The sequence below is a fragment of the Drosophila obscura genome, unplaced genomic scaffold (genome assembly GCF_018151105.1).
Source record: "Drosophila obscura isolate BZ-5 IFL unplaced genomic scaffold, ASM1815110v1 contig_213, whole genome shotgun sequence".
Taxonomy (NCBI): domain Eukaryota; kingdom Metazoa; phylum Arthropoda; class Insecta; order Diptera; family Drosophilidae; genus Drosophila; species Drosophila obscura.
Genome location: NW_024542805.1, coordinates 600,549 through 671,678, shown reverse-complemented (window position 1 = coordinate 671,678; position 71,130 = coordinate 600,549). Strand labels below are relative to the sequence as shown.

Below are 71,130 nucleotides of genomic sequence, written 5' to 3'. Positions count from 1 at the left end.
AAGGCCATCGTAGAGAAATCCCCCCTCACTAATGACAGTTTCGAGTCCGCATGGTCGGCTCTCCGCAGCCGATATGAAAATAATCGGCTTCTGGTTACCAACCAGATAAACATCCTCCTCTTCTTGCCCCGCGTAACTTCCGAGTGCAGTCGGGCTTTGAAGGATCTACAAAGTACTATGCAGGGGGTCTTAAATGCACTAGCTGTCTCCAACGTCTGTACCGACAATTGGGATAGTCTCCTAGTGACCATCTGCGCTTCCAAATTGCCAAAGTTAAGCCGGGCGTTATGGGAAGCGTCCGTAACGGACAAAAAGGAGGTGCCGCCCTGGAAGGAAATCGACTCCTTGCTGACTCAGCGATACCTAACGCTAGAGGCTATCGAGAGCGACCCCTCCACTTCCCCAAGGCGCTCCGAATCCGGCACCCGGCAAAGGCAATCAGAATCCGCCATCCTCCCAAAGCCAGTCCAATCCGTTCCGTTCCAAAGGCAGTCCTGTTCCAAGGACAGCGCACTCATTCCAAAGCCACGTGAATCCGAGCAAGAGCACGTGTGATCTTTGTTCCAAGGAGAATCACCCGATCCGATTATGTCCGCGCTTTCTCAACATGTCCGCCGATGCACGTTCTAGTTGCATTAAGACAAAACAACTGTGCCCAAATTGCTTCGCAAGGGGCCATCAGCATCGCGACTGCTCAAGCTCCCACAATTGCAACACTTGTGGAGGACGACACCACACGCTTCTGCATCGTGGCAATCCAGCTTCCAGCGAGTCACATTCCACATCCGTACCCAATTCCACATCCGTACCCAATTCCACATCCGTACCCAATTCGACAGCTTGGCCAGACGTCAATCGACCAGTACCTTCCGCAGAAAATTCAAGTTCTTCCGAACCTCATCCTAACGTTCAGACGTATTTCGCATCCGGCACAAGCTCAATCCTTCTAGGCACGGCAATTATTAATATTTGCCCCCTTGGGAAAAATTTCCTCGCCCGCGCTCTGATCGACTCGGGCTCCGAGGCAACGTTCATTACGGAACGCCTTTTCAACACGATTCAATTGCCATTCCAACGTATTCAGACACAGATCTCCAGCCTCAATCAGACAGTATCCGCTCATTCCGATAAGCTCTGTCAAGTTTCCATTCGCTCCCCAACAAGGCCGGGTTTACGATTAAACGCTTCGGCCTATGTTATCCCGGAATTGGCAAAGAATCTTCCGTTGCATCCTATCTCGCCAAGTTTATTGAAAGATCTGCCGAGTCTTCCATTGTCGGATCTACATTCTTCGAGAGCTCACCAATCGATGTCCTGATTGGAGCCGATATCCTACCATCGGTCATGTTGAGCGGCTTACAGCCCAACATATATGTCGCTCTTCTCGGCCAAGAAACCATTTTCGGATGGGTGCTCACTGGTCCCGTGTCCGATACGGCGAACCATCAAGTTGCATCCTTTTCTTGTCAAATTTCCAGAGAAGCTTCTAATGTCCCCAAATGTGCCCGTAATCCGTTCCAAGCTCACTTCTAATGCTTTTTTGACTTTTTCATTTCGCCCTAGCCTTCCACATACAGACATGGCTGCTCGATCCCGTTTCGACCTCACCGTGGAGAGCAGACGTTCCCAAGGTATAAATCCTACCAATGCCGAGTCTGCTGTGAAATCCATCCTCTACGGAAATGCCACCGCTTTCTCCGCCTGGATTCCGAAAGGAGGCTCCAAGCTGTCCTCCACTTCAGCTACTGCACCAATTGCCTGGCTCACCGACACTCCGGCCACGATTGCCGAAGCGGTGATCGGTGTAAGGTGTGTAACCGGAGCCACCACACGTTACTCCACCTTCCCGAGTCTCGGCGCCCATCTGGCTCCTCTGCGGCACCGCCGCCTTCATCTTCAGCGTACAGCGTCGATGTGCGCCCTCGTCTTCCTGTGAGCCACCCCGGCATAGGAATTCCGAATCCAGCAGCAGCATCCGTGCTTCCAAATCGGAGCATATAGAGTCTTTGCAATCCTGCAAGGGGGAGAATGTTTAGAGTGAGGACGGCGCTGGCGGGGCAACAGCTCTGTGGGCATTCCAGCCACACCACTGTTAGCAATCCAGCTACGCAAGCTGTTGCCCTCGCTCGAGACGCCTCTTCGCTCAAACAATACCAATAATGCGGTAGGTAATTTTACGAAAATCGATACATAAAACGAGATGTGTTCTTTAAATTAGATACTGTTAGTAGTATTTTGTTTATGACCTGAAATCGCTAGGTGAGAAACGATTAACTTGCTGGCGAGTTCGAGTGCTTCGACGAACTGGTATGCAAGACTGGCGCCGTGAAGGTCTCTGTATCCGCTGCTGAACAGGCTCCACTGAGCGTTCGGAGGAACCAGGATCAGGATCAGGATGCAGCAATGGTGGTGGAACTAGCAGTTCAAGAATCTGGTTGTGGGATTTCGGGTATATACCAAAACTTTGCGGAACTAAAAGTTGGAGGTATTTGCCGACAACTTTGGTTTCAGCTGATTAAAATGGCGCTTGCCATTTGTTGTGCGAACAATGTACATCATTTTTCCAATTGGACGATCGATAATGCCTTCAATCAACTTTTCACCCCTCGAATAGTTACGAGTGAAGACCCTCTGGTTCGGAACGTACTTTGAGACTTGCTGCTTTGCCTCGACAGGTTTTTCGAAAAGTTGGCTTAAAACTGTGCGAACTGGACGACCGTGAATTAACTCAGCTGGAGTTTTACCTTGTGCGTTGGGTGTGAACCTATAGGAAGCGAGATACTTCGTTACTGCTGCTCGAACTGGAAGCCCATCTTGCAGATTCTTTTTGACAGAGAATTTTAACGCTTGAACAACTCTTTCTGCTAATCCATTGGATGCTGGGTGAAACGGTGTTGTAGTCATATGCTCGATGCCATGTAGCTTGCAAAAATCTTTGAAGTAGTCAGCCGTAAGCTGCGGCCCGTTGTCGCTGACCATGGTTTTGGGATATCCTTCGATTGCGAAAATGGAGGATAATGCAGAGATCGTATTTGGAGTTGTTGTAGACGACATTTGAATAACGAATGGAAACTGTGAAAAGGCATCTACACAAATGGCATGGCATCAAATATGGGACCAGCAAGGTGTTGTTGCTGCAGGCCAACTATGGTACTCTTTTGGTGGTGCAGGGTTATTAAATTTGCTGATGCTGCATGATTGAGCAAGGTTTTTGATGTCTTCGTCGATGTTAGGCCACCAAACATGTTGCCTGGCTAACTGCGTCATTCGAACAGTGCCCCAATGTCCCGCATGTAGAAGTTTCAGGATATGGGCACGACTGGTTGGAATTACTATTCGATTTATTTCTTTATGAAGGCATAGCAATTGCTGGTTGATGGTTAGAGCAAATTACGATTGAAGTAAGGCAATAAGGTTTCATTACCAGCTTCAAGTTTTTCTGGCCATCCTACAGATACATAGTGCATGACTTTCTTGAGCGTTTTGTCGTTGTCCATGTGTTTGAGTATGGTTTCTGAATTAATCGGTTGTTTAAGTTCTTCTACAGTGTGGCAAGCTTCCTCTTCTTTGTCGAATTCTAGATCTGTACCCACTGGCAGTCGTGAAAGGGCATCTGCATTGCCATGTGCAGATGTGGATCGATACTGTAGGCCATGAGTATGATAGCCCAGCGTTGTAGCCTGTTTGAAGTCATCAATGGAAGATGCTTGCCTGGGTTGAAAATGGTTGCAAGCGGCTTATGATCGGTTATCAATGTGAACTTCCTTCCATAAAGATATTGGTGAAAACGTTTTACTCCGAATATTATGGACTTTTTCGATTTGGCTGTACCTTAATTGATGCTTGTCAAGTGTTTTTGATGCAAAAACAATGGGTCTCTCTGTTCCATCGTTGTGAAGATGAGAAAGGACTACCCCAATACCAAATGAAGAGGCATCGGTCGCTAGTAAATGAGGTAGATTTTCATCGAACTGCGTCGCATTAATGATGTGTGACTTCAAAGATGTGAAGGCTTGCTGCTGTTGCGGACCAAAACGGTATTGAAACTTTTTTCTGCGAAGCTGTTTCAGAGGCGAAGCCAGCTGAGAGTAGTTTGGAATAAAGTTGCAATAATAATTTACTTTACCCATAAAAGCTTCTAATTGTTGTAAACTAGAAGGCGGTTTCAAGAGTTTTACAGCCTCTAAGCCAGAGCTGTCTGGAAGAATCCCCTTTTGCTGATTCTGCGACCCAAATAGTCAATTTCATCTTTGAAAAAGAAGCATTTTTCCTTCTTGCATTTGGTGCCGTTCTCCTGAAGAATGTTGAGAACTTGGTCGATTCGTAAATTAATAATCATGCAAACTGAGACAACTGGCTGATAGATATGAACTTTTTTTTTCGAATTAGTTATTGTTGATATGTATTTAATTAATTTGAATATCTTAAACAGCCAACACTAAAAAACAACGTCTTCATTGGGCCCAACGATACGCAATATAAAGTTTATGGCGGAGTGAGTAAAAACAAAAGAATGTGGTAATTTTATTACAGTTTGTGTTCATGCTGGACAGTATGAATACGTTTATACATATTTTTGGTTAACTATATTTGATCCTGTTCTCAAAGCCTAAAATGCACTTTTGTCTTAGTTTCCATAAAATTTAAGAGAACTCTAAAATCTGAGTGCCAATGAATTCCGTTTATAATACAAATTAATTAAGTCTACCCTTACCTTGCGATACGCATATATATATATATATATATATGGTATATATATATACCAATAGTTTCCCTTTCTTTACAATGATTTAATGAATTTCATTGAATAATACCTAGTAGTTAAGAAATGAATACCCTATTTCAAATATTAATATTAATTTTCTGCCTTCTTGTTTGTAAGATAATGGTTACCCGAACTGAAAATATATTTTGTATTAAAATATGAAGCTTTATGAAGAATCTTTAAGCCCCTGTAATGGTCTGTCGATTATCCATGCCAGGATCTTATAAAATGTGGTGAATCTGATTAAAAAGGTTGATCAAGGGACAATGTAGCAGTTCTCACGCATTGTCATGGTAGGGGGGGTAGAGAAGAGAGTGACAATCGAAATCTAAGTTCCCTCCAGATAGAAATGGGTTCAGTAGGGCTTTTATTTGGCGTGTCGGCGCTTTTTGAACAAATTTTTTTATGGTTTTATCTTACGCAATAGCCAGCTATAATTTTCCGTACAAGTGCACTTATTAAATGTAGTGGAGTACAAAAGTACAGTTTGGTGAGGAATTGTTATTATTATTATTATTGTTATTAAAATTTAGATTTATAGTGTCATCTATGCCTATGCCTATCATACTAGGCCGGTTTATTTTAATAAAATACGCAAACCTTGCCTTGGTTCACCAAGCTCACCGGCTTATCCATTTAAATAACAAGAATACATTTTTTTATACTTATATTGCTTGAAGATCAAGATCTCAAAATTTGTGTGTGGACTCTGTTTTCAGGATTAAGTAACTGCAATTATTTTTGTAGGATTGGTTAAGCAAAGCAGACACACAGTGCATAATTGCGAGTGTCGGAAATAGTTATACAATAGCAAACCATGATCAGTGTAACCAGGAATTGTTTTAGGAGTTTGCGATATCAATTCTTTTTAATTTGGATTGATCGACCAAAGCAAACCTGCCCAACAAATAGTGCATCATGAATTATTTTGATTTACAATTTTTGGATTTACAATTTTATATTGCGAAAACGCGATAATTGTCCAATGGTTCAATGCAAGAGGTCATAGATAATATACATACATAGTCCATATTAATAGCAATAGAAAAGTCTAATGAAACCTATTAGAGAATTGTAAGTATTCTGGCATGTGAGAAAGACAGACATTATTCTTATTACAACCACTTATTATTGCAAATTATCCTTTTTAATTTTTTTTATATTCTTAAATTTTTGAAATTCACTTTATGGTGTCTGATATGTAATGGCTGTAAGGCGAAGTACAGAAGATATCGCAATTGCTTTGCAGGAAGCAGAACCATTTTGTGGTATTTGCCACGAAGTGTTGTGAGCTAGTGAGCTCATAGCAAATACTCCGTGTAGTATGTGATCTGGAATACTCCCTTTTGAGTAGCTTGATTTTAGTGGACTGTATTATTTTTATTTCTTGTTCGGTTCGCTGTCTTTTCGGTACTGAATAATGCCGGCGCAGCGGCAATCTTAGTGATTGGTCGGGTAATTTCTCCAGATGGGGTCTTGAGCCTGACTGCTCGAACTAGGTCGTCCTTTCCTGGATAGGTTTCAATAACCTTTGCGATGTTCCATGAAGACGGTGGTGTGTTGGAGCACAACGTCTCCGCTCGTGATGTTAGGGACTGACGTGGTCCATTTCGGACGCTATTGCAACGTTGTCAGGTACTCCTGATGCCATTTTTTCCAGAAACCTTGGTACATAGATTGAATGCTCTGCCAGTAGCCCAATCGGCCCACAGGGATGTGATCCAAGTCAGCCTCAGGTATAGCGGTGTATGGACGTCCAATTAAGAAGTGAGCTGGCGATAGATAGTTGACCTCAGTATCTGGTGTGTAGCAGAGAGGTCGTGAGTTGACCACTGCGCTGACTTGAGCAAGTAGGGGTACGCATCTCGGCAAATGTAAGCGTTGAGCTTCCGATGACTCGCCGAAGATGCAGTTTAACAGATCGAACTGCCGATTCCCACTTTCCACCCCAGTGAGGCGCACGTGGTGGAATGAAAACCCATTGGATACCCTCATCTGCCATGGTATGGGTGATCAGGTTGGTGTGTTGCTGTGACGCCAGTAGTGTTTGCATTTCATCGAGTGAGCGTTTTGCACCGATGAAATTTGTGCCGTTGTCGCTGTAGATTTTGCTGCACCTGCCACGTAGAGATGTGAAGCGCCGCAGCGCTGCCAGGAACGTTTCAGTGGTGAGATCAGTGGCAAGTTCCAAGTGGATTGCCGACGTCACTAGGCAAACAAATAGGCATATGTAGCCCTTACTGATGCGTGGTTTGCGACCCTTTCCATCCTTGAGAAGGAGTGGCCCAGCGTAGTCGCAACCGGTGTTGACAAATGGCAGTGCCTGCGTTATACGAATGCTGGGTAGGTCAGCCATTCGTTGCTGTGATGTGTGATGTCTTTGTCGAAAGCAAGCCAAGCAGTCGTGTGTAATTTTGCGTATGAGATTACGTGCGCCGAATATCCAGAATCTTTGGCGAACAATAACGAATAGTGCAGAAACACCTGGGTGCAGGTTGACTCGGTGCTAGTGTTCCAAGATGAGTTTCGTGACGCGATGGTGTTTTGGCAGCAAGACTGGGTGTTTTGCTACTGTAGGCAATTTCGAGTGATGCAATCGCCCGCCAACCCTGAGTACATTGTCCTGGTCAATGATTGGTGAAAGTTTCACCAGTTGAGATCGGCTCCGTAATGGTTTCTTGGCAAGTAGAAGTTGGTAGTCGTCTTTGAAGCATGTTTGTGTTTGTCGCAAACACATAATGCGTGCCGTATTGAGCTCCTCAAATGTAAGAGATGTGGAGCTTCTGTCCTGAGATGGATGCTTGGTGCGTTCAATGAAGCGAACAACATAGCCAACAACGTGGACGAGCTTCAGCCAGGAAGAAACTCGGGCTATTAGTTCCTCCAGCTGATTAACCGAATGTGATTCGGTCAATGTGGACAAGCACATAGTTTTGACTTCATTTTGTATGCCATTTCCTGAAAGAGATAAGTAATACCTTGAGTTGTTCAACTTTACCATGAATTGATCCCTGTCCCGTAGCCACAAGGGACCAGTCCACCACAACTGAAAGTCCATAAGGTCGGCAGCCATGAGGCCTCTGGACGCACAATCAGCTGGGTTTGTTTTGGAGTCCACATGACGCCAAGCATGGCGAGGATGGAGTCCAGAATTTCCGAAGTGCGGTTCCCAACAAATGTCTTCAGCTGGGCTGGTGCATATGATAGCCATGATAGAACAATTGTAGAATCGCACCATGCAAACACAGTGGTGTTTCTCTGTCGTAATGCAGACTTAATTGAGCTTATCAGTTGGCTCAGTAGAAGCGCTCCGCAAAGTTCCAGGCGTGGCAAAGATTGTTGCTTGAGTGGGGCCACCCTTGTCTTTGCAGCTACTATCGATACGGAAATAGAGCCAGCGTCGTGTATTACTCTGCTGTACACTACAGCAGCGTATGCCTTGATTGAAGCATCGGAGAATCCGTGCAACTCGATGTTGTCTGCGTCGTTGACAACCAAGCGTGGTAGCTGAAACTGCTGCAAAGTGTCGAGATCTGCTCGCCACTTCAGCCAATCGTCTGCCAGTTTGTTTAGGAGTGGATCATCCCAGTCCAGATTGAGTAGCCATAGGCGTTGAAAGAGGATCTTGAATTGAACCACGACGGGTGCCATGAGTCCAAGCGGGTCGAATATCCGTGATACGTCGGACAGGACTTGTCGTTTTGTGCAGCTGGGATTTGCAGATAGACCCACATTGTACGTTAAAGTGTCCTTTCCAGGGTGCCAGTAGAGTCCCAGAACCTTTACTGGTGACGATTGAGTAAGTTGGGTAGAGGAATCGGGGTCCTCTGTTATGGAGTTGGTATTTGATACCCATTTTTCGAGCTCTAAGTTGGCACAAGACATTAGTTGTATGAGTTCGTTTCGATTTTGTAGCAGTTCTTCCTCACTGTTTGCTCCAGTAAGAACGTCGTCAACGTAGAAATCCTCCAATAAGATTTTCGCAGCATTCGGGAATTCGTGCCGATGATCCGAAAGCCAGTTGTTCCAATACACGAACTGCTAGGAATGGTGCACATGAGGTTCCGTATGTGACAGTACAAAGTTGGAAATGCTTGATTTGTTCCGATGGATCTTCTCTCCAAATGATCCTCTGAAAGTCTCGATGCTTGCTGCTGACCCATATTTGGCGGAACATTTTCACAATGTCAGCTGAGAATACGAATTTGTACATTCTGAAGCGGAGGCACACAACAAACAGATCGCGTTGGATGCTGGGTCGTATAAAGAGAGTGTCATTCAATGCCTTTCTATTGGCGTCGCGAAATGAACCATCAAAAACTACACGGAGTTTTCGACCCAACACAGGGTGGTGTGGCATGTAGAAATGCTGCCCAGCACTGATTTCGTTTGACGACAGTGTCCCAAAGATTGATATTCTCGCATGAAATTGATGTATTGGATTCGTAGCGGCTCATTGTGTTGTAAGCGCCGTTCCACCGATTTGAAACGGTTGAGAGCTCCTTGTAGAGTGTCTCCAAATTCAGGATGTGCAGTGTTGAATGGAAGCTCAACGATGTACTTCCCCTTTTCATCTCGAGTGTGTGTGGCGAGGAAGTGTTTCTCGACCTGTTCATCTTCGGGTTCCGGTTTAGTAGTACAGTCGACGCTCTCCAGCTCCCAAAACTTCTGGAGTGACGATTCTATATCGAAGGTTGTGGTAAGTGTAATTGCGTTACGTGTTTGGCGTGTCATGAGTGACGTGACAACCCATCCGAAAACCGATGAAATGGCGATAAGATTGCCTTTGCTGTCATACATCTTCCTTCCTGTAAGTGTAGACCACGTGTTCGCTACCCAATAAAATGTCGATCGGTGCGTTTGTGCAGAAGTTTGTATCAGCCAATTGTAGATCATTGAACACCTTGAGTGCCGATGCGTCGATGTTTTGCCTTCCCAGTGATTACGAGATACTGCCAAGTACATGGGCGTATACATCCAGATGATCATCAGAAATCCGGGACTTGATGTGGAGTTTGCTGCATCCCCTTGTGGTGTCAGCTTTTACTGACAATATTCCCGAAACCAGAATGCCTGAATGTAAACGTGCTTCCTCTTCCTCTTCTTTGTCGAATTCTAGATCTGTACCCACTGGCAGTCGTGAAAGGGCATCTGCATTGCCATGTGCAGATGTGGATCGATACTGTAGGCCATGAGTATGATAGCCCAGCGTTGTAGCCTGTTTGAAGTCATCAATGGAAGATGCTTGCCTGGGTTGAAAATGGTTGCAAGCGGCTTATGATCGGTTATCAATGTGAACTTCCTGCCATAAAGATATTGGTGAAAACGTTTTACTCCGAATATTATGGACTTTTTCGATTTGGCTGTACCTTAATTGATGCTTGTCAAGTGTTTTTGATGCAAAAACAATGGGTCTCTCTGTTCCATCGTTCTGAAGATGAGCAAGGACTACCCCAATACCAAATGAAGAGGCATCGGTCGCTATTAAATGAGGTAGATTTTCATCGAAGTGAGCTAACTGCGTCGCATTAATGATGTGAGACTTCAAAGATGTGAAGGCTTGCTGCTGTTGCGGACCAAAACGGTATTGAAAGTTTTTTCTGCGAAGCTGGTTCAGAGGCGAAGCCAGCTGAGAGTAGTTTGGAATAAAGTTGCAATAATAATTTACTTTACCCATAAAAGCTTCTAATTGTTGTAAACTAGAAGGCGGTTTCAAGAGTTTTACAGCCTCTAAGCCAGAGCTGTCTGGAAGAATCCCCTTTTGCTGATTCTGCGACCCAAATAGTCAATTTCATCTTTGAAAAAGAAACATTTTTCCTTCTTGCATTTGATGCCGTTCTCTTGAAGAATGTTGTGAACTTGGTCGATTCGTAAATTAATAATCATGCAAACTGAGACAACTGGCTGATAGATATGAACTTTTTTTTTCGAATTAGTTATTGTTGATGTGTATTTAATTAATTTGAATATCTTAAACAGCCAACACTAAAACATACGTCTTCATTGGGCCCAACGATACGCAATATAAAGTTTATGGCGGAGTGAGTAAAAACAAAAGAATGTGGTAATTTTATTACAGTTTATGTTCATGCTGGACAGTATGAATACGTTTATACATATTTATGGTTAACTATATTTGATCCCGTTCTCAAAGCCTAAAATGCACTTTTGTCTTAGTTTCCATAAAATTTAAGAGAACTCTAAAATCTGAGTGCCTATGAGTTCCGTTTATAATACAAATTAATTAAGTCTACCCTTACCTTGCGTTACGCATATATATATATATATATATATGTGTGTATATATATATACCAATAGTTTCCCTTTCTTTACAATGATTTAATGAATTTCATTGAATAATACCTAGTAGTTAAGAAATGAATACCCTATTTCAAATATTAATATTAATTTTCTGCCTTCTTGTTTGTAACATTATAGTTACTCGAACTGAAAATATATTTTGTATTAAAATATGAAGCTTTATGAAGATGAAATGAATCTTTAAACCTCTGTAATGGTCTGTCGATTATCCATGCCAGGATCTTATAAAATGTGGTGAATCTGATTAAAAAGGTTGATCAAGAGACAATGCAGCAGTTCTCACGCATTGTCATGGTAGGGTGGGTAGAGAAGAGAGTGACAATCGAAATCTAAGTTCCCTCCAGATAGAAATGGGTTCAGTAGGGCTTTTATTTGGCGTGTCGGCGCTTTTTGAACAAATTTTTTTATGGTTTTATCTTACGCAATAGCCAGCTATAATTTTCCGTACAAGTGCACTATTAAATGTAGTGGAGTACAAAAGTACAGTTTGGTGAGGAATTGTTATTATTATTATTATTGTTATTAAAATTTAGATTTATAGTGTCATCTATGCCTATGCCTATCATACTAGGCCGGTTTATTTTAATAAAATACGCAAACCTTGCCTTGGTTCACCAAGCTCACCGGCTTATCCATTTAAATAACAAGAATACATTTTTTTATACTTATATTGCTTGAAGATCAAGATCTCAAAATTTGTGTGTGGACTCTGTTTTAGGATTAAGTAACTGCAATTATTTTTGTAGGATTGGTTAAGCAAAGCAGACACACAGTGCATAATTGCGAGTGTCGGAAATAGTTATACAATAGCAAACCATGATCAGTGTAACCAGGAATTGTTTTAGGAGTTTGCGATATCAATTCTTTTTAATTTGGATTGATCGACCAAAGCAAACCTGCCCAACAAATAGTGCATCATGAATTATTTTGATTTACAATTTTGGATTTACAATTTTATATTGCGAAAACGCGATAATTGTTCCAATGGTTCAATGCAAGAGGTCATAGATAATATACATACATAGTCCATATTAATAGCAATAGAAAAGTCTAATGAAACCTATTAGAGAATTGTAAGTATTCTGGCATGTGAGAAAGACAGACATTATTCTTATTACAACCACTTATTATTGCAAATTATCCTTTTTAATTTTTTTTATATTCTTAAATTTTTGAAATTCACTTTATGGTGTCTGATATGTAATGGCTGTAAGGCGAAGTACAGAAGATATCGCAATTGCTTTGCAGGAAGCAGAACCATTTTGTGGTATTTGCCACGAAGTGTTGTGAGCTAGTGAGCTCATAGCAAATACTCCGTGTAGTATGTGATCTGGAATACTCCCTTTTGAGTAGCTTGATTTTAGTGGACTGTATTATTTTTATTTCTTGTTCGGTTCGCTGTCTTTTCGGTACTGAATAATGCCGGCGCAGCGGCAATCTTAGTGATTGGTCGGGTAATTTCTCCAGATGGGGTCTTGAGCCTGACTGCTCGAACTAGGTCGTCCTTTCCTGGATAGGTTTCAATAACCTTTGCGATGTTCCATGAAGACGGTGGTGTGTTGGAGCACAACGTCTCCGCTCGTGATGTTAGGGACTGACGTGGTCCATTTCGGACGCTATTGCAACGTTGTCAGGTACTCCTGATGCCATTTTTTCCAGAAACCTTGGTACATAGATTGAATGCTCTGCCAGTAGCCCAATCGGCCCACAGGGATGTGATCCAAGTCAGCCTCAGGTATAGCGGTGTATGGACGTCCAATTAAGAAGTGAGCTGGCGATAGATAGTTGACCTCAGTATCTGGTGTGTAACAGAGAGGTCGTGAGTTGACCACTGCGCTGACTTGAGCAAGTAGGGTACGCATCTGCTCGGCAAATGTAAGCGTTGAGCTTCCGATGACTCGCCGAAGATGCAGTTTAACAGATCGAACTGCCGATTCCCACTTTCCACCCCAGTGAGGCGCACGTGGTGGAATGAAAACCCATTGGATACCCTCATCTGCCATGGTATGGGTGATCAGGTTGGTGTGTTGCTGTGACGCCAGTAGTGTTTGCATTTCATCGAGTGAGCGTTTTGCACCGATGAAATTTGTGCCGTTGTCGCTGTAGATTTTGCTGCACCTGCCACGTAGAGATATGAAGCGCCGCAGCGCTGCCAGGGACGTTTCAGTGGTGAGATCAGTGGCAAGTTCCAAGTGGATTGCCGACGTGACTAGGCAAACAAATAGGCATATGTAGCCCTTACTGATGCGTGGTTTGCGACCCTTTCCATCCTTGAGAAGGAGTGGCCCAGCGTAGTCGCAACCGGTGTTGACAAATGGCAGTGCCTGCATTATACGAATGCTGGGTAGGTCAGCCATTCGTTGCTGTGATGTGTGATGTCTTTGTCGAAAGCAAGCCAAGCAGTCGTGTGTAATTTTGCGTATGAGATTACGTGCGCCGAATATCCAGAATCTTTGGCGAACAATAACGAATAGTGCAGAAACACCTGGGTGCAGGTTGACTCGGTGCTAGTGTTCCAAGATGAGTTTCGTGACGCGATGGTGTTTTGGCAGCAAGACTGGGTGTTTTGCTACTGTAGGCAATTTCGAGTGATGCAATCGCCCGCCAACCCTGAGTACATTGTCCTGGTCAATGATTGGTGAAAGTTTCACCAGTTGAGATCGGCTCCGTAATGGTTTCTTGGCAAGTAGAAGTTGGTAGTCGTCTTTGAAGCATGTTTGTGTTTGTCGCAAAAACATAATGCGTGCCGTATTGAGCTCCTCAAATGTAAGAGATGTGGAGCTTCTGTCCTGAGATGGATGCTTGGTGCGTTCAATGAAGCGAACAACATAGCCAACAACGTGGACGAGCTTCAGCCAGGAAGAAACTCGGGCTATTAGTTCCTCCAGCTGATTAACCGAATGTGATTCGGTCAATGTGGACAAGCAAGTAGTTTTGACTTCATTTTGTATGCCATTTCCTGAAAGAGATAAGTAATACCTTGAGTTGTTCAACTTTACCATGAATTGATCCCTGTCCCGTAGCCACAAGGGACCAGTCCACCACAACTGAAAGTCCATAAGGTCGGCAGCCATGAGGCCTCTGGACGCACAATCAGCTGGGTTTGTTTTGGAGTCCACATGACGCCAAGCATGGCGAGGGATGGAGTCCAGAATTTCCGAAGTGCGGTTCCCAACAAATGTCTTCAGCTGGGCTGGTGCATATGATAGCCATGATAGAACAATTGTAGAATCGCACCATGCAAACACAGTGGTGTTTCTCTGTCGTAATGCAGACTTAATTGAGCATATCAGTTTGCTCAGTAGAAGTGCTCCGCAAAGTTCCAGGCGTGGCAAAGATTGTTGCTTGAGTGGGCCACCCTTGTCTTTGCAGCTACTATCGATACGGAAATAGAGCCATCGTCGTGTATTACTCTGCTGTACACTACAGCAGCGTATGCCTTGATTGAAGCATCGGAGAATCCGTGCAACTCGATGTTGTCTGCGTCGTTGACAACCAAGCGTGGTAGCTGAAACTGCTGCAAAGTGTCGAGATCTGCTCGCCACTTCAGCCAATCGTCTGCCAGTTTGTTTAGGAGTGGATCATCCCAGTCCAGATTGAGTAGCCATAGGCGTTGAAAGAGGATCTTGAATTGAACCACGACGGGTGCCATGAGTCCAAGCGGGTCGAATATCCGTGATACGTCGGACAAGACTTGTCGTTTTGTGCAGCTGGGATTTGCAGATAGACCCACATTGTACGTTAAAGTGTCCTTTCCAGGGTGCCAGTAGAGTCCCAGAACCTTTACTGGTGACGATTGAGTAAGTTGGGTAGAGGAATCGGGGTCCTCTGTTATGGAGTTGGTATTTGATACCCATTTTCCGAGCTCTAAGTTGGCACAAGACATTAGTTGTATGAGTTCGTTTCGATTTTGTAGCAGTTCTTCCTCACTGTTTGCTCCAGTAAGAACGTCGTCAACGTAGAAATCCTCCAATAAGATTTTCGCAGCATTCGGGAATTCGTGCCGATGATCCGAAGCCAGTTGTTCCAATACACGAACTGCTAGGAATGGTGCACATGAGGTTCCGTATGTGACAGTACAAAGTTGGAAATGCTTGATTTGTTCCGATGGATCTTCTCTCCAAATGATCCTCTGAAAGTCTCGATGCTTGCTGCTGACCCAGATTTGGCGGAACATTTTCACAATGTCAGCTGAGAATACGAATTTGTACATTCTGAAGCGGAGGCACACAACAAACAGATCGCGTTGGATGCTGGGTCGTATAAAGAGAGTGTCATTCAATGCCTTTCTATTGGCGTCGCGAAATGAACCATCAAAAACTACACGGAGTTTTCGACCCAACACAGGGTGGTGTGGCATGTAGAAATGCTGCCCAGCACTGATTTCGTTTGACGACAGTGTCCCAAAGATTGATATTCTCGCATGAAATCGATGTATTGGATTCGTAGCGGCTCATTGTGTTGTAAGCGCCGTTCCACCGATTTGAAACGGTTGAGAGCTCCTTGTAGAGTGTCTCCAAATTCAGGATGTGCAGTGTTGAATGGAAGCGAGTGTGTGTGGCGAGGAAGTGTTTCTCGACCTGTTCATCTTCGGGTTCCAGTTTAGTAGTACAGTCGACGCTCTCCAGCTCCCAAAACTTCTGGAGCGACGATTCTATATCGAAGGTTGTGGTAAGTGTAATTGCGTTACGTGTTTGGCGTGTCATGAGTGACGTGACAACCCATCCGAAAACCGATGAAATGGCGATAAGATTGCCTTTGCTGTCATACATCTTCCTTCCTGTAAGTGTAGACCACGTGTTCGCTACCCAATAAAATGTCGATCGGTGCGTTTGTGCAGAAGTTTGTATCAGCCAATTGTAGATCATTGAACACCTTGAGTGCCGATGCGTCGATGTTTTGCCTTCCCAGTGATTACGAGATACTGCCAAGTACATGGGCGTATACATCCAGATGATCATCAGAAATCCGGGACTTGATGTGGAGTTTGCTGCATCCCCTTGTGGTGTCAGCTTTTACTGACAATATTCCCGAAACCAGAATGCCTGAATGTAAACGTGTCAAGCCAAGAGCGTGAATGCAGCGTTCCGATACATAGGAGAGTTCTGAGCCTGTATCCAATAAAAGCCGACAGGTTATGTATTTTCCTTTTGCGTTTTGAACATAAACCATGGCCGTGGGTAATGTACTTCTGCTCAATCCATTTTTTAGTGTTGATGTTGCAGTGCCTTGCGCACATACAACCGAAGATGCACCTTTTACTTGGGCAACGTGACTTGAAGTCACCGCAGTGTTGTATTGAGCATTTGAATTGCTCCCATACTCCTCCTCAGTTTGAGGAAAGCTCCCGATAGTGCTCGATGTGGTACCTTGTGAATGGAGTAAGGTGTGGTGTTGACCTTTGCAGTGTTTGCATGTGTATTTGGATTTACACTTGCTGCTCAAATGACCAGGTTTCATACAGTTGTAACATAAAGCCTTATCCTTAACAAAAGATCGTCGTTGCAAAACTGTCATGTCCAAAAATTGGGAACAGCCATACAGAATGTGTTCTGTCGAATGGCATTTGGTGCAGTTGCTGCCTTCAACCGCCACCATCGAATGTGTGAACCTTTTTGGTTTGTCCCCTTGCGTAGCTGCTTTGCCGACGGTCACAAGCTCCCCTTTGCTCAGTTCCAATTCCTCGCAACGATCATCCAAGAACTTGAAGAAGTCGTCGAGAGTGGGTGAGTCTTTGTCCATACTGCGTTCAATCCACCTGCGCCTCGTGTCAGCGTCAAGTTTCTCTAGTGCCAGATAGATGATCCAACAGTCGCGTCCCGTTTGGTTAACAGCATCCAGACCACGAACAATCTCGTTTGCACCGTCGGATACCTTACGCAAAACCGCCGCATCAATTTTAGTAGTTGTTGGCAAGCTCATAAATTGTTGCAAAAACGTATTTACAATATGCCTCGGCCGATTGTACCTTTCTTTTAGACGCTCCCATGCAGTGCTGTAAGCAGTGTCAGTAATTGCCAAATGATGTACCAAGTTGGCAGCTTCATCGATCAGTAGTGTTTTCAAATGATGGAACTTCTATGTGTTCGTCAAATGCTGTTTGCTATGAATTGCACTTTCATAGATATCCTGAAAGGCTGGCCACTCTGTGTAGTTGCCAGCGAACCGCTTGATTTGAATTTTAGGCAATTCGCTTTGCATTATTGGTGCCGCACCAGCTGCAGAATTCGAATTCGCCGTACCTCTAACTTCGCCGTCACCATAAGCATGCACGGACATGTTCGTTGTGTTCTGGTTTGCAGCTAACTGCTCGAATAGCTGTTGTTCTTGTTGTAGCAGACTGAGTACTGCGTCGTTTTGTAGATGAAGGCCATTGCTGCCATCCCCGATGTTTGTTGTAGTTAGAGTTGCTTTCGACCGTTCTACCCAAGCCAAAGCGCGTGTGATAATGGCCTTAGTTCCCATCTTTACCAATTCCCTTAATTGTTCCATTGTTAACAATTATCAAATGAATACCGAAGCACACCAAAAACTGTACAAGAATCCGTCTCGAATGACCAAAGAATGTTCTGGAACACTCCCTTTTGAGTAACTTGATTTTAGTGGACTGTATTAATTTTATTTCTTGTTCGGTTCGCTGTATTTTCGGTACTGAATAATGCCGACGCAGCGGCAAGCGAATACAGCTGTTTTTTCGTCTCTTACATTCTATCCTAATTTCATTTTGTCTTCGAGATGGACTTAATATATAAAGGTGACAAAATAATATCGGATGCGTTCCTCAACAGGCCCTACAGTCATTTTCGCGTCCCTGCAGGCGTTCCGTTTTATCAACAATAGCTCGGTTTTACGATCCCCTGGCTAGCTGGTCCTATCATTACAAAATCAAAAATCTTTCTCCAGCAGTTGTGTAAAGAGAAGTTGTCCTGGGAAATATGCAGAAGTTTTGGCCAGATTCGGCGTTATGAATTTCCTCGGCTTGTGCTCATTCCGAATTTTGAGCTAGAAATTCACGGATTTTGCGACGCCAGCATAGAGGCTTATGGTGCCTGCATTTATTTGTGTCGAAGGGTCAGCGATCCAGCAGTCACTTACTTTGTGCAAAATCTCGTGTTGCTCCATTGAAAATACTAACCATACCAAAGCTGGAGCTTTGTGGAGCGGAATTGATAGCTAGGTTCATATCTGAGGTAGCAGGAATGAGTGTCTTCAAAGGAAGGTGCTACTTTTGGTGTGATTCGGCTTTTGCGCTATCTTGGATTCGGGACGAGCCGTCCCGATTCAATATATTTGTGGCAAATAAAGTGGCAACGATACAGAAACTGACTGAAAAAATGGAATGGCATTATGTTCCCACAGATTTGAACCCGGCCGACATTCTTTCACGAGGACATTCTTTCTACCAATCGTGTTGAGTGAGTCATCCCTTTGGACTCATGGACCTCCCTTTCTTTGGGGCTCTTCAGATGAATGACCAGCTACGGTGTTGCCTGATAAGCCAACCCTTGAGGCTACGTCGTAAGGTTTTCTTGGCCAAATCACCCTACTTGGACATTGTAGCCAAATCCAAGTATGCGAACTCATTCGCTTCTTTGCAGCGCGTTTTTGGCTACATTCACAAATTTTGCAACCGGATTCGGCGCCCTGGACTCACCGTCTCTGACATTGAGCGTGGAACCCAAATATTGGTGCGGCTGGTCCAGCGTACGCAGCTCTGGGAAGACATGAAATCACTGCGCGCTAGGGGAGTGGTCTCCTCATCCAGCTTACTTTCATTATTGTGCCCTTTCATGGATCATTTTGGACTCCTCAGAGTTGACGGTCGGCTGAAGAATTCTTCGTTGGATTTTGATGGCCGTCATCCCATCATCTTTCCCAGCAATCATCCGCTTACTCTTGCAATTATCTCGCACTTTCATGAGCGGAATCTACACGCCGGTCCTCGGGCTCTGCTGGGATTAATTCGATCCCAATATTGGCCTATTGGTGGGAGAAAGACAGTTAACAAGGCCGTAAGCAAGTGCGTGAGATGCTTTCGAATGAAACCTAGAATATTGGAGCACATCATGGCGGATCTTCCAAAGGAGCGCCTAGACGGTTCTCATGCCTTTGAGATCACAGGCGTAGACTTTTGTGGCCAGTTTTTCTACAACCCGGAGGCACGCAACAAGGCTCCAATCAAGTGCTACGTCTGCGTCCTCATTTGTTTCGCGACCAAGGCTGTTCATCTGGAGCTGTCGACAGTCTCTTTTCTCCACAGCCTAAAGCGCTTACCAGACGAAAGCCACGGCAAATTTGGTCAGACAACGCAACCAATTTTGTCGGTGCAAGGAACGATCTCGTAGAGCTAAGACGCCTGTTTCTCAGCGATGATCATCAGAAGGCGGTTCTGGATTTCTGTTTGGTTGAGTCTATTGATTGGCACTTCATCCTGCCGCGCTCTACACACTTTGGTGACCTATGGGAAGCTGCAGTGAAGACGGCCAAGTACCACTTCTATCGAGCGCCAATTCGGTTCTTGGATTTGATGAGCTGCAGACGCTGTTATGCCACATCACGGCAGTCATTAATTCAAGACCTTTAGTTCCCATTTCAGAGATTCCTGCCAATCTAGACGTTTTAACTCCAGCACATTTCTTGAATGGTACCCCTCCTGCTTTATTCGCTGAGCCTGACGACACGAAGCTAAACTTCGATCGCCTTGACGCCTGGCAGCGCGTTTCGTACCTTCAACAGCTCTTTTGGTCCCGGTGGAAGGAGGAGTACATCACGTCGCTATAGCAGCGCTCAAAGTGGCGAACTCAGAAACCGAGTTTAGCTGTCACCGACCTGGTCCTCGTCAAGGATGAAAATCTACCTCCCATGAAGTGGCCACTAGCGAGGGTGGTCGAACTACTACCTGGAAGAGATGGCGTCGCCCGAGTCGCTGTTCTGAAGACTGCAACTGGAATCACCAATCATCAATGGCTGCAGCATGTTAAAAGGCATCCGCCCATCCAATAAAGCCAGCAATTGCAGGCTCACCTGCATGGATCCTATAACAAAGACAAAATCAGAATCCACCCATACCTAAGGTCGGACAGTGGACAAACAACAAAAACATCGTCTCATTCCCAATCTAAACTAGAGTCAAACCTCAAATACACTGAAACCTTTGTTCTCTGGCTTAATGGCAGCTAATTCGTATTGTAGTGGCGGCAACAGAGAGAATAATGCAAGAAAGAAAACTACAGCCCTACTCGTTTAAGAAAATCCATTCAATTATTTTACCAATCAAGGATACGAAAACAAACTCGACCATCACCTGAATAAACAGGCATGGAAATAAATTTCACAAACAATATGTCAGCATGGATTGTATTGGCTTTTATAGAACAAACGCTGAGCTCTTAATGCATATTCATAGACAAGGAACAATAGGCGCGAGGAACAACTCTTAAATTGTATTGGCTTCTAACAACTGTCATACTGTCCATTTAGCAGTAAGTCTGTCTGTCTGTCTGTCTGTATGTCTGCAACTCTCAATGTATGAATGGAATAGCTGTGTGTGTGAAAAGTATGTGGGAATTGGCGGGTATGGTCATTTATTGGCCAACTGTCGACTTATTTGATTAAACAAGGAAAACAAAAAACATATAAATACATATATACAAGTATTTGCAAGGCGCTCAAACAAAAACGATCAAAAATGGTGAAATAAATTATTCCCAGTCTATCGAGAGAGGCCAAATTAAGTGTAGTGGCGGAAATTTTAAATGTAGTGGCGACAATAAACTATAAGCAAGTGGCTGGCTGCAACCTGGTCAATAAATAAATAAATTAGTTAAATTACAAATAGATTACCATGCAAAAGTAAAAATGGGGTCTGAAGAGGGTTAGAAATATATCGATATCGATATGGTCCATGCCTGTGTCGAGCTGTCGAAAGTTCCATGGGGAGAGAGGTCAAGAAGGTGGTAATGGCATTTATATTTACAATTGGGCCATGGAAGAAACTTGTGCAGCTGGAGGAAGGAAAAAAGCACACAGAACAAATTAAAATACAACAAAACTACTATTATACAAAAACGACCAACTACAAGGAAAAGGAAAAAGGTAAGAGATATGGACAGAAAATGGGGGATGAGCGTGCATTTGCAAATGTGATTTGTATTGGAGAAGCTGGAACATGGTATGGCAAGAAGAAGAGGAGTGGCATTTACAATTGTAAAAACAAGCACTCAGTTCCAACGTATAGCAAATATAAGAGCACTGCAGTCATCCAATTATTAATGGCGAATAAGTAATAGATTAATGGATTTATTGTAACGCTTGTAGTGTACAGATTCGAATTTTCGTTTGTGGCGCCATCCAGCGGTCAGGATGTCTGTGCGAATGCTGGTGGAAAAAGGGGAGAAGTGCGCTTACAGGTTCAAGTGTCAAAAGCGATTTGTGGGAAATTTCTATATCGACTGGCTAGGGAGTTTGCCGCCAAAAAGCCAGCGTCCCCTATCGTCAGTTCTCTTTGGAAGTTTGATTAAGCCAGTGGTGTCTTTCAGTGGCAAGAACCTAAGTCTAATTAGGAAGTGCGAAAATCCGTGATTTAAGCAGTTTTGCGGCTAACAAAGAGGGCGCCCAATTCGGAAGGCGGATAGGCTGTTTCGATCCATTCTTCTTCGGCCACGCTGAGTCCGTCTGGGTCTTGGCGCTTGAGAAGGAGCTGAAATTTTCTGGAAGAGACGGGGAATTAGATAAATTCTGGACGCCTCACGGTCGGAAAAAGCTAAAAGATCTTCAGGTGGCGGGCGCAATACTTTCGGAGAGGTCGAACGACATCCGAGCGCTGGAGCGACCAGCACAAGCGCACATCAAATCAGCCGGAGAGCGGGCTAATTTAGTGCCCGAGCGACTAGCGACCGACACCGTTGTCCTTTCACACGGCTGCGGGTACCCAACTTCGCCGTTGGAATTTATGAATTTCCTCTCCCTTGGTCCCGCTGACTGATCGGCAGCAGAAGCTGGAAACATAGTATTATTCAACCGCATTGATACCAGGAATTAGTGAAAGTCCTACTTGGTGAATTTTCACCTCGCCGGTTGGATAGAGAAGATAGTGGGTAGAATATAAGTAACGTACAGAGAAAGAAATGTGCAAGTGAAGAGTGAGAGGAAGCAAAGAGCAGATTGAGTGAAAGCCAGTGATTGAGTCCTATAGTGTTCCGTTCTATTGCCCATCTTGATTCTTGCCGATCAGTGGTGATGTTTTTCCCGTCCCTATGCCCTTAAATTCTTTTTTTATCCACAGCTTTTCAGATGTTCGTCGAGAAAGCGCTTTCATCGATGGAGCACCAGTCTGGACAAAATAAGGTATGCGTGGATCTTGTTGGTACGCATAAATGCAAAGTCGAGGAAAGGGAGTATAGAAGTAGATAAAGTAAACTACCGAATGTTGAGTCGGGAAAGGTAGAACCGATCGGTGGGAGAAAGAGAATTGGGAGACGAAGAAGCTGAGTACGGCATAGCGTCTTGGCGCCACCGTTTTCCCTCAAGTTTGAGTGCTTGCTCTAGATGGGCTCTCTGCTAATGAAGCTCGAGGGGAAGAAAAAATGAATTTTTTGCTTGTTCAGGTTTTTCGTTTTCTTGAATTCATATAATATTACTACATTTTTGCTTTATATGTTCTATATTTAATCACTTTTATTTTTTGTCATATCATTTTCTTTATACGATTTTATTTATTTATGTTCATTTATCCACCCTGGTGGCCCATTTATCTTTACGTGGTTATGTGTACATGGGAGTTTTTTTTTCTTTTAGTGAGTAAATAAATTTTATAATGTTTTAAATGACAAGAAGTTTGACATCGGCTGACCCCATGCACTGAGAGAAACACCAAGACAGGAGGGGCCCTTCGGATGGTTGCCAGGGGGCAGAAGGGCCGATGGTAGGGAGGGCACAACGGGCCTCAAAAAAAACCTGAGGTCAGGTCGCAGTAAAAACCAACTGGAGCAGATCGGTCAATCCCTTATTAGGGTTTTGGTTGTTGTTTTGGGGAGATGAAGTAAGTGGGATTCTCTATCCCGGATTAGCTTGTCACTAGCACGCAAAATATTTAGGAATTATGATAAAGAAGGCACTTGTAGTGAGCGCTTGTAGGAAGTCGTTTTGATAGTGCCTGAAAGTAGGCAATATCGGTTTCGGGCTATTAGCCAGGTACCGGTATTATAAGTAGGTATCATAAGTTACATGTCATGTAGAGGTAGCGCCATCTATGGGAGATGCTACGAATGGGGCTAAAACGCAAAGACAGTCCCCACACTGTAATCAACCGCTCAGGGTGAATGGCGAAGGATCGGGTCAAAGGAAGATCCGGAGAACCCGAATTTTGCACAGTCGGTAGCCTAGCTTAGTAATTCTTTCTCCTCGTGGCGGCCCAAGAGTCAAGTCGTAGATCAGCACCAAGTAGCTGACAAAAATACAATAAAATATTCGTAAAGTGAGTAGCTGTCATAGGAACGGAATTTGATTGTTAAAATAATTGGCTCTTTTCCCTGGTGCGTCAGTTGGAAAATCGCTATAGTACTGGTCCGCGCACCTGTCCACACACCCATATAGGTGCCTGTGGGTACACTTGTGTTTCGCAGCCCCTGGAGAAAGAGAGGAAATCCCTTCAAATTTGTTCTATGCGGTGCCATTTCCAAGCGGTAAATATTGATATGGCCTCACGGTTGAATTTTCTTGTTGGTTCCTTTCCTTATTCTTTTTTTCGATGTCTTTAAATTCAGAATCGGCACCCAGTTGAGAGTTTAAATAAACGCCCTTTAAACCGGCCATATCGCAGCAAAAGGAAAACAGGTGGAACCAAAGCTTTAAGCCCGCACTAACAACCAGCTGATCCACAGATGTGCGAGCAGTGAACTTTTGCTGTGCGTGCCGAAGACAGCCGTCTGCTCTAACGTAGCTCGGCGAATTGGCGTGTTAGCCGTTAGGTGTTTTTGAACCTGGTCAAGAGAATAGGCGTTCCGAATAGTCCGTGGTGATCAGGTTAAGTCCTAAGCCTCGAAAATTTTCATGTAAGGAGGCCCCCTTGGGCCACGTGCGAACCTAACCTCACGGCGATACCTAGTGATACCGGCCTATGCTAAAGCCTCTGTTGCACAGCCGCCTGCAATGACCTGCCGGACGATTCGGCCTTGAATTAAACAAGTTAACGGTTTAGTCAGTAATAATTTGTGTTTTACGTTATGTCGGTTTGTGTGATAGTTGCTAGGGTAGGCTAACTTGTGAAAGCAGCTCCAACGAGAGGCGCACACATACATATAGTTCGTCGACACCATCGGAGGCAGATTTAGTGTATATCGCGGCCTGAATTCCTTGGACCCGCGCAGTAATTTTTGTTGGTTCTTTTGGGTAAGACAAGTGGACAAAGCCATTATAATGTAAAGTCAAACCCAAAACGAACGAAAAGAAAAACAAACATTGTTCTAATTATTTTGAAAGTGGCTTTAAAAGTTCGAGCTTTAAAGCGTCCACGCGACAGTTTCCTAACAGTGAGTTATGGCCAGGCAGCACCAGGTGCGCAGATTGGTTTTTTTTGGTTTTTCAGATAAAAGCGTCATAATCTCACTAACACAGAGACACCCCAGCTACGAAAGATCTTTCGGCGCGGGAGCAACCAAGCAAACCAACACACTGTAAGTGAGCTTTTCCCTATTAAATTTATCTGCATATGCCAACTCCGCGATCGCTGCCAAAAGCTTCCCTTTTGCTAGCGCTGTTCGTGGGTCGTTGACCTCAAACTTTTAAATTAACCACAGCTGATTTGACTGCTTGCATGCACTAATATCTGATGCCCGATGCTGTTGGCGGAAGTCGTTCGACTTACGACCGTATAATGCCCTATAATTTTATGTTTTCTATTTAGGGAAAAATAATTAATTTATATCGCACTATATCGAAGTGTTTGTAATCACACCTATTTATACCTATATCTTTATATTTATATAAATATCTTAAGTATATATATACCTCTCGACCGAGACCCTATGCTAGCCCCCAGTCGTGTTGTTCTTATTCCCTGTTAGCTTACGCTTTGGTTTGTCTGAATGATAATGGAGTTAGCTGTTAATAAATTGTTTGTTAATTTAACTATGTGCTAAAAGGTACGTCAGTTGGGGAACCATGCTGCCGTGGAGCGAAGAAGGATAGCCGACACCGGACACTCCAGGGATCCTGATATTAGTTACCTCGGCTCATCAGGATCATGGTAGGGTGGGCGTGGCACAACTCAGTGCCAGCAGAGTTGTCCGAAGCGTAGGTAGAACCCTCTCCCTTCTTTTTCTATCCTATTTTTCTCTTTTATATAATAGCCCGTGCACCGGCTCCCTACCATTCCTTCCCCTGCCTTTCCTCCGCCCTCCCTATACCGTAAACGCAGTACGCGAAGTTAATAGAATAGTAAACTGCAGGAACGAAGCACACAATTGGAAGGTTCCTCCACAAGAACCCATACCCATAGCCGACCAGAGACGAGCCGTAGGAGCAAGCGCGTACTCCTTCCAACATTGTCGACCACCCGCTTCATTGCCCGAGGATTATCTTCGTTAATCGTTACACACTTCATGGGAGGGGAAGCAAGACCACCACACCCATAGCCGACGAGCCTGAGCCGGAACATTCCGCGTGCGCTCCTCTTCCATGCCCAACACCGCGCCTGGAGTTAGTATGTGTAAATTTAATTCGTTACATTATATAGAAAGAAACAAACACAGATACATGCAACTAAAAGTAAAAAAAAAACAAATTACGTTTACTTAGATCAAACGAGACAACAAGGTACGTGCAATCATTAAAATACATAAACACAACAGTTTTCCTTATAATTAATCTGGATTATTTCTTATCTATTTTTTTTTTTAGTAAAAACTAACAGCAAGACGAACAACAACAAAGCACCAGTAGGGCATGAGCAAAGGCAATGCAATATATGTATACATTGTCCCGCCATACCGACCGGCTCCGTCGTCACACTGTCCACAAAACATACACCATGCTGATAGAATTTTTGGGTTATTTATGGGCATCTTAATTATTTGTAGTGGCATGCAAGACGTAGGAGACGCCTTCGTCAGTGTGGTAGTGGCCTCATCAAGATGCCGCATGGTTATGTATGGCATCGAGCGGCAAATCTGGTTCGGCCGCCCGGACAAAATTTTAGCTGTGTGTCTCTGCTAATCCATGTGTATGTGTGTATTTGCAGGCAGCGTTCAGGAAATGGCATCAATATAAACATCACCCAAAATGGGTGGCTGCAGGATGAGACGACACACACTAAACACAGACACATAAAATGCAGCAACGAGCGACGTACTGGTCCGGCCGCCCGTGCCTTGTCCCGTGCCTTGGAGAGAGAGGGCAGACACTCTGACTATTGAAGTCTATTGAAGTTTGATGTGGCTGCTTAATATTTTCGTTGTTTTTTTTTTATTTTTAATTGGCTTTCTTTTCTGCTTTTTTTGTTTTTATGTAGTGGCATCAGTCTAGTAATGGACGTCCTCATCCATATGGCTCTGGCCGGACAGCGCTCTGGCGATTTGGCCGCTCCATATGCGCTGAAGATCAGCCACAGGGTCCTCATCCGTCCACTCGCCATCATCGCCATCGTCGTCGCCATACTCGGCATCGCCATCGGATACATCCATCACTGGGTCATCCAAAACAAGGACAGGCGCTGGCTTTTTGGGTGGTATTGGTTTTGGCTGAGTCCCAGGCGCCAGTGACCTCACCACTGGTACATGCAACGACAACGAAGACGATGCATCCAACGGCCTCGATGCTGGAGTAGGAGTGGCCACAGCTGATGCTGCCGCTGGAGCTGGAGTGCTGTTAGTGGCAGTACCAATCCTCGCCGGCCTCTTCCGCTTTCGTCCAGTGGCTGCCACCCCCACTCTGGCAGGAAACATTCCCCCCGAAATACTCAGCTCCTGCTGAGGCGCATGTGATGGGTTTCTTTACCTTTTCCCATCCAATTGCTTCTAAGGTGAGGAACCTTTGTTGGAGGAACTTAATAAATTCAGATACAGACTGTAACTCTTTTGTGTTTTGTATGACTGTTCATAAAAAGTGTGAGTCTGACGTTCTAATTTGTTTGTCAAAAAAACATAGCAGAATCGGTTCCCATCCAGATGTCTTTATATTTTTATGTTTTTTAGTGCTGATAATGTTTCCTTTACATTATCGTGCAAAACCTTAATTGATTGTGCATCTTTGGATGTGCTTGGTTGATCCAGTAATCGTTGAATCAATGCGTTACTAAGCACTCTTTTGTTGCTAAAACGCTCTTGTCGCATATTCAATGCCGTTGTATAGTTGATTTCTGTTAGCGTAATATGGCGTATTCAATTTTCCGCTTCTCCCGTAACATTGGTTTTTAAATACCACATCTTCTGAATAACGGGTATCGATGCTTCATGAATCATTTGTTTAAAAATGTCATGAAATTGTTGCCACTTTAAGTAGTCACCATCAAAGTTAGGGATGGCAGCCTTAGGCAGAAGTAATGTATTATGCATATGAGGAGCAGCGATAAATGGCTGAACAGGGTCTGATTCAGTCATTGCTTGAATTGGTAATACTGCATCTTCAGCTGCAATATAGCTGTTAATGTTATATCCCATTTTCACAGGATCGATGCATTTGGAATGTATTTTGACATGGATTGTTCTATTCTCATTCCAATATTTTATGATTATTGGTTTGAAATCCTTTCGCGTCCCAGTTGTCATTCTGTTCATGATCCGCTGTAGACTTTCAAGCAGCACCCTTTGTTCTCGCATCATGGGCTCTATTCCGTTTTTTAAGTAAAGAGGAGGATGAAGCTACAAGGAGCCTTTACAAACTTCAACAAAACAAAAATGAACACCGACATCTTTCACCTGTAATGCGTAAAATATGTTAAATTACGTTCTATTTTATTGATTGAAATCGTAATCCATGTTGGCCCTCTCAGCTCTAAGCAAAAGAAAAACTGTGCGGAGAATTTAACATATTTTACGCATTACAGGTGAAAGATGTCGGTGGTCATTATTATTACTTCAGCTCATGTATGTTGACCTCCTTCTCCAGCAGCATGGCCTCAAAGTCCGACTCCAGGGCGTTGTATAGCTTTGTGATTTTGTCGAAGTCGATCTGTTTCCTATCCAGCAGCTCGCCGCTATGGGCGCATTTTTCATTGAGCTACTTGCACTGGATGAGGGTCTGCTGCAGCTTGGACTCCAGCTGGGTATTGCACTGCTCCGCCCACTTCTTCTCCTCGCGCAGTTTATCGAGGCGGCTCTCCAGGCTCAGGCGTATCACCTGCGTTTCCGGTAGATCCTTCGATTGCTGCTTCTCCTGACAGGCAGTCTTCAGCTGCTGCTCCATGCTGCCCGCACGTTTCTGCTCCTCCTCCAGCTTCTTGCGTGTCTCTGCGGACTGCTGGGTCATGTTGTCCTGCTCGTGCGACTTCGATTTTAGCATCTTCTTGAGCTTGTGTATCTGTGCCTGCTGCGGGAATCCCTGCTCCCATATATCCGACAGCGAATTGCTTGTCGAATAGCTATATATGTCTGTATGTGCTTGCACCGTGGTGCCGTCAGCGACGAACTTGCAACGAAATTTGGCTTGAAGTCGTTTTATGTTTATGTTTGTGCTTGCGGGAGGGGAATAAATAATCAATTTTTTGCAAGCGCACACACAATCGCTTTTGGCTCTGTTTGTAGTATAAGTTTAAAAATGTTTAGCTTTAAGAAGTCAGAATTAAAATTGTTTGTTTTAGTTGTTTGGTTACGCAGCCAAATAGTGGCCAAATGCATAGATTATAGCCAGTGGTGCAGCAGTAGAGTAAATCCTTATTATTGTTCGTTGTTTGCACTGCCCACTGTACTAAATTGTCATTTACCTACAAACTCATGCACGCATTCATGCTCCCTCACGGCAGCAGCCTATGCAGCCGTTCTCTTTCGCCTCTTCATCCCACACCTTTCTTTCTATCGCCTTTCGCTATCACTCTCTCGATCTGTCGCTCTCTCGCTCGCATTAGGGCACAGGCAATTCGGCCCGCCTGCCCTTTGAATTAGTCTTGATCTAGCAACCACTGCACATCGTCTTGGAATCGAGCTATTCAATCCGACACCGTCTTGAACCGACCCCCGCGTCTTCAATCTTACCCCGTCTTGAATCCAGCTAACTATCCTTTCGACTCTGTATCGCTTATTTACTTCACCACAATAAACTGTGAATATATATATTGAACAATCATCGCCTTTTTAATAGTATCGCAATACAACGCTACTGAAGAAGCTCAGTAGCTCAACATTTGGTGACCCCGACGTGATATAAACATTAACTCGTTAAATTTTATCACAAAAAACAATAACATTTGTCGTTCTTTTAATTCGCATTGAACCACGGTTTTTTCGGTATTCGGCTGTGCACAAGCAACAAAAACGGGGCTCGCGTCGTCTGCTTTGCGATCTGCTTGCGGTTCTTGCTGCATTTACTGCAAGCGTTCGTTCTTCTTTGCGGTCATCTTCCCGCTAGGAACGTTTTCTAGCGCCTGCGCCGAAATGGGTGCGAGGAACGACGGTGCAGTGACCGCTGCTGGAAACAGTCTGGCTTTCCTAAAGCGGAAAGCACCAGCGTTATTTGAACGGATGAAGCAGCTAAAAGTTGTCTTGGAGAACGCTTCCCTATTCGACCACTTCATGCTCGTTGGCAGGCAGAAGCAAATCGAGGAGCTGCACGGCACTTTAAAACCGTGCACAGTGAACTCGAGGAGCTAGACTTCGACGAGATTGGGAGTGAACTCGCCGATGACTTTGAGGAGCTGTTTGTGACGCTCAATGGGATCATTCTCGGAGAGATCACTAAGCGGTCCACTTCCGTAACTCCGCATCCTGCGTATGGTAACGGAATCACACCGGCCCCATTTCAAGTGGATTCGTGCGCGATTTTGGAGCCAATCGGACTGAGCGACAGAAACCAATACCAATCGAAGCATCCGTTTCTTGTGCCGGCTCTTCATGGTGGAGCAGGAGACGAGGAATCCTATTCAAAGTTAGAAGGCGGCCTCGATTGCATCAACACAGGTGGACTTGCGTCGGATGTGGTTCCTGCTCAGCCTACGACCTCGTTTACGGACCTTCAGGCCTTGTGGGTTCTCTGCAAACGCTTCGTTCCGGCCGATGTTCATCCGAACGAACCCACGCTCTCTGCTGGCGGACGTAATTCTGGGCATCGCGCTGGACCTCAAGCTGTGCTGGGCCAAAGACCATCCCGACATTGGCCTATTGGGGGGAGGGCAGAAATTGCTAATCCCTCAGTCAGTTCAGGAAATCATGCTGATCTGGACACATCACTTCCAGTGCTTGGTTTTAATGCGCTATTCTTTTTCGCCTCTTCTTATTCTGTCGCTGAGCATCACATGACATGGCTCAACTTCAACCGATTAGATGTCGGACAACGCGTTGCTTTCTTGCAGCGAATCTACAGGTATCGACGGAAGGAAGAACGGCCCCATCAACAACAAGCTTTGTCTGCTGAACGCTGTATGCTGTTGAAGGAAGTTTGTTAAAGACCCGTGATCTTCAACGGGGGGAGTATGTTTGGTTACGCAGCCAAATAGTGGCCAAATGCATAGATTATAGCCAGTGGTGCAGCAGTAGAGTAAATCCTTATTATTGTTCGTTGTTTGCACTGCCCACTGTACTAAATTGTCATTTACCTACAAACTCATGCACGCATTCATGCTCCCTCACGGCAGCAGCCTATGCAGCCGTTCTCTTTCGCCTCTTCATCCCACACCTTTCTTTCTATCGCCTTTCGCTATCACTCTCTCGATCTGTCGCTCTCTCGCTCGCATTAGGGCACAGGCAATTCGGCCCGCCTGCCCTTTGAATTAGTCTTGATCTAGCAACCACTGCACATCGTCTTGGAATCGAGCTATTCAATCCGACACCGTCTTGAACCGACCCCCGCGTCTTCAATCTGACCCCGTCTTGAATCCAGCTAACTATCCTTTCGACTCTGTATCGCTTATTTACTTCACCACAATAAACTGTGAATATATATATTGAACAATCATCGCCTTTTTAATAGTATCGCAATACAACGCTACTGAAGAAGCTCAGTAGCTCAACATTAGTAATATAATGGAATAGTGGAATTCTTCAGCAATCCTGATATTCCTCAATCCGCTCGATGTTAGTTCTTGCTCTTCTTACCGGGCCGGACTAAGGTGTCACTCGACCCGTGCCAAGAGTCAGCCTGGCTGGGGGCCCGGTATAAAAACTAGCCCAGTCGTGAACGGAGAGCTCAGGGACTTGGCAGCCCCCTGTTCTAAGTATGCCTTACCCGGGTAACGCAGAGCTCTGCCGGGGTGGACCGTTCCCATTCTCTGCAGCTCGTGGGAATTATATGGATAAATTCAATAATACAAACAACAACAAAAACAAAAACGAGAGAGGCACTCCCCAAATGCCTACAGGGAGCAATCCCAAGCGAGAGAAGGCAACGGCCCAAAGGCCTGGCCAAATCCGCTCAGAAGCAGGAAAGACCTGCACGGTGAAAGACGCGGGTATGAATCCGGGTGGGTCCCATCCCAAACCTGGGATGGGTGGAAAGACAACACCCAAAACTGATACCATGGTAGGGCAGCTAGCAATATTGCGGCTGCTCAACCTTCTGGTGAAGCGGCGGGTGATGGCTTACCATCAGCCAGCGTCCAAACCAAAAAATTCAGTTATGCCGAAAAGAGGAGTGCTGGGCACATACTCCGTCGGCAGAACGCAAGCCAGGAAGTCAGTCCAACAGCAGACTGGCTGAAGAAAGTGGAATGGGCCTCGGTGGTGTTGCCCGACTTCAGTATGGAGCCACAGAAGGTGGCCGCCCAACCGAAGAGGCAGCGCTCTCAAGAGACGCCCGGACCTGTCGCGAAGCGATCCAGGGTCACACCGAAATGTATCCTTCGCGCAGATTGCCAAGGAGAGGACGCTGATAGGCGTTCTCGACAAAGGCAGCGCGGAGGGGAAAATACCCAGAAGCCAGTGGAAGTGGGTGGAAGCGGCACTGGCCGACCGCTGCTTCGAGCTTCTCGAGAAGGATCCCGGGCCACCCCCCGTCTGCAAAGACATGGGATGGTTCCAGGGGAGCATCAAGGTGGTAGCCTGCGAGGATGAGCGCTCCGTAAAGCTATACAAAGCTGCGGTGGCGCAAATCGGTGAGGTCTCATGCCGGGGCAAAGCTCGTCGCTGTGGACTGGAGCGAGGTGCCCAGTAGGCCAAGGGCCCGTATATGGGTACCGGCCACTTTCAAGGAGCCCGAGCGGATCCTCACGATGTTGCAGAGATGCAACCCCACACTGCCAACCTCAGATTGGAGGGTGGTCAAAGTGGAGGCATCAAAGGGCCCCACAAATCAGGCAGTGGTAGTCCTAAATAAGAAATCGCTAGCCCCGATCGAGGCAGCCAGGGGAGAGCTTAACTTCGGGTTCAGCTCGGTGACCATGAAGGTCTATAAGTCGGACGCAGCGACCGAGGCGCGTTCTGTCAACAACCCAGTTGAGCAGGACGTTGCCTTGGAGATCGAGGCACCCGAAGTAGACCCGGAGCCGGAGCCGGCCCTGGAGAGCTACTCCTCGGAGACGGAGCTGATGCTCGATTTTGAGGCGTTGTGTCGGGACGAGATACTCGACGACTCTGACGCCGACATAACAGTGGTGGAGAACGTTTCTAATGAAGTCTCTGAGGCTTCTGCAGATAAATCTCCACCACTGTAAAGAGCATCCGCTGCCCTGATACCCGCTTAGTCGCAAGCGGAGGGGACATAGTCCTAATCCAAGAGCCCTGGGTGGTAGGAGGCAGGGTCTGTGGATTAGCGACGAAGGACTACAAGCTGATTGTAGCCCAAACTGAAGGTAAAATCAGAACCTGCATATTAGCAAGAAAGCACCTAAATATCTTTCTGCTCCACAAATTTAGCAATGGCGACAATACGGCAGCTAGCCTAGAGCTACAAGGGACACGCCTAAACCTGGTGTCGTCCTACATGGCTCACGAGGAAAGCGATCCTCCCAGTGACCTCGTTCGCAAAATTGCCAGCGACAGCGAGAGGTCGGATACAAGCCTACTAATAGGCTGCGATGCCAACGCTCATCACACCCAATGGGGGAGCTCGGATACAAATGCAAGGGGTGAGTCACTTTTCAGCTTCATCCCGAACTCCAACCTAATTATCGGTAATCGGGGTAATGACCCCACTTTTATCATAAAAAACCGTGAAGAGGTTATTGACCTCACTCTATTGTCTCACAAACTGTCAGACATAATGGAAAGTTGGAGAGTCCTAGAGGACCACTCCTTCTCCGACCACAGGTACATCGAGACAATCCTATCGCTCGAAAGCACCATACCCACTAGCTATATTAACCCAAGGAAAGCCAACTGGGATATGTATAGTGCAAAAATGGAGGAATTACTCCCCCCCCTAGCCCCAAAATGCCCTGACACACAAGACAATCTTAATCGTCTTGTGGACAATTTCACGGAAGCTTGCAACAAGGCCTTCATGGCAGCTTGCTCCCCAACCAAACCAAGAGGGAAAAAGAAACCCCCCTGGTGGTCTAAACATATAGATACCCTCCGGAAAGACTGCAGGACTCTCTTTAACAGAGCCAGAAGCAGCAGCGAGGAAGCGCACTGGGAAAATTACAAAAGTAAGCTAACCCTATACAAAAAAGAAACAAAGAGAGCAAAAAGGGCCTCTTGGCACAAATTTTGCTCCGAAATTGAGGACAAGTCAGAAGCCGCAAGGCTCGCAAGATCCTGTCAAAAACATCCCCTCGGTGGGATACCTCAAGAGAACGGATGGTACGTGGACTAACTCTAGTGAGGACTCCCTACACATTCTACTCGATACTCATTTTCCTGGGTGTACGACCATCGAGCCGGCAGACACCCCAAGTGAAGGCCCGGAAACCTCGATGGGGCACATCCTCACAAAACGGAATATTAGCTGGGCAGTAAACAGCTTCAAATCCTACAAATCGCCTGGCCCGGACCAAGTCATTCCGGCTCAGTTGCAAAAAGCCGGGGACATGGCCATCAACTGGCTGCAAAGTATCTTCAGGAAGATACTGACAGTGGGAAAAATTCCCCGAGCTTGGTTAAAGGCTAAAATAGTCTTTATCCCCAAAGCAGGGAAACCCTCACACACAACCCCAAAAGACTTCAGACCAATAAGTCTATCGTCCTTTCTTCTCAAAACCTTTGAGAGACTAGTCGGGCTGCAGCTGAGGACAACTATAAATCCTCAGTGGCTGTCAGGCGCTCAACATGCCTACCAAAAAGGAAAATCCACGGAAACAGCACTCCATGAAGTAATCTCGGCGGTAGAGAAATCTCTACAAGTCAACGAATACTCCTTAATCGCTTTCCTAGACATTGAGGGAGCTTTTAACAACGTCATACCAGGAGCCATCACAGAGGCCCTGACTGACCTGGGAGTGGATCGTCACTTGATGATGCTCTTAGATCAATTGCTCACATGCAGGACAGTGACATCATCAATGGGATCGTCCACTCAGTCTAGGTATGTCAACAGAGGCACCCGCAAGGTGGTGTCCTGTCTCCCCTTCTATGGAACATAGCAGTCAATAAGATACTGTGTGACCTGGAAGGGGGGGCTGCAAGGTGGTAGCATACGCGGACGACGTTGCCAGTATTTTCTCGGGAAAATTCCCTCAAACACTCTGCGATCTAATGACCGCAAAGCTCGCGCGACTCTCAGAATGGACAGAGTCGCGTGGACTGGGAGTCAATCCCTCTAAAACGGAACTTGTATTGTTCACAACCAAATACAAAATCCCGTCCCTCAACCCCCCAATACTAAACGGATGTAGGCTCTCCTTCAGCGACAGTGCCAGTTACTTAGGGTTGGTAATTGACAAAAAACTTAGCTGGAACCTGAGCATCAAAGACAGAGTGAAGAAGGCTACGATAGCACTCTATACTTGCAAGAAAGCCATTGGGCTAAAATGGGGCATGAACCCAAGAATAGTCCAATGAATTTACCTAGCAATAGTAAGACCAATACTGCTCTACGGAGTCTCAGTGTGGTGGCCTGCCCTATCGAAGGGGAACATCACTAAAAAACTGGGCACGGTGCAGCGTACTTTTCAGCGCTATGCATCAGTGGAGCTCTGAGCACAACACCAACGGATGCGCTAAATGCTATCCTATGCCTGCAGAGCCTTGACCTTGCAGGTAAGGAGCAGGCAGAAATGGCCGCAATCCGTCTTAGAGACTCTTACCAATGGGTGTCACATCACACCGGTCATGCGTCCATCCTAAACGGAAACAAAATCGTCCCCACAAAAACGGACTACTGCGTTCCGAGGGAGTATATAGATACCCCCTTCGAGACAATCATCCCTCACAGAAACATCTGGCTTGAGGGACCACCTGGTCCAAAGGGAGCCATTCGAATCTTTACTGATGGCTCAAAGCTGGACAACAAGGTCGGAGGAGGAATCTACTCCGAACAGCTGAACATAAGACAGTCCTTCAGGCTCCCGGATCACTGCAGTGTCTTCCAAGCAGAAGTCATAGCGATCAAGGAGGCCTTGAGCTGTCTTCAGGAAATAGCCCCTGCGGCAACTCATATAAATATCTATAGTGATAGCCAAGCTGCGATCAAATCGCTGAATGCGATAACATCAAGCTCGGCCACCATGGCAAACTGTCGCAAATCTCTTCATGAGATGGCTTATCAGTTCGTCATCAGCCTAATATGGGTCCCGGGTCACCAGGACATTGAAGGCAACTGCATAGCGGACGAGCTGGCCAGAGCTGGCACAACAATCCCCCTTCTCCATGATACGGAGGATATTCGTATGCCAATGGCCACCTGCAAGCTCAAAATAAAAGAACATTTTAAGCGATTAATAAATGACAGATGGCAAACCGTGTCACTATGTCGCATAACTCGGCAAACATGGCCTAACATCAATAGGAAGCGCACCGATGAGCTTTGCAAACTCAGTAGGAGTAGGTGCAGCTCAGTCATACGCTCCCTCACGGGACACTGGCTAATAGGCACACATGCAAGCAGGCTGGGCGCCCCATATAACGACTTCTGTCGAAGCTGTAGAGATGAGGACGAGGAGGAGACTGTGGAACACCTGTTCTGCTCCTGTCCGGCTCTCAGTAGAAGGAGACTGCAATACTTGGGCGCTCCTTTTCTAATTGACATCTCGGACATGTCTACAATCAGTCCCAGACGGATCGCAGGCTTCATAAGGGCATCCGGATGGGATAATGGATAACATAGGGTCTCACGAGGGAGAAGGGAACGTAATATGCGGTATCACAACGGGCCGAAACCGGCCTAGGTGTGTCGGGTCTCTGACAATCCCGACAGCCGCTTCAACCTAACCTAACCTAACCTAGTTCTTGCTCGTTCGTTTATTTTCTCTATATTTATTCTAGTGATCATAGATCTTCATACATGTTTTTATCGATAATATCGATTGCGCTTCTCTTCTTGTACATTTTCTTTTTAGCGCCAAATTCAAATTCATTGACAAATTCATGCTAACATTGCTAAAGTTCATTAAGCTGATATAATATATTAAGTGGCGTCAACATTCTCCCCACCTTGGAAGCTCCTTCCAACATTAAGATCATCTGTATCGGTCGGCAGTGGGCAGAGCTTGTGTACGCTGCGCTTAAAGAGTCCAGTTTTGGTCTTGAGTCTTACAACCCGAACTACCCCATCCGCTCCTGTGTGTAACTCTGCAACTCTTCCCAGCAGCCATTGTCCGTGTGGCGCATTGTCCTCAGCAATAAGGACCCGAGTGCCAATTTGAATGTGGTTGGCTACAGTGTTCCACTTTGTTCGCTTCTGCGGCGCCAGAACATGTTGTGTACCACCAGGATGCGTTTCCAATGGTTGCTCATGGACAGCTGCAACAGTGCTTCGTCGAATGGTTCGACCAGCGTGTTTAGCGGTCGGCCAACCAAGAAATGCCCGGGCGTCAACGCTTCCAAGTCATTGGGGTCCGATGACAATGTATGCAAAGGCCGAGAGTTCATCACTGCTTCTACTTGAGCGATGGACGTCGCCATATTCTCGTAGTTCAGTGCTGTACTGTTGGTGCAGTTCACCAGCATCTGTTTGGCCACCTTCACATCGGTCTCCCATAATCTTCCAAAGTGTGGTGAGCGCGGGGGGATGAAGTGAAACTTGACTCCTCGCTCACTGCATTCGTCGTCAATGAGCTGCTGACTGGGCGGGTCGAAAACTCTGTTTAGATCTGGTGAAGTGCCTACAAAATTGGTAGCGTTGTCGCTAAATCTGAGCTCAATCCACGTCGTGCGAAAAACCGTTTGAGTGCCGCGATGAAGGCATTTGAGCTTAGGTCCGACACGATCTCTATATGGCAGGCCTTTGTTACGAAGCATACGAATATGCCCAGATACACCTTGACTGGGCGTTTTCGTCGCATGTTGAAGTGCATCCATAAAGGCCCAGCAAAGTCCAGTCCCGCTCGCTCGAATGGGTAGATATTGCCTCGCAGTCGACTGGGCAGGCAGCGCTCCCATGAGCTGTGTTGCATAGACCGGTCGACGACGAAATCATGGTATGCAGCCACGGATCACCTTGCGGGCAAGTTTCCTGCAATTGATTATCCAATATCTCTGCCGCAAAAAGGCGCATAATGATTGTGCCCCGGCATGTAAATTCCTTCGATGTGTGAATTCAACGAGCGCATTCACCGCCATATGGTTACTAGGCATTAAGATGGGATGCCTTGTGTCAAATGGCAATTCGGCATTGGTCAACCTTGCCCCGACTCGAATAATACTTATTCCTTCCTCCTCTCTTAAGAAAGGACTTAAACTTTGAATTCTTGCTGATTTTATCACCTTTTCCTCTTTTAGCTTAGTGAATTCTTCGTGCAAACTCAACTGTTGCACATTGTAAACAATATAGCGTAATCCTTCATTTCAGCTGCAGTAAGGTTGCCTGTTTCATTTGAGTTCGATCTCAAAAATATTCTACGCCAGCGAAAAATGTAGCTAAAGACTCGCTGCAATTTGAGGAAATCATTTGCAAATTTGCATCTCCCCACAAGATCGACCTTTTCACTGCTCTCTACCTTTCTAATTGTCAGCGAAAACTTACATTTCTTCTCCTCAGGCATGGCTTCTATTTCTTAACTCCAATTGAACTTAGCCAGATCATCTGCTGAATCTATTAAAAAGTCCGGACCGTTCCACCACATCTTTGACTTGCTTAATTCTGTCACCAAGCAAACCTTTGCCGTTAGCTTGGCCACTAACAGTGCTCCTTGTAACTATAGCCGTGGCAATGATGTTAACCTAACAGGAGCGACCTTGGACTTGGCCGTTACTAGTCGCACCGAACTTCCTCTACTTTTATCCATTACACGAGCATAAATGACGCCGCCGTAAGCTTTGTTAGATGCGTCAGAAAACCCGAAAAGCTCTAACGTGCATAGGTCTGCCGTAATTGGAATGGAGGATCGTGGGATTGAACATTTAACAATTAGTTTCAGTTCTTCCATATATCCACGCCATTGCCTTGAGTAGCTCGCTGGACGCTCCTCGTCCCAATCCTGCTTTAGAAGCCAAAGTTCCTGAATGAAGATTTTTCCCAAGATTAGCAAGGGAATCAAGAACCCTAGCTGATCAAATACCTGAGCCAACTCGGACAACACTGATCGAAAGATTGCAAAGTTGGACCAAATAAGGTCGTGTCGTTCAGCGACAAGCCATTGCAAGACTTACAAGAGGCATCAAATACGACCCGTAATTTGGTCGTCAGATTACCTGGGCGAATAACCGGATGATGAGGGCATGAAGTAATCAACTTTATTTTTCTCTGTAGTCCTTATTGCCTCTAAATGCACTAATTGGCGGAATTCTTCAATAAATTAAACATATTGTTCCTTCAGAGCTTGGCTACGATTCAACCTCTTCTCTAAGTTTAGGAACCTGGTTAGAGCGATTTGATAAGTTTCTCTTAATTCAATTTTAGGATTTTTAAATGGCAGAGCTACCACTAAATTTCCCGAGGCGTCTTGCTTAACATGCGTAACAAAACAATCTTCGCACTGTTTTTCTTCCTCTGTGAACTTATCGACTGGTTCAGGGACTTCTTCGCACTTCCAAAATTGTTGTACGAGCTCTTGCAGCTGCTCATTTCTAGAACCCTTTGCTTCAACTCCACTTGCTACTATGGCAACTCCAGATGGCCTTGTGCATTCACCTACGACGACCCAGCCTAGCAGAGATTTTTGAAGCCTTGGAAGGTGTGCTCATAGTTTTATTTTCCCTGCTATAATTAGCTTGAAGAACAGAGTGACACCCACTAGCATGTCAATACTTTCCCCGGACTGGAATGTAGGGTCGGCCAGAGTAACTCCCTTGGGTGGAACCCACTTCGGAAATCTTCCTGATTGGGTTATACTGCGTTATTTCCTCTAGCACAACAAAATTCTCGATCGCCATATATCTAGTGACTCTTGATTTTAACGTCGCTTGCACCTCTCCAATAATTTGAGATGTTGCATTGCCAATTCCACTGAGTTGCATGGATGAATCGCGCGTTTCTAGGCCCAAACTTGAGACTAACCTAGCCGTCAAAAAATTTAATTGACTACCGGAATCTAATACGCATCTGCAATTGCGATATCCTCCGCTTATATCTTTGATTTGAACCAGCGCGATCGCAAGGAAATTCGTGGACGATCTAGACAACAAGGAGCTATGTAGTGAGCTCGGTTCCTGCACCGCCTGTCCTTTAGGCTTTGACTCCGTAGGTGCCTCTAGTACCTTTCGATGCAAGAGCTCATGGTGAGGCTTGCTGCAAATCTTACACCGCGGACCGTTACAGCCTCTAGTTGTATGTCGCTTACTAAAGCGAATCAGGCACAGCGAGTGCTTCTTTAACTCCTGGTAACGTTGTAACGGTGACAATTCTTAAACTTTGGGCACCCTTTCAATCCATGGGTTCCAGGACAAACGTACCACACGTTGCCATTGCTGCCAATTGCTGCAGCTAAAGACGCCTTTTAACCCTCACTTTTAACATTTCATTAATATTTCACGTGCAAGAGACTTGGGTACAAACACAAACACGAGTAAATCTACACCTAACCACGCACACGGACACCTACATACATACAGCCTCAGGTCACGGTGTTGTTGCGACCACATAAGCCCACCCTACCATGATCACCGCTTCCGGCTCGTCCGATCATCCCTTCCGGAAGGCTATCCTAAGGCCTCCTAACCACTCCCATTATTGATCCCTCCTTCCCAGCATGGTCCCCGAATATTAGGACGCTAGCAATTCATTATATTACTAAAACAAACAATTTTAATTCTGACTTCTTATAGCTAAAAAAAAAAAAAAAAAAAAAAAAAAAAAAAAAAAAAAAAGAGAAAAAGAAAAAAAAAAAAAAAAAAAAAAAAAAACAAAAAAAAAAAAAAAAAAAAAAAAAAAAAAAAAAAAAAAAAAAAAAAAGAAAAAAGAAAGAAAAAAAAAAAAAAAAAAAAAAAAAAAAAAAAAAAAAAAAAAAAAAAAAAAAGAAAAACCCATTAATAAAACCAACACGGGAGGAAAAAAAGAAAGAAGGAGGGGAAAAGGAGAGGTTTTTGTTTTTGGTTCCTAAAAAAAAAAAAAAAAACACAAGGTTTTTTTTTCTTCGCTTATGTACAGCGATATTTATATTGTATGCACTTCCCGACTTGGACCTTGTAGCCTGCTTTTGGGTGAAAGCTTAATACGTTCGACGCTATAATAAGCCAAATATTAGGAGTGCAAGGGCTCTGGCATGGGCATGGGCACAGGCACAGACACGGGCTCGGAGTAATTGCCAAGACGTTCGACAGAAATTAAATGTCTTTCAAATGAAAGGAAAATCATTGCCAGCTGCTTCGGAAATGGATACCGCAATAAATATATCTAGGAGGCTGAGGGGCTGCTCTTGTGACTGAGATTGGTCCTTCCTTTTCAGTCAGTTTCATTTAATCAGAGTACTCAGAACGACACAAGCCTCGAATTGAAGTAGCTGTCTAGAAGTAGCTGCAACAGAGAATCAATTTACATATGCGTGCAGAGCACACTGTTGATTGTGCTGGGACAGGGACAAAGTAGACTTCGCACCTCAGCAGACAAAACGCAGATGGGTGACACAGAGAGCGCTGGTTAAGCTTGGTTCGTACTCATTCCACGCAACTGATTTGATTCGAAATTTTTAATATTTATTAGCTACCTCTACGGCTCTTTGTTTGACCCTTACCAACAAAAGGAATCAGCATGCGGCCGTTATATCTCGCTGACTCCCTATTCGGATAACACGCTATACCCAATAACTCGAATAAAGGATTTGGTCGTGCAACATGCGTGAAGACCAGACCCATTTGCTGCATCGCCTCTACCGGATTTTCCGGCTCGGTTTTCTTCGCCATCTCGCAGTGCAAGTGCAGCACGCGATCGTTGAAACGCTGCTCGATCTTTTTCAGCGTAAATGAAGACTTCGGCTGCATGGTCGCTGCCAAGTCGCGCACAGCTCCCATCGCACTGGCAAATACCTCCAAGCTTTCCACGGGTGGCGGCAGCTGTGCCCAGTACAGATCCTGCACCAGTTCGATGTGTTCGCGAAAGGACTCCCTGCTCTCCCACATTTGCAGCAGACTGGCCCTGAAGCGTTGCACATCCTCCGCGTCGCACTGCAGCAGCTCCACAAATCGGCGCGTCCGCTCCGGCAGCAGCAGCAGACGCTGCTCCACATCCACACGGTCACATTGAGTGTAACACTCTGAGGTCTCGAGCTCGGTCTGCACCGCCTGGACGCAAGTGGATATTGACTCCGTTTGGACAATGGACACGTAGTCGGCCGTGGCAGTTGGCGCTGCCTCCAAACTCGCATGCTGCGAACGGAAGGAAAGCATCGATGTATCCGAGTGGACGGTGTGAAGGGAAAACATCGAGTAGAAGCTGTTGCTCGACAGACTCCGCTGCAGCGCACGGCGGCGCACTCGGCCGTGAAAGATGCGGCTCCAGATGAACCGTTTGAGCATCTTCCGCTTGCGTCGCTTCGAAAAGAGTTCCTGTTTATGCTCCATCTCTGGCTGCTCCATGTCCTCAGGATTCTTGGCTGCGAGTATTTGGTCCAGCTGCTTCACGCTGCATGCTATCACCTGGAACTCCTTGTGTGTGGGAGTATCGGCCTCGCTCTGCCGCTGTTCCTTGGAGGGAAAGGAAAAGAAAAAACTATAAGTCTCATCCACATGTGGCACTCGTCTCCTGTTTACCCACCTCAACGTCGCACAGGACACAGCCCAGTTGCAGGCTTGCGGACTGCAAATCCTTGATCTCCTCTCGTTTGGCCCGCTTGGCCGGACTGTCGTAGAGCTCGTGGGTGAGACTAAAGCCCTCCGGCAAGACTCCAATTTCACGCTCCATGCGGTGGCACAGCTCATCCTTGGTGCGCAGCTCATCCTCCAGGCAGTGGGCACGCTCCTCGGACTCCTTCAATTGCGACTCCATCTGCCGGATCTTGTTCTCCAGCGTGCCCACCTCCTCTTTGAGCTCCCCATTGGTGACTTCGATGTGCATGAAGCTCTTGCGCAGATCGTACATTTGGCTGCGCAGAGCTTCGGCCTCCTGCTTCAGCGCCTCCTCGGTTCTCGCCTGCAGCTTCTTGGCGAAACTGAGGTCATCGATCAGCGCCTGGCAGCGTCGCTTCTCGTTCTCCAGGGCCACGGCCATCTGTTGCTCCGCCTCCAGCTGCTCCTGGGGCTGGAGCAGATCGTTATACTCTTTGGTCAGTCGCATCAGGCAGGTCTTCAGATGCTTTACGTGGCTGCGCAGCACCTTGACCTTTTCCCGCAGGAAGCTGACCTCCCGGGCACTGGGACTAGCGGTGGATATGTCGTTGCCCATTTTGGCCAGAGCCAACAGGCGACAGATCAACAGCAGTGGCAGAGATCGACGCAGTGCCTCCAATTGTCGCTTCGTTCGCTGACGCTCCTCGTGCAGATGCTCCAATTGCGTCTCCGCCGCACCCAAATCCTCTCTCAGTATCGGCACTCGGCGTGGCAGTCCTTGTACTTGGCCCCCAATGCGTCCTTGCTGAACTCTAGCTCCTCGTTCCGCTGCCGTGTGATCTCCAGTTCCACCTCGTTGCGCTGCAAATGCAATCGCGTGTCGTTCTCCGCCTCCTCGAACTAACACTTGGCCACCTCCAACAGGGCGTTCTCTCGCGCCTCCTTCTCCAGCAGCACCTCTCTCTCACAATCCGCTGGTGGCTCTGTGTATGCCGCAGACGCTGATCTGCTTTGGTAATTAAATGAAATGTAATTTAATTTTTTGTGTATCGAGTTCAAGTGCATGTATTAGTAATTTTAAAATAAATATATGGCATATCCCTGGGGCTTGGCTTGGCTGGGACTTGGCAGTTCGAGAACTGACATAGTGGCCCGAGCTTGCTACACACCTGTTCGGCTGACGGCATCATGGCATCAAGATCCAATTGCTGGACACATTGCAGCAACTGTTGCAAGCAGCGTTTGTCCCTGTCCGCCAAGAGTTTTTTTCTTTTTACGTTTTGAACTCTAGAACGGATCCACAGCTTAGAATTTTCCTAAGGAGAACGACCTGGCCTTTTGATCTGTTTAAATACGATCTAAGGATCTAAGCGGAAAGGGCGAAAGCTCCTCTTCGATGCGCTGCTCTGCACTGGCTCAAGCTTAGCTCAGCTGTTCTAAGTCCAAGGCTTGCACGCACCCACCCCAAACTTGTAAGATACCTATTTCAGGCTGGGATATGCTTCAGCCTGTCCAGGGTCCTCTACAAGAAATTTGTAGATGCATGGGAACTAAAGGCTCGGGGCTGGCCTCGCTATGTCCGAAAGAGCAGTAGGCAAGGTGGGAAGAATGATGACGCGGTAGCTTTTGTGGTTTTTGTTTATTATTAATGCTTTTATTCGTTTTACTTGTTTACAAATTTAACCTTCTGGTCCCTCCGTTGTGTTGTGAGCTGGTGGACTGCTTAGTAGTTTCTTGCCTTTGTGAATGCCTGCTGATGCCTAGTACAGCATCTTGGGTTGGGGCTTATGGACTGCCTGCTTTCGGAGGCCCCCCCGGCCGGAGGGGCCTTGGTGCGTCCCCAACACCCCCCCCGCCCTGTGAGCTGGTGGACTGCGTGTTAGCCGAGCCATCGCAAGCATGCAGGAAAGATAGGTGTTAGACTAAATTCGAGGAAAATTAGAGCTAAACACAACTCAAAGAGCTAAACATGCAAAGATAGCTAAAAAATATAACTAATTACGGGAAAGGTATGTTAGTATTAGTGATTTAAGAAGAGGAAGGGAATTAGTAGTTGATATTATGTGGTAAGGGGGAATTGAAGTCCGAGCAAAGGACCCTAAATGGTTCGTGCAAGGAATAATTCGATCTACAAAGCGGAAGGAACAAAGGAATGAAGTTTCTAGTAGATCTAATAGGAATCGTAAAGTTTATGCGGCTCAACATGTCAGGGCTATCTACGTCACCCTTGATCAGGTTGTGCATAAAAATCACACCAAGCATTTTTCTACGACTATGGTTGGAAGGTTTATTAAAAGCAATCTACGAGGATAAGATGGCAGTCTCACACCTGCATCCCAGTTAAGGCCACGCAGAGCAAAAAGTAAAAAGTTTTTCTGGACTGATTCTATACGGTCCTGGTGTACTTTGTACTGGGGGCACCATACACAAGAGCCGTACTCTAAAATCGGACGAACAAGCGAGATGTAGAGAGCCTTCGTTATATAGGGGTCGTCAAATTCCTTTGACCACCTCTTTATAAACCCAAGCACACCAATGGCCTTATTTACCATGGTAGAAATGTGTTCAGAAAACTTCAACTTTGGGTCTAATTTAACACCAAGATCATCAACCAAGGTAATTCTCTCAAGAGAACCACCGCAGAGGCTATAAGGAGCCAAAACGGGGCTGAAGCGATGAAATATCATTACTTTGCATTTCGAGGCATTTAGGTGTAACATATTTGCACAATACCATGATTGAAAGTTATTGAGATTGCAAGCGAGAGTGAAATGAAATGTCCTTATACTGGACACAAAGTTTAACATCGTCCGCATACATGAGTACTCGAGAGTTTGTTAATACTGAAGGCAGATCATTAATAAAGAGTGTGAATAGTAGGGGGCCTAGATGGCTGCCCTGTGGTACTTAACAGGTGAAGAGAAGGAGTTTTTGAAGAGGACTCTTTGAGACCTAGAACGAAGGTAGCTAGAAATCCATCTCAAAAGATTAGGCGGAAACCCTAAAAGGTCAAGTTTTTGTGCTAAAAGAGAATGGTTTACAGAATCGAATGCTTTACTAAAATCAGTGTAAATGACATCCGTCTGCAAGTTACCTTGAAAGCCTTTAATGATAAAAGAGGTAAACTCTAATAAATTTTTGGTGTTGATCGTCGCCTTATAAATCCGTGCTGGGACGGAGATATAAGTGATTTGCAGAGATGTTGCAAATGCGGAGTTAAAACTTTTTCAAACATTTTAGGAATAGCGGATAACTTAGATATACCTCTATAATTATTTGCATCAGACTTACTACCTTTCTTATGGAGCGGAATAATAAAAGATTCCTTCCAGATGGGGGGGAAGCATGAAGAGTTAATGGATGGGTGAATAGTTTAAGCAAGGGTCCACACAGAGCGTCGGCACAGTACCTAAGTACACAGCCGGGAACTCCGTCGGGACCTGGTGAAAACACCGGCTTAGCTAGTCGAAGATCATGAAGCAGTGAGCTTTCATTTAACAAGGGGCTGAAGATGCCATTCGACCTTGGTAAACTGTATGGATACGGCTGACCAGAGAAGCTTTCATGAGAATAGGTTGTTTGGAAAAATTTGGCAAAAAGATCGGCAATTGCCTGATCATTGTTTGCTGACATATTGAGAAAAGATAACGAGGATGGATGTGCGGACGTTCTACGCTTACTATTTACAAAGCTGTAAAACTGTTAATGGGCCTGTGAAAATCGTATCCTGCATTGAGATAGGTAGTTTTTATAACATTGAGCGTTAAGAACGGAGAAATTTGACCGAGCTATTACATAGTGAGAAAGAGAAGAGGGAGAACCAACTTCTCGAAATTTTTTATAAAGTCTTGATTTTAAATTTTTTAGACTGGATAACTCCTTGGTAAACTAAGGAGGCTTTCCAGATCTATCCGGACAAGAAAGTGGGACACAAGAATAAAAAAATGTGTCAAGTACATTGTAAAAAATGTTTGTGCCTTTCATAACGCCAGTGCACAAATACAGAGCGGACCAATCAAAATCCCTAATAAGGTTATTCAGCTTCGTAAGCTCGGCTTTACGAAAGCAGCGGACACGTTAAGATAGCCTACCCATTCGATCCAATACAGTAGGACCAATATCGACTGACACTTCGAATGTAGGATGGTAGGAGTCTTCAGGTATACTGAGCAGAAGGGCTCGGGCTAACAACGCTATGGTCGGATCCGAGACAAAGCACAGATCAAGCAATTGACCCAAGAAATTTTTCACATGGTTGACTTGAGACAGGGATAGGTCTAGCAAGCCGTCGATAAAGTCATGTCGTGACATGGGCACAAGTTTATTAGACTAGTTTACCGAAGACCAAACAGTACCTGGAAAATTAAAATCAGCTAGAACTATCATATGGACTTTATCTGATAGCGAGAAAAGAAACAGTTTTTAAAGCGGACTGGTGATGCTCGTATATTAAGATATCCGAGGAAGGTGGAATATACGAGCAAGTAATGAAAATGGAAAAGCCTGGGAGAATCAGTTTTACGCACAGGAATTCCAGGTCTTGTTGAACCTGGACCATGAAATGTTCCGACGTGAAGTTTGAGTCCAAACGGTCATTTCTAAAAATTGTGTACCGACCTGCCAAAACTTCGGAACTAAGGATGTCCGGCTTTAACCAGGTCTCGGTGAACACAATAACGTGGGATGAGAATGCGAGACTCTCAAGGAAAAGAGTGCTGAGCTTACTACGCAAGCCTCTAGCATTCTGGTAGGTAACTGCAAGAGAGGAAGTTAGTTTTTTGGATGGGTGGAAGATGAGGATGGAGATGGAGCACTGGTCTGAATGCTAGGAAGAGTAATGGGGGGCCTATTCTTTTTCTTAGCGTTAAACTCTTTAACCACCAAATGCTCTGACCAAAACTTGGCGGAACAAATGGTTTCAAATTGAGTTGGGGAGACGCTTATATTGAAGGAAGAAAAGTTAAATTTTTCCACCTTTAAGCCAACGGCTTTTATTTTGCTTTTTATAAAAGCGGCCACATCATTGGATGTGAGGTCAGGGGCTAGCCGCGAGACAAAAAATTGTCGCTTTGGTGGGACTCCCACCAGTGGTTTTGGCACCACAGGCCTAGTACCTGTGTTGGCAGTATCCGGTGGTCCTGGACATCTATTAGCTGGTGGGAGCGAAACTGAGGGGATAGTTAAGGGGTTGGGTGCGGACTCGATGGACACGGACTCTACAGACATTTCGAACTGCATACTCTCCGAAGTGACGCATTCGGCTCCCGAATCTGCATCACCAGCAGCGATCGTTGCCCTTGGAGTAGCAAACGTAATCAACTGCTGCACTAAGATGCTGGCGGACATGAGGCAGTCGGTACTTGCAAGTCCCGCGGAGTAGGCTTCTTGCGCCCTCGGAGACTTAGCCAGCAGCTGTAAACTGCTGAACTGAGTTTTAATGGCCAAGAGCCGATCATATTGCTGTTTAAAGCCTACGATCAGCTCTTTGAAGCCACTCCGCGTCTGCCTCATGAACGAACGCATGTCGTTTTCCACAGCACGGCATTCCACAACTATAATGTAGGCCGTTGTTTTGGGAAAATGGCGTCTCCTACACGGCCCCGAGATCCCTACACATTTTGCGTGCACTACGCTTTCGCAAAGCGAGCAGGGGATATTGGGCTGGTCATGGGTGATTCCATATTTATGTCTTTCATTTTTATTACTTTGGGAAAAAAAAGTTCAAAACAAATAGCAATCAGACCACTGTGCAGAGCAAATTCTTAGAGCAATGCTTAAAGCGAAATCGGTAAAAGATGAGAGAGGAGAGTGGTTGCAGCAACAACTTATAAGTGAGAGCGTTACTGCACAAAAAGTTACAAAGAGCGAGAGCGAAAGAAAAGTTAATGAGAGTCAGGTGATCGAGAGAGTGATAGACGGCAATAACTACGACAAAGAGCGGCTAAATGTAATGAGAGGGCGTACTTACGAAAAGCAACAACACAAACACACGACTAACCGACGCACAAAATTTATTAAATAAGTTGTGTTTTTACACAATTATCAGGCATGCACCCGCGGTAAAAGTATGATTTTAATGTAAATTAGTTAGAGAGTTAAATTATAGATAAAAAACACCGGCTGTTTAAGTTAAACAAAAGGAAAATGCGGAGCGCAAAACAAAAACACGTCTGGTCACTACGAACGATGACTTCTTCGGCCGATCTTGGCCCTTTTATGCAGCTGGCGATCGCACCAGAGACCGTGATTTTCCGTGGTCTGTCTTCGACCCGGAAATAATTAATTATTGCTAACTTATGATTATTGGGTGAAAATATTTGTGGTAATAATAAAAGTGGGTCGAAGCTGGGTGCTTCGTTGACAATTTTTAGTGGGTCAGTGGGTTTGAGGAAAGTGTTTTGCCTAGACTGCATCGCAGTAGGTGCGGGCTGCAGTAGGGAATTGGGTTTAGAAATGAGGTTTTGATAACTCTGCATCGCAGAAAGGGATAGCTGAATGGTAGGTCGATGATTCGAGGCCGAGTGGTTATGAAATATCACCAAGAAGTGGGTGACCGAGAATTTCGTGCTGTCTTCGCTGTTTGCGAGATAATACAAGAGGTGGTTTGTTTTAAATTGGTGTGTGGACAAGAAGGGGTAGAGTTGTTGATCGAGATTTCTTAATTTTAGTAATTGCGTGCGTTGCTTAAGACTATTTTATTTTCCGGAGGTGCTGACACACCGTTATTTGTGGATACCGGGGTTAAACCATGGTTTGTTGGCTCTGTGTATATCAGTTTGAATATGTTTGTGACCAGCCATGGCTAGAGCTAGAGCTACGTCGCGATGACTCCTCTGGTATCGCAACAACGACTTGTTTGGGCGAGGAAGATCACGGTCATGGCTCTAGGCATGGCTCGGTGCATGACGCTAAGAATCATATCGGTACGCGGAAGGTACTCCAGTGGGTTGGCGAGGATCGCTGTGGCGTCGGCCGGTGGTACGACAGGGCGGCCGTCGGTGTATTGTGGGGTCATCGGCCTGGTCTCCGGGACCGCGTTGAGGGGCTCTGTGGATATCAGTTCAATTATGGGCCCCGACCAGCATGGGGTTAGCGTGGCTGTTTCCCGTGTTGCTGGGCTGTCGGATGGTGGCTGCTGTTGTCCTTGTTCGATGCTGGTGGTCGACTTTGAGGGTGTCCGTGTGTTCAATTCTTCCGTTGCGGATTCTGTGCGTGCTTGCTCTGTTGCTTGTCTTGGACCTGGGCTTCCTAGGACGCGCTTGCTCCGTAGTGACCGTGATACTCGTTCTCCCGATTGCTTGATTGCTGTTTGCTGGTGTTGACCTTGGATTCGTGTTCTCCGTGTTCTAGGTCGTGGACGTGTGTTCGTTGCTATTTGTTGGGGTTTCTGGTATCAGGGTTCAGCGTCTTGTACGTGGATGGTAGTAAGCACGGGTTCAGTGGGCCTGGGGCGACGGTCTCGTAGCTCGTAGCATTGGATCCTCGTTTCGGTGGCACCTGGAAGTCCATGCCGACAATAACTTGTCCCAACATGTTAGGCAGGACCAGGAGCGGGATTTGAACCTCTCGTTGAACCAGCTTGATGTGCGCCAGTAGAACTTGTGAGATCTCTCTGTGGTCTCCATTGCCACTATCCGGCCGTTGCTGACGTGTAGAGAGTTCTTTAGTCGCGGGTTGGAGGAGGCGTCGTTCCCGGCTGATCCCGTGTCCCGGCTGATCCCGTGTCCCGGCTGATCGCATGTCGTTTCCCGACAATAATTGAGTAATTCTGTTCTCTAGCTCTACTATCCAATATACACAAGAAGCAGCAGTGTTTTGGGTAACCACCTTACAATCCCGTTAACATGGCTACGACTTTTAAGTCACACGCGACCTTCCACTGGTGTTCTTACTACACTAAGGCACAGACACTATAGGCACATATATTCATGACAATGATGAGGTAGACGCGACAAGATCTAATTTGTGTGGAACTGCACTTGTGAGGATATAAAGGGAAACTGTTCCAGCCAAGTCCCTCCAACAGTTTCGTAGTGGAATTCTCTATTGGAGGGACTTGGCTCGAACAGTTTCGTAGTGGAATTCTCTAGCAATCCTGATATTCCCCAATCCGCTCGATGTTAGTTCTTGCTCGTTCGTTTATTTTCTCTATATTAATTCTAGTGATCATAGATCTTCATACATGTTTTTATCGATAATATCGATTGCGCTTCTCTTCTTGTACATTTTCTTTTTAGTGCCAAATTCAAATTCATTGACAAATTCATGCTAACATTGCTAAAGTTCATTAAGCTGATATAATATATTAAGTGGCGTCAACATTCTCCCCACCTTGGAAGCTCTTCCAACATTAAGATCATCTGTATCGGTCGGCAGTGGGCAGAGCTTGTGTACGCTGCGCTTAAAGAGTCCAGTTTTGGTCTTGAGTCTTACAACCCGAACTACCCCATCCGCTCTTGTGTGTAACTCTGCAACTCTTCCCAGCAGCCATTGTCCGGGTGGCGCATTGTCCTCAGCAATAAGGACCCGGGTGCCAATTTGAATGTGGTTGGCTACAGTGTTCCACTTTGTTCGCTTCTGCGGCGCCAGAACATGTTGTGTACCACCAGGATGCGTTTCCAATGGTTGCTCATGGACAGCTTCAACAGTGCTTCGTCGAATGGTTCGACCAGCGTGTTTAGCGGTCGGCCAACCAAGAAATGCCCGGACGTCAACGCTTCCAAGTCATTGGGGTCCGATGACAATGTATGCAAAGGTCAAGAGTTCATCACTGCTTCTACTTGAGCGATGGCCGTCGCCATATCCTCGTAGTTCAGTGCTGTACTGTTGGTGCAGTTCACCAGCATCTGTTTGGCCACCTTCACGGCGGTCTCCCAGAATCATCCAAAGTGCTGGGAGCGCGGGGGGATGAAGTAAAACTTGACTCCTCGCTGACTGCATTCGTCGTCAATGAGCTGCTGACTGGGCGGGTCGAAAACTCTGTTTAGCTGTGGTGAAGCGCCTACAAAATTGGTAGCGTTGTCGCAAAATAGATCTGAGCTCAATCCACGTCGTGCGAAAAACCGTTTGAGTGCCGCGATGAAGGCATTTGAGCTTAGGTCCGACACGATCTCTATATGGCAGGCCTTTGTTACGAAGCATACGAATATGCCCAGATACACCTTGACTGGGCGTTTTCGTCGCATGTTGAAGTGCATCCATAAAGGCCCAGCAAAGTCCAGTCCCGGTCGCTCGATATTGCCTTGCAGTCGTTTGGCAGGCAGCGCTCCCATGAGCTGTGTTGCACAGACCGGTCGACGACGAAATCATGGTATGCAGCCACGGATCACCTTGCGGGCAAGTTTCCTGCAATTGATTATCCAATATCTCTGCCGCAAAAAGGCGCATAATGATTGTGCCCCGGCATGTAAATTCCAATATAGCGTAATCCGCCCTTCATTTCAGCTGCAGTAAGGTTGCCTGTTTCATTTGAGTTCGATCTCAACAATATTCTACGCCAGCGAAAAATGTAGCTAAAGACTCGCTGCAATTTGAGGAAATCATTTGCAAATTTGCATCTCCCCACAAGATCGACCTTTTCACTGCTCTCTACCTTTCTAATTGTCAGCGAAAACTTACATTTCTTCTCCTCAGGCATGGCTTCTATTTCTTCACTCCAATTGAACTTAGCCAGATCATCTGCTGAATCTTTTAAAAAGTCCGGACCGTTCCACCACATCGTTGACTTGCTTAATTCTGTCACCAATAATCCCCCTAGATACAATATCTGCAGGGCTCGACTTTGTGTCGACCTTGAACCAATCCTGTACCCGTGTAAGCTCTTGTATTTGAGCCACTCTGTTGGCAACGAAGGTGGTCCAACGGTGGTCCATTACACGAGCATAAATGACGCCGCCGTAAGCTCTGTTAGATGCGTCAGAAAACCCGAAAAGCTCTAACGTGCATAGGTCTGCCGTAATTGGAATGGAGGATCGTGGGATTGAACATTTATCAATTAGTTTCAGTTCTTCCATATATCGACGCCATTGCGTTGAGTAGCGCGTTGGACGCTCCTCGTCCCAATCCTGCTTTAGAAGACAAAGTTCCTGAATGAAGATTTTGCCCAAGATTAGCAAGGGACTCAAGAACCCTAACGGATGAAATACCTGAGCCAACTCGGACAACACTGATCGTTTCGTTGCGATCGAGTAGACTTTATGTAATAAAAGAATTGGAATTTGTCCCCTAGACTTGACCAATATATTTCCAAGGTTTTAGCTGCGTACTCTGTTTTTAGCATCAAAGCCTCTAGGTCGATGTTGTTGTCCATTCCCTGATAATTGCTGCGCCATTTGTGCAGCTCGAACTTCCCTACGCCCAATAATGCAGTCCCTTGCCCTTTCAAAGTTGTCAATTCTTCTTCTGTATCCGCTCCACAGAGCATATCATTCATATAGAAACTTTGCTTCACCGCCTCTCTAGCTAATGGAAATCTTTCAGCGTACCTATCTGCCAATTAATACAGGTAACGTACTGCCAGGAATGGTGCAGAATTTGTCCCATAAGTGACCGTATTTAAGCGTAGCACTTGGATTGGCTCCGAAACGTTGCCTCGCTATAAGATGCACTGATAGTTTCTATGTGGTTCTTCGACCAATATTTGTCGGTACATTTTCTTGATATCGAACGTTAGAGCTTATCTATAGAAACGGAACCTGGTTAATGTCTCGAATAGATCTGGTTGCAGAGTTGGACCAAATAAGGTCGTGTCGTTCAGCGACAAGCCATTGCAAGACTTACAAGAGGCATCAAATGCGACCCGTAATTTGGTCGTCAAACTATCTGTGCGAATAACAGGATGATGAGGCATGAAGTATTCCCAGAAATGCAAGTGGGTCGTCCTGTCCGTCGAACCTGATTCCCCATTTCCGAATCTGTTCCACGATGTGGGCGGTGTGGCTGTGGTGTCGTCCATCTATAGAAGTGTCCATGTCATAGCACTTTTGTTCGACACTCGTAGGTTCGGCACTGCGGCACTACTTGTTCGCGACCGGATTTGGCGTGGGCGCGGGTTTTTGTGCTTGACGGGTATTGTTCCTCGCTAGCCTAGTCTCTTTCGGTGGCCGTAGGTCTTTACTCCACAAAGCTCCGTATTAAGGTGTTCTCAAAGTTTCCTTAAAGTTACCAAAAGTCCCTGCTCGGGCGCCACTTGTAAGATACCTATTTCAGGCTGGGTTATGCTTCAGCCTGTCCAGGGTCCTCTACAAGAAATTTGTAGATGTATGGGAACTAAAGGCTCGGGGCTGGCCTGGCTATGTCCGAAAGAGCAGTAGGCAAGGTGGGAAGAATGATGACGCGGTAGCTTTTGTGGTTTTTGTTTATTATTAATGCTTTTATTCGTTTTACTTGTTTACAATTTCGAGACCTGCTGGTCTCGCTGGTTGTGTTGTAGTATAGTGTCTTGCGTTTGTGAATGCCTAGTGCAGTGTCTTGGGTTTGGGCTGATGGACTGCCTAGTACAGCCTCCTGGGTTGGGGCTTATGGACTGCCTGCTTCTTCGGCCGATCTTGGCCCTTTTATGCAGCTGGCGATCGCACCAGAGACCGTGATTTTCCGTGGTCTATCTTCGACCCGGAAATAATTAATTATTGTTAGCTTATGATTATTGAGTAAAAATAATTGTGGTAATTGTGTCTGGGTGCTTTGTTGACAATTTTTAGTGGGTCAGTGGGTTTGAGGAAAGTGTTTTTCTTAGACTGCATCGCAGTAGGTGCGGGCTGCAGTTGGGAATTGGGTTTAGAAATGAGGTTTTGCTAACTCTGCATCGCAGAAGGGGATAGCTGAATGGTAGGTCGATGATTCGAGGCCGAGTTGTGAAATATCACCAAGAAGTGGGTGACCGAGAATTTCGTGCTGTCTTCGCTGATTGCGAAATAATACAAGAGGTGGTTTGTTTTAAATTGGTGTGTGGACAAGAATGGGTAGAGTTGTTGATCGAGAGTTCTTAATTTTATTAATTATTTGCGTTGCTTAAGACTATTTATACCCGTACTCAAAAAGACTATTGCCGTTCCAGACTGCGGCCGTGTTATCGCTGTAGAGACATTTTAGTATGTTCAAAATTTATGTTGATACTCCCAGCTAAGTCTTAAAAATAAGCTATGTCGGTCGATGGTGTCGAAAGCCGCTTTAAAGTCTATGAAGCAGGTGTACATCTTCTGGTTTCGCCTCTTGTACTCTTTTACTATAGCCGCCAGCACGAAAATGCTGTCCACTGTGCTGTAACCTCTTCTAAACCCAGCTTGGTATTCGCTGAGCACACCATTCTTTTCTACCCAGTCGTTCAACGTTCGTTCTCTTTCGTAGTGACCAGACGTGTTTTTGTTTTGCGCTCCGCATTTTCCTTTTGTTTAACTTAAACAGCCGGTGTTTTTTATCTATAATTTAACTCTCTAACTAATTTACATTAAAATCATACTTTTACCGCGGGTGCATGCCTGATAATTGTGTAAAAACACAACTTATTTAATAAATTTTGTGCGTCGGTTAGTCGTGTGTTTGTGTTGTTGCTTTTTGTAAGTACGCCTCTCATTACATTTAGCCGCTCTTTGCAGTAGTTATTGCCGTCTATCACTCTCTCTATCACCTGACTCTCAATAACTGTTCTTTCGCTCTCGCTCTTTGTAACTTTTTGTGCAGTAACGCTCTCACTTATAAGTTGTTGCTGCAACCACTCTCCTCTCTCATCTTTTACCGATTTCGCTTTAAGCATTGCTCTAAGAATTTGCTCTGCACAGTGGTCTGATTGCTATTTGTTTTGAACTTTTTTTTCCCAAAGTAATAAAAATGAAAGACATAAATATGGAATCACCCATGACCAGCCCAATATCCCCTGCTCGCTTTTGCGAAAGCGTAGTGCACGCAAAATGTGTAGGGATCTCGGGCCGTGTAGGAGACGCCATTTCCCAAAACAACGGCCTACATTATAGTTGTGGAATGCCGTGCTGTGGAAAACGACATGCGTTCGTTCATGAGGCAGACGCGGAGTGGCTTCAAAGAGCTGATCGTAGGCTTTAAACAGCAATATGATCGGCTCTTGGCCATTAAAACTCAGTTCAGCAGTTTACAGCTGCTGGCTAAGTCTCCGAGGCGCAAGAAGTCTACTCCGCGGGACTTGCAAGTACCGACTGCCTCATGTCCGCCAGCATCTTAGTGCAGCAGTTGATTACGTTTGCTACTCCAAGGGCAACGATCGCTGCTGGTGATGCAGATTCGGGAGCCGAATGCGTCACTTCGGAGAGTATGCAGTTCGAAATGTCTGTAGAGTCCGTGTCCATCGAGTCCGCACCCAACCCCTTAACTATCCCCTCAGTTTCGCTCCCACCAGCTAATAGATGTCCAGGACCACCGGATACTGCCAACACAGGTACTGGCCTGTGGTGCCAAAACCACTGGTGGGAGTCCCACCAAAGCGACAATTTTTTGTCTCGCGGCTAGCCCCTGACCTCACATCCAATGATGTGGCCGCTTTTATAAAAAGCAAAATAAAAGCCGTTGGCTTAAAGGTGGAAAAATTTAACTTTTCTTCCTTCAATATAAGCGTCTCCCCAACTCAATTTGAAACCATTTGTTCCGCCAAGTTTTGGTCAGAGCATTTGGTGGTTAAAGAGTTTAACGCTAAGAAAAAGAATAGGCCCCCATTACTCTTCCTAGCATTCAGACCAGTGCTCTATCTCCATCCTCATCTTCCACCCATCCAAAAAACTAACTTCCTCTCTTGCAGTTCCTACCAGAATGCTAGAGGCTTGCGTAGTAAGCTCAGCACTCTTTTCCTTAAGAGTCTCGCATTCTCATCCCACGTTATTGTGTTCACCGAGACCTGGTTAAAGCCGGACATCCTTAGTTCCGAAGTTTTGGCAGGTCGGTACACAATTTTTAGAAATGACCGTTTGTCTCGACGTGGAGGTGGGGTCCTTATTGAAGTGGACTCAAACTTCACGTCGGAACATTTCATGGTCCAGGTTCAACAAGACCTGGAATTCCTGTGCGTAAAACTGATTCTCCCAGGCTTTTCCATTTTCATTACTTGCTCGTATATTCCACCTTCCTCGGATATCTTAATATACGAGCATCACCTGTCCGCTTTAAAAACTGTTTCTTTTCTCGCTATCAGATAAAGTCCATATGATAGTTCTTGCTGATTTTAATTTTCCAGGTACTGTTTGGTCTTCGGTAAACTAGTCTAATAAACTTGTGCCCATGTCACGACATGACTTTATCGACGGCTTGCTAGACCTATCCCTGTCTCAAGTCAACCATGTGAAAAATTTCTTGGGTCAATTGCTTGATCTGTGCTTGTCTCGGATCCGACCATAGCGTTGTTAGCCCGAGCCCTTCTGCTCAGTATACCTGAAGACTCCTACCATCCTACATTCGAAGTGTCAGTCGATATTGGTCCTACTGTATTGGATCGAATGGGTAGGCTATCTTAACGTGTCCGCTGCTTTCGTAAAGCCGAGCTTACGAAGCTGAATAACCTTATTAGGGATTTTGATTGGTCCGCTCTGTATTTGTGCACTGGCGTTATGAAAGGCACAAACATTTTTTACAATGTACTTGACACATTTTTTATTCTTGTTTGTCCCACTTTCTTGTCCGGTTAGATCTGGAAAGCCTCCTTGGTTTACCAAAGAGTTATCCAGTCTAAAAAATTTAAAATCAAGACTTTATAAAAAATTTCGAGAAGTTGGTTCTCCCTCTTCTCTTTCTCACTATGTAATAGCTCGGTCAAATTTCTCCGTTCTTAACGCTCAATGTTATAAAAACTACCTATCTCAATGCAGGATACGATTTTCACAGGCCCATTAACAGTTTTACAGCTTTGTAAATAGTAAGCGTAGAACGTCCGCACATCCATCCTCGTTATCTTTTCTCAATATGTCAGCAAACAATGATCAGGCAATTGCCGATCTTTTTGCCAAATTTTTCCAAACAACCTATTCTCATGAAAGCTTCTCTGGTCAGCCGTATCCATACAGTTTACCAAGGTCGAATGGCATCTTCAGCCCCTTGTTAAATGAAAGCTCACTGCTTCATGATCTTCGACTAGCTAAGCCGGTGTTTTCACCAGGTCCCGACGGAGTTCCCGGCTGTGTACTTAGGTACTGTGCCGACGCTCTGTGTGGACCCTTGCTTAAACTATTCACCCATCCATTAACTCTTCATGCTTCCCCCCCATCTGGAAGGAATCTTTTATTATTCCGCTCCATAAGAAAGGTAGTAAGTCTGATGCAAATAATTATAGAGGTATATCTAAGTTATCCGCTATTCCTAAAATGTTTGAAAAAATTTTAACTCCGCATTTGCAACATCTCTGCAAATCACTTATATCTCCGTCCCAGCACGGATTTATAGGCGACGATCAACACCAAAAATTTATTAGAGTTTACCTCTTTTATCATTAAAGGCTTTCAAGGTAACTTGCAGACGGATGTCATTTACACTGATTTTAGTAAAGCATTCGATTCTGTAAACCATTCTCTTTTAGCACAAAAACTTGACCTTTTAGGGTTTCCGCTTAATCTTTTGAGATGGATTTCTAGCTACCTTCGTTCTAGGTCTCAAAGAGTCCTCTTCAAAAACTCCTTCTCTTCACCTGTTAAGTACCACAGGGCAGCCATCTAGGCCCCCTACTATTCACACTCTTTATTAATGATCTGCCTTCAGTATTAACAAACTCTCGAGTACTCATGTATGCGGACGATGTTAAACTTTGTGTCCAGTATAAGGACATTTCATTTCACTCTCGCTTGCAATCTCAATAACTTTCAATCATGGTATTGTGCAAATATGTTACACCTAAATGCCTCGAAATGCAAAGTAATGATATTTCATCGCTTCAGCCCCGTTTTGGCTCCTTATAGCCTCTGCGGTGGTTCTCTTGAGAGAATTACCTTGGTTGATGATCTTGGTGTTAAATTAGACCCAAAGTTGAAGTTTTCTGAACACATTTCTACCATGGTAAATAAGGCCATTGGTGTGCTTGGGTTTATAAAGAGGTGGTCAAAGGAATTTGACGACCCCTATATAACGAAGACTCTCTACATCTCGCTTGTTCGTCCGATTTTAGAGTACGGCTCTTGTGTATGGTGCCCCCAGTACAAAGTACACCAGGACCGTATAGAATCAGTCCAGAAAAACTTTTTACTTTTTGCTCTGCGTGGCCTTAACTGGGATGCAGGTGTGAGACTGCCATCTTATCCTCGTAGATTGCTTTTAATAAACCTTCCAACCATAGTCGTAGAAAAATGCTTGGTGTGATTTTTATGCACAACCTGATCAAGGGTGACGTAGATAGCCCTGACATGTTGAGCCGCATAAACTTTACGATTCCTATTAGATCTACTAGAAACTTCATTCCTTTGTTCCTTCCGCTTTGTAGATCGAATTATTCCTTGCACGAACCATTTAGGGTCCTTTGCTCGGACTTCAATTCCCCCTTACCACATAATATCAACTACTAATTCCCTTCCTCTTCTTAAATCACTAATACTAACATACCTTTCCCGTAATTAGTTATATTTTTTAGCTATCTTTGCATGTTTAGCTCTTTGAGTTGTGTTTAGCTCTAATTTTCCTCGAATTTTAGTCTAACACCTATCTTTCCTGCATGCTTGCGATCGGTTCGGTAACACGCGTCGCGCGTCATGCGGCAGCGCCCCTCGGTCGGTTGGGCGGGAGGAGGGCTGCGTTTCTGCCTGGGTTCCGCGCGTAACAACGTCCAGACAAAAAAACGAGAAGGAACGTGTGAGTCGCTTCTGGAGACGCGACTCTACTTATACCCGTACTCAGTCAGTATATACATTTTTGAGCTTATGATTTTTTAGAATTTAAAAATTAAAAAAAAATTTTACATTTTACATTTTTTTGCTACATCTGTTATCTACATCTACATCTACAATGTATATTCCACATCTAACATGTAGATTGTACATGTACCATTTATATTCTACATCTCCTCCGCTAGGGGTTGCTCGCGCACTGAACGCGGCAGAGTGTGCGAGCGAGAAAGAGAATCAGTAGCGTTCAGCAGGCGCTGGAGGAGGAGAGGGAACCAACAGAAAATTAATTTCTTCATTCTGGCTATAATTATGATCCGATCTAGTTCAGATTCGGCAATCTGGTATGATAAGGGCATTCTCTACGATACTGCGATTTTAGTTTTATCGTATCTTTAAAAATGTGCCTGCCACAGATTTTCGTCCTTTGTGGGGGCGGAAGGGGGCGGGGCGAAATTTTGAAATACACTTGTAGCAGTGTGATATCACATGAGTCTGGAAACCAAATTTGGTTTCTCTAGCTTTTATAGTCTCTCAGATCTAGGCGCTCATCAAGACGGACAGACGGAAAGACGGACAGGCGGACAGACGGACGGACGGACGGACAGATGGACATGGCTATATCGACTCGGCTATTGATGCTGATCAAGAATATATATACTTTTTGGGGTCGGAAACGTTTCCTTCTCTGCGTTGCACACATCCACTTTTACCACAAATCTAATATACCCTTTAACTCTTTTTTGAGTACGGGTATAAAAAGCAGGCAGTCCATAAGCCCCAACCCAAGAGGCTGTACTAGGCAGTCCATCAGCCCAAACCCAAGACACTGCACTAGGCATTCACAAACGCAAGACACTATACTAAGCAGTCCACCAGCTCACAACACGACCAGCGAGACCAGCAGGTCTCGAAATTGTAAACAAGTAAAAAGAATAAAAGCATTAATAATAAACAAAAACCACAAAAACCACAAAAACTACCGCGTCATCATTCTTCCCACCTTGCCTACTGCTCTTTCGGGCATAGCGAGGCCAGCCCCGAGCCTTTAGTTCCCATACATCTACAAATTTCTTGTAGAGGACCCTGGACAGGCTGAAGCATATCCCAGCCTGAAATAGGTATCTTACAAGTTTAGGGTGGGTGCGTGCAAGCTCTGGACTTAGAACAGCTGAGCTAAGCTTGAGCCAGTGCAGTGAAGCGCACTGCTCTTCCTTTCCGCTTAGATCCTTAGATCGTATTTAAACAGATCAAAAGGCCAGGTCGTTCTCCTTAGGAAATTTCTAGGCTGTGGATCCGTTCTAGAGTTCACAAAACTCTTGGCGGACAGGGACAAACGCTGCTTGCAACAGTTGCTGCAATGTGTCCAGAAATTGGATCTAGATGCCATGATGCCGTCAGCCGAACAGGTGTGTAGCAAGCTCGGGCCACTATGTCAGTTCTCGAACTGCCAAGTCCCAGCCAAGCCAAGCCCCAGGGATATGCCATATATTTATTTTAAAATTACTAATACATGCACTTGAACTCGATACACAAAAAATTAAATTACATTTTTTGGTATTCCGTTTTTCGACAGACCAAAGCAGATCAGCGTCTGCGGCATACACAGAGCCACCAGCGGATTGTAAGAGAGAGGTGCTGCGGGAGAAGGAGGCGCGAGAGAACGCCCTGTTAGAGGAGGCCAAGTGTGAGTTCGAGGAGGCGGAGAACGACACGCGGTTGCATTTGCAGCGCAACGAGGTGGAACTGGAGATCACACGGCAGCGGAACGAGGAGCTAGAGTTCAGCAAGGACGCATTGGGGGCCAAGTACAAGGACTTCCGCGCCGAGTGCCTGATACTGAGAGAGGATTTGGGTGCAGCGGAGACGCAATTGGAGCATCTGCACCAGGAGCGTCAGCGAACGAAGCGACAATTGGAGGCACTGCGTCGATCTCTGCCACTGCTGTTGATCTGTCGCCTGTTGGCTCTGGCCAAAATGGGCAACGATATATCCACCGCTAGTCCCAGTGCCCGCCTCTACTCCGGACAGTGTGCTGATGCCGATGCCAAGCCCGAGGACACACTCAAACAGGGCGAGAGTCCACGGCACAGCTGTGACGCGCGGGAGGTCAGCTTCCTGCGGGAAAAGGTCAAGGTTATGCGCAGCCAGCTAAAGCATCTGAAGACCTGCCTGACCTCAGTTTCGCCAATAAGCTGCAGGCGAGCACCGACGAGGCGCTGAAGCAGGAGGCCGAAGCTCTGCGCAGCCAAATGTACGCAAGAGCTTCATGCACATCGAAGTCACCAATGGGGTGCTCAAAGAGAAGGTGGGTACGCTAGAGAACAAGATCCGGCAGATGGAGTCGCAATTGAAGGAGTCCGAGGAGCGTGCCCGCTGCCTGGAGGATGAGCTGTGCCAGCGCATGGAGTGTGAAATTGGAGTCTTCCCGGAGGGCTTAAGTCTCGCCCACGAGCTCTACGACAGTCCGGCCAAGCGGGCCAAACGAGAGGAGATCAAGGATTTGCAGTCCGCAAGCCTGCAACTGGGCTGTGTCCTGTGCGACGTTGAGGTGGGTAAACAGGAGACGAGTGCCACATGTGGATAAGACTTATAGTTTTTTCTTTTCCTTTCCCTCCAAGGAACAGCGGCAGAGCGAGGCAGATATTCCCACATACAAGGAGTTCCAGGTGATAGCATGCAGCGTGAATCAGCTGGAGCAAATACTCGCAGCCAAGAATCCTGAGGACATGGAGCAGCCAGAGATGGAGCATAAACAGCAACTCTTTTCGAGGCGACGTAAGCGGAAGATGCTCAAACGGTTCATCTGGAGCCGCATCTATCGCGGCCGAGTGCGCCGCCGTGCGCTGCAGCGGAGTCTGTCGAGCAACAGCTTCTACTCGATGTCTTCCCTTCACACCGTCCACTCGGATACATCGATGCTTTCCTTCCGTTCGCAGCATGCGAGTTTGGAGGCAGCGCCAACTGTCACGGCGGACTACGTGTCCATTGTCCAAACGGAGTCAATATCCACTTGCGTCCAGGCGGTGCAGACCGAGCTCGAGACCTCAGAGTGTTACACTCAATGTGACCGTGTGGATGTGGAGCAGCGTCTGCTGCTGCTGCCGCAGCGGACGCGCCGATTTGTGGAGCTGCTGCAGTGCGAGGCGGAGGATGTGCAACGCTTCAGGGCCAGTCTGCTACAAATGTGGGAGAGCAGCGAGTCCTTTCGCGAACACATCGAACTGGTGCAGGATCTGTACTGGGCACAGCTGCCGCCACCCGTGGAAAGCTTGGAGGTATTTGCCAGTGCGATCGGAGCTGTGCGCGACTTGGCAGCGACCATGCAGCCGAAGTCTTCATTTACGCTGAAAAAGATCGAGCAGCGTTTCAACGATCGCGTGCTGCACTTGCACTGCGAGATGGCGAAGAAAACCGAGCCGGAAAATCCGGTAAAGGCGATGCCGCAAATGGGTTTGGTCTTCACGCATGTTGCACGACCAAATCCTTTATTCGAGTTATTGGGTATAGCATGTAATCCGAATAAGGAGTCAGCCAATATATAAATTTTGATTACAGAGCTGCTGATCCGATTCGTTTGTCTATCGGTGCGGCTATCGATTCCTTTCGTTTGTCTATCGGTACGCTTATCGTTGGGTGGGGTGGGGTGGCCTAGAGTTTACTTTCGCTCTTCCCTGATCAGTGTGCGTGCGCCACCTGGCGGAGTGAGCGAGATATAACGGTCATTAGTACGCGAAAGCACTATTGATGCGAACACCTTCATAGTCGAAGTAAGGAAGGATATCCCCCTATAGTTCGCTGCATCAGTGACGTCAGGTGCGTTTTTTAGGAATTCTGCTGGTATCCGCTCGATTCCGGGGGCTTTACAGTTTTTGCTCTTGTTCACTGCTGCCTTGACTTCCCACTGCGATATTTCCTGGTCAAACTCTCTATTTACGGTATATGGCAAAGCAAAATAGTGCTGTATCGCTTGGCTGTCCTGTAGGAGTAGAAAATATTTAAAATTCTCCGCTCAGCTGTCCGGTTCAACTCTGATTTGCATGCTCCTGTTGATCCCATTCAACCTCCTGACAAACTCCCAGAAACCCTTGCTATCTTTAATATTGTTTACTTCAAGCTCCATATTCCTATAGTGGTCGTCCTTTTTTTTCTGCACATTGTTTTGAAGGCTGTGTTGGCTTCTTGGTACTCCCGCTTCTCATCCGCATTGCCTGTGTGAAGTGACCGTTTCAATGTGTCATTGATCTTTGTCTCGCCTGATGGCATTCAGAGTCGAACCATGGCTGTTTTCTTGTATAGTGGGCTATCTTTATCCAGTTTGTTAGGGTCTCAATATTAGGTGCTTCGGGTTGGCAGTCTTGCCGTTCGCTTTTCTGTTTGAGTTGGGCTCTGTACTGCTGGCGGTACTTATCGTTCCATTGCAGTATCGGGAGCAGTTTGTTGTCGTGCGGATTGGGTTGTGCATGAAGGTCGATTTGTATCGCTAGCGGTAAGTGGTCCGAGAAAGTTTCGGGCACTACATGCATATCTTCAATGCGATTATGCCACATGCCATTGATAAGACAGTAGTCTATTGTGGACACCGCTTGGCCTCTCATGAAGGTGTACCTTCCGTCCCCGTCGCTTTGCGTTCTGCCGTTAAAGACCGTGACTGTTGTCCTCGCACATCTCTATTACATTCTTGCCATTGGTGTCTACTTTAAGATCCTTTGCTGCCCTAATTAGCATTTCGAATTTTACTGCGTGGTCTTTACTCACAGGGGTGCACTGATGTGTTCCTATTCTAGCATTAAAGTCACCCACGACCATTACACTAGAACTCGTGGACTTTTGGATCATGTCGCGTAGTTGATTATAATAGCCTTGCCAGCCATTGCAGTTGAGGTCGGGTTGATGCGACTAAGTCTGTGTGGATGTCTCTAAGTTGGCTCTTGCTCTTCCTCTAGCTGCCGTTCTTACGGCTGGCTCCCATGACAGAATATGATTTGGGAAGTATGGTTCGTACTGCTGCATGTTTTGGTAGAAAAATGTTTCGTATAGGAAAAATATTTGATAAGTATTTATAAATTTAAAAAATTGACTAAAGATAAGCTTATTTGCTAAACCTGCGATGTTGTATGACAATATATTAATGTGTATGCTGTTTTGAGTATTTGCCGTTCTAGTTTTTTGATTCCCTGGCTTTGGTGAGAAGTCGCGTGTGAGTAATGTCGGTTTCATCCAATGCAGCGCCATAGAGTTCCTTTAGAATCGAGTTAGCTGGCTTTCCTTTGCACGTGAGCTCGTGGGCGTTGTTAAAGGACACCCATTTGCCCTCTACACAGATCTGGTCATTTTTGACGAAGGCCTTATGGTTGTTGTTTATGGAAACCATCTCCTTTTTCAACTGCATTAGGGCCAGCTTGTTTTCTTGCTGCTTTTGGCTAAGGTTTCTGTCAATATAGACTGAACTATCCGCTTGCTTTTCCCATTTTTTAATACCTCATTTATCGCCGAAGCATTCTCCATTTTCCACCAGCACTCCCATCTTATTTTTTTCGTTGGTAGAGCACTCGGGTTCCTCGTACTGATGCGTTCGGGATCGCCATTTTACCCCGTAGCAATTTTTCCACTCCCTCCTTTGTCGCATCTTCCTTCTCTAGGCCTTTGAAAATTAGGTTCCGGGCCTTGCTGCTTTGCTCCAGTCTGCTAAGCTGCTTTCGGTCCTGCTCTCTGTCGCTTTTTATACCCGTACTCAAAAAGAGTTAAGGGGTATATTAGATTTGTGGTAAAAGTGGATGTGTGTAACGCAGAGAAGGAAACGTTTCCGACCCCATAAAGTATATATATTCTTGATCAGCATCAATAGCCGAGTCGATAGAGCCATGTCTGTCTGTCCGTCTGTCCGTCTGTCCGTCTGACCGTCTGTCCGTCTGTCTGTCTTGTTGAGCGCCTAGATCTCAGAGACTATAAGAGCTAGGGCAACCAAATTTGGTTTCCAGACCCATGTGATATCCCACTGCTACAAGTGTATTTCAAAATTTCGTCCCGCCCCCTTCCGCCCCCACAACGGACGAAAATCTGTGGCAGGCACAATTTTAAAGATACGATAAAACTAAAAACGCAGTATCTACCAGATTGCCAAATCTGAATCAGATCGGATCATAAATTTAGCCAGAATGAAGAAATTAATTTTCTGTTGCTTTCCCTGCCCCTTTCTACCGACGACAACGCAACTCATTTTCCTTCTCGCTCGCACACTCTGCCGCGTTCAGTAAGCGAGCAACCCCTAGCGGAGGAGATGTAGAATCTAATTGGAACATGTAAAATCTACATGTTAGATGTAGAATATACATTGTATATGTAGATGTAGATATCATATGTAGCAAAAAAATGTAAAATGTAAAAACTTTTTTTTTAATGCTAAAATTCTAAAAAATCATATGTTCAAAAATGTAAATACTGACTGAGTACGAGTATAAGTAGAGTCGCGTCTTTAGAAGCGCCTCACACGTTCCTTCTCGTTAATTGCTGGAAATCGCGCTTTAGAGTCTCATTTTCCGCTTGAAGAGTTTCGATCTGGTCGGACACTGAGTCTAATTGGGACTTTAACGTCCCTATATCCTCCTTTGTTGCCAATTTGTCGAACCGTTGGCCCATTTGGTTGATGGCCTGCATCACGTCTCCCAGTGATATATCGGGTGATAGCGCACTCCTCTTCCGCTTTTCCTGCTGTCCTGCTCCATTAAGGGGCGTACCTGGCGGCATATTATGAAGTGCGGTACTTATTTGCGTCTGCTTTGCACCTGGAGGAGTCCTGTTTAGTGACATTTTTGTGGTTCTACTCTTTTTTGTATGTTAAGCTTTTATATTTTTACAATTTATTATTTTGCCTGAAAGTATGCTGTGGATAGTTTGTCTTACGTTACGGCATGCAGGTTCCGATCCGTGTTATGTTACAGCTTTGACAAGCTTTCAGCGCTTGGTGCAGTTGCGTTGCGTGTCTGGTCCACTCACGTTGCTGCAGCAGCTGATCAGTCCCACCTCTGGCTTTGTTTTTGTTGCTGACTTGTGTTTTCTCCCGCGTCAATTTTCACTCAAGAGGCACTTTTACCCACTTTCCACGAGAATTTCCAGTTTTCAGCGTTTGCAACCTGTGTTTTTATTTGCTGATATACGTCCGTGGCTCTTCCGTATCGGTCTGGTATCAAATGCCTGGTTAGTGAGCCTCTTTATTTATCTGTTGCGCATCAGCTGGCGTTCCGTGTTGTTGCAGGTGTCTCACATTCTGATCATGGGCCGGAGCACGTCACGAAGCACGTCTGAACGCTATTTTTGTAGCTACGCATTTGTTTCGTATGGATGTGACAAAACGATCCTTGAATCAGACCACAAAATGGTTGTTGCATTCTCAATGGATAAATCTTCCTTTATCTTAGCTGTCAATTGTGCACCCAATACAGCCGCCTTTAGTTCCAGACGAGGTAAAGTTAACACATTTATAGGAGCTAAATGTGATTTGGCACATAGCAGTTGAATTGTTACTCGTTTATCCTTATGTAATGCTCGGATATATACGGCAGCTCCAAATGCTTTCTCCGATGCGTTAACAAAGGTGTGTATTTCTGACGATATCGGAATTTCTCCATGGAAAATATGACGTGGTACTTGTATGGTGTTTAATATTTTTAACTCCTCCCTGTACCTTTTCCATTCATCCTGGAGATGAACTGGAAGCGCTTCTTTGCGCTTCTTTGTATCGACAGTATCGTAAAGAATGCCTATATCTACCAGTATCGTAGAGAATGCCAGATTGCCAAATCTGAATCAGATCAAATCATAATTATAGCCAGAATGAAGAAATTAAATTTCTGTTGGCTCCCAGCCCCCTCCTGCCAACGACCGCGCTACTCATTCTCTTTCTCGCTCGCACACTCTGCCTCGTTCAGTGCGCGAGCAACCCATAGCGGAGGAGATGTAGAATCTAAATGGTACATATATAATCTACATGTTAGATGTTTAATATAAATTGTATATGTATGTATGTATGTATATGTATGTAACAAGTGTAGCAAAAAAATGTAACATGTAACATTTTTATACCCGTACTCAAAAAAGAGTTAAGGGGTATATTAGATTTGTGGTAAAAGTGGATGTGTGTAACGCAGAGAAGGAAACGTTTCCGACCCCATAAAGTATATATATTCTTGATCAGCATCAATAGCCGAGTCGATAGAGCCATGTCTGTCTGTCCGTCTGTCTGTCTGTCTGTCTGTCTGTCCGTCTTGTTGAGCGCCTAGATCTCAGAGACTATAAGAGCTAGAGAAACCAAATTTTGTTTCCACACTCATGTGATATCACACTGCTACAAGTGTATTTCAAAATTTGCCCCGCCCCCTTCCGCCCCCACAAAGGACGAAAATCTGTGGCAGGCACATTTTTAAAGATACAATAAAACTTAAAACGCAGTATCGTAGAGAATGCCCATATCTACCAGATTGCCGAATCTAAATCAGATCGGATCATAATTGTAGCCAGAATGAAGAAATTAATTTTCAGTTGCTTCCCCTGTCCACCCTCCCAACGACGACAACGCAACTCATTTTCCTTCTCGCTCGCACACTCTGCCGCGTTCAGTGCGCGAGCAACCCCTAGCGGAGGAGATGTAGAATCTAAATGGAACATGTACATTGTACAATCTACATGTAAGATGTAGAATATACATTGTAGATGTAGATGTAGATATCAGATGTAGCAAAAAAATGTAACCTGTAAAATTTTTTTTTTTTTTAATTCTAAAAAATCATAAGATCAAAAATGTATATACTGACTAAGTACGGGTATAAGTAGAGTCGCGTCCCCAGAAGCAACTCAAACGTTTCTTCTCGTTTTAGTATCGCAAATCTTCTGATGGATCATTGCGCCATACTATTGTCTGATAGTACTGGTCTTCGGGATTGATCCAGATCTGACGATACATTTTTTCGATGTCCGCAGCAAATACATATTTGTGCATCCTGAACCTAAGCAATATTGAAAATATTGAATTTTGCACTGTTGGACCTTTATGCATCAGGTCGTTGAGCGATTTTCCGGACGATGTAACTGCAGACGCATCAAAAACTGTCAGGTTTTATGACACAATGGTGTGGGATGAAATAGCGTGATCTTGCTATTTCTTTTGTCTGCATTTCCTTCATATGACCAAGAGCCTCATATTCTTTCATAAATGTAATGAAGCTTGCCTTGGTCTTCGGATCTCGAGCGAGCCGATTTTCCAGGCAAAGAAGTCGTTGTCGGGTCAAGCAGCCTAAATATTATTTCATTATTTCATTATGTCCATTATTTGTACTGTACAAATCATTGTTAATCAGCCTATGTTTATGCACGGCAGCGGCCGCTCTTTCATTTTATCTCGCCTTCTTCGCTTTGTTGTTAGGTTAGGTTAGGTTGAGGCGGCTGTCGGGATTGTCAGAGACCCGACACACCTAGGCCGGTTTCGGCCCATTGTGATACCGCATATATCGTTCCCTTGTCCCTCGTGAGACCCTATGTTATCTATTATCCCATCCGGATGCCCTTATGAAGCCTGCGATCCGTCTGGGACTGATTGTAGACATGTCCGAAATGTCAATTAGAAAAAGAGCGCCCAAGTATTGAAGTCTCCTTCTACTGAGAGCCGGACAGGAGCAGAACAGGTGTTCCACAGTCTCCTCCTCGTCCTCATCTCTACAGCTTCGACAGAAGTCGTTATATGGGGCGCCCAGCCTGTTTGCATGTGTGCCTACTAGCCAGTGTCCCGTAAGGGAGCGTATGACTAAGCTGCACCTACTCCTACTGAGTTGTAAAGCTCATCGGTGCGCTTCCTAATAATGTTAGGCCATGTTTGCCGAGTTATGCGACATAGTGGCACAGTTTGCCATCTGTCATTTATTAATCGCTTAAAATGTTCTTTTATTTTGAGCTTGCAGGTGGCCATTGGCATACGAATATCCTCCTTATCATGGAGAAGGGGGATTGTTGTACCAGCTCTGGCCAGCTCGTCGGCTATGCAGTTGCCTTCAATGTCCTGGTGGCCCGGGACCCATATTAGGCTGATGACGAACTGATAAGCCATCTCATGAAGAGATTTGCGACAGTTTGCCACGGTAGCCGAGCTTGTTGTTATCGCATTCAGCGATTTGATCGCAGCTTGGCTGTCACTATAGATATTTATATGAGTTGCCGCAGGGACTAGTTCCTGAAGACAGCTCAAAGCTTCCTTGATCGCTATGACTTCCGCTGGGAAGACACTGCAGTGATCCGGGAGCCTGAAGGATTGTCTTATGTTCAGCTGTTCGGAGTAGATTCCTCCTCCGACCTTGTTGTCCAGCTTTGAGCCATCAGTAAAGATTCGAATGGCTCCCTTTGGACCAGGTGGTCCCTCTAAGCCAGTTGTTTCTGTGAGTGATGATTGTTTCGAAGGGGTATCTGTATACTCCTTGAACGAGTAGTCCGTTTTTGTGGGGACGATTTTGTTTCCATTTAGGATGGACGCATGACCGGTGTGATGTGACACCCATTGGTCAGAGTCTCTAAGACGGATTGCGGCCATTTCTGCCTGCTCCTTACCTGCAAGGTCAAGGCTCTGCAGGCATAGGATAGCATTTAGCGCATCCGTTGTGGTGTGCTCAGAGCTCCACTGATGCATAGCTCTGAAAAGTACGCTGCACCTTGCCCAGTTTTTTAGTGATGTTCCCCTTCGATAGGGCAGGCCACCACACTGAGACTCCGTAGAGCAGTATTGGTCTTACTATTGCTAGGTAAATTCATTGGACTATTCTTGGGTTCATGCCCCATTTTAGCCCAATGGCCTTCTTGCAAGTGTAGAGGGCTATCGTAGCCTTCTTCACTCTGTCTTTGATGCTCAGGTTCCAGCTAAGCTTTTTGTCAATTACCAACCCTAAGTAACTGGCACTGTCGCTGAAGGAGAGCCTGCATCCGTTTAGTATTGGGGGGTTGAGGGACGGGATTTTGTATTTGGTTGTAAACAACACAAGTTCCGTTTTAGAGGGATTAACTCCCAGTCAACGCGACTCTGTCCATTCTGAGAGTCGCGCGAGCTTTGCGGTCATTAGATCGCAGAGTGTTTGAGGGAATTTTCCCGAGAAGATAATGGCAACGTCGTCCGCGTATGCTACCACCTTACAGCCCTCCCCTTCCAGGTCACACAGAATCTTGTTGACTGCTATGTTCCATAGAAGGGGAGACAGGACACCACCTTGCGGGGTGCCTCTGTTGACATACCTTGACTGAGTGGACGATCCCATTGATGATGTCACTGTCCTGCATGTGAGCAATTGATCTATGAGCATCACCAAGTGACGATCCACTCCCAGGTCAGTCAGGGCCTTTGTGATGGCTCCTGGTATGACGTTGTTAAAAGCTCCCTCAATGTCTAGGAAAGCGATTAAGGAGTATTCTTTGACGTGTAGAGGTTCTCTCTACCGCCGAGATCACTAATGAGTGCCGTTTCCGTGGATTTTCCTTTTTGGTAGGCATGTTGTGCGCCAGACAGCCACTGAGGATTTATGGTTGTCCTCAGCTGCAGCCCGACTAGTCTCTCAAAGGTTTTGAGAAGAAAGGACGATAGACTTATTGTCTGAAGTCTTTTGGGGTTGTGTGTGAAGGTTTCCCTGCTTTAGGGATAAAGACTATTTTAGCCTTTAGCCAAGCTCGGGGGATTTTTCCCACTGTCAGTATCTTCCTGAAGATACTTTGCAGCCAGTTGATGGCCATGTCCCCGGCTTTTTGTAACTGAGCCGGAATGACTTGGTTCGGGCCAGGCGATTTGAAGGATTTAAAGCTGTTTACTGCCCAGCTAATATTCCGT

At 45.6% G+C, this 71,130-nt stretch overlaps 4 protein-coding genes and 1 pseudogene across 5 annotated transcripts; 1 reads left to right on the top strand and 4 right to left on the bottom strand.

Annotated features, from left to right (window-relative positions):
• Positions 1-12,702: 12,702 nt before the first annotated feature.
• Positions 12,703-13,416, bottom strand: LOC121404545. The gene has a single exon (XM_041594198.1). It carries the CDS (start codon positions 13,414-13,416, stop codon positions 12,703-12,705), a length of 714 nt encoding a protein of 237 aa, XP_041450132.1.
• A 968-nt stretch (positions 13,417-14,384) lies between these two features.
• On the bottom strand, positions 14,385-17,008 carry LOC121404544. Its single transcript, XM_041594197.1, has 3 exons — positions 16,698-17,008; positions 15,017-15,375; positions 14,385-14,953 (listed from the first exon to the last, which is right to left on the bottom strand). The coding sequence occupies exons 1-3, from the start codon at positions 17,006-17,008 to the stop codon at positions 14,385-14,387; spliced, it is 1,239 nt and encodes a 412-aa protein (XP_041450131.1).
• Positions 17,009-41,379: 24,371 nt separating this feature from the next.
• Positions 41,380-43,542, bottom strand: LOC121404546 (chromosome partition protein Smc-like). Its single transcript, XM_041594199.1, is given in 3 exon segments — positions 41,380-42,381; positions 42,452-43,221; positions 43,224-43,542. Coding segments are annotated over 3 exon segments (2,058 nt in total). The 5' UTR covers positions 43,528-43,542; the 3' UTR covers positions 41,380-41,397.
• Positions 43,543-60,807: 17,265 nt separating this feature from the next.
• LOC111081602 lies at positions 60,808-62,836 on the top strand. Of its 2 annotated transcripts, none has more exons than XM_022377709.2 (2): positions 60,808-61,830; positions 61,907-62,836. In XM_022377709.2, exons 1-2 carry the CDS (start codon positions 61,549-61,551, stop codon positions 62,822-62,824), a joined length of 1,200 nt encoding a protein of 399 aa, XP_022233401.2. In that variant the 5' UTR covers positions 60,808-61,548; the 3' UTR covers positions 62,825-62,836. The 2 variants fall into 2 exon arrangements, with proteins under 2 accessions (XP_022233401.2, XP_022233400.2); XM_022377708.2 differs by having other exon boundaries at positions 61,901-62,836.
• Positions 62,837-68,824: 5,988 nt separating this feature from the next.
• Positions 68,825-70,809, bottom strand: LOC121404553 (annotated as a pseudogene).
• Between the last annotated feature and the right edge of the window lie 321 nt (positions 70,810-71,130).

What these genes read in the sequence shown, in the direction of transcription:
- LOC121404545 (XM_041594198.1), bottom strand. Translation starts at nt 13,416, where the DNA reads ATGCAGGCACTGCCATTTGTCAACACCGGTTGCGACTACGCTGGGCCA.
- LOC121404544 (XM_041594197.1), bottom strand. Translation starts at nt 17,008, where the DNA reads ATGAGCTTGCCAACAACTACTAAAATTGATGCGGCGGTTTTGCGTAAG. An exon ending in CAAGGGGACAAACCAAAAAG is followed by an intron (nt 15,376 to 16,697) that starts GTTCACACATTC and finishes CGACGCCAATAG; the next exon opens with AAAGGCATTGAATGACACTC. An exon ending in CGTTCTTACTGGAGCAAACA is followed by an intron (nt 14,954 to 15,016) that starts GTGAGGAAGAAC and finishes GTGCCAACTTAG; the next exon opens with AGCTCGGAAAATGGGTATCA.
- LOC111081602 (XM_022377708.2), top strand. Translation starts at nt 61,549, where the DNA reads ATGCACATCGAAGTCACCAATGGGGTGCTCAAAGAGAAGGTGGGTACG. An exon ending in GTGTCCTGTGCGACGTTGAG is followed by an intron (nt 61,831 to 61,900) that starts GTGGGTAAACAG and finishes TTTCCCTCCAAG; the next exon opens with GAACAGCGGCAGAGCGAGGC.